Below are 72,089 nucleotides of genomic sequence, written 5' to 3'. Positions count from 1 at the left end.
ATGCAATGCCATTTCCCCCTAAATCTTTCTTAATAGATATTATTTACCTGAGTCAACATTTCATTATAGTCTGTGCACATCCTAATAGTTCTAGTTTTGATTCTGCAAAACAAGATATCTCTTCCTGGGGGAAAGAGAGCTGTTTCAGGGCAAATATAGTCAACATGGCTTATCATTTTACCGTTTAGTACCCAATACCGACCACTTGTGTTACTGATCTGCAAAAGTAATCCAGCTCATCTGTGAAGAGTAGAATGTGTTACACCAGCACAGCACAATAGACAAACAGTTTCACATCCCTCATGTTTATGCATTCATTCAAAAAGTGTTCTTACTGAGAGCCTATTAGGTATGGGAAATGAACCAAGCACTGAAGAAAAGCTGTAAAAAATATAAACAAGATTCATAATGTCATATTTTGACCCTTTGGTTGAGAGAGATGTGAGATGCACAATAAACAAATAAAAAATATATAAAGTCATTTCTGTTGTGAGAAGGACTATAAAGAAAAAAAATTTAATGGTAGAAAGTAATTGGGGAAAAGAGGAAAAGCAAGTGGGCCTCTTAGAAGGAGAGGTGATTCAAAGCCTCCCCGGGGATGTGATATTGATCTGAACACTAAAAGGTGAGAAGGATCGAACCAAGCCAAGAGCTGGGAATGGAGCAATCCAGGAAGAGAGGAAAGTATGTGCAAAGGCCCTGAGGAGACTTGGCATGTCCAGTGGGGCCGGATGGAGAAGAAGAGTCGGACATAATAATGGTAGAGAGACCACACAGGGCCTATAGAGAGTTCAAATTTCAAGAGGAGTGGAAATCTATTAGCAGATTTAAAGCAAGGAAAGTCCTAGTCTAATTTCCCCTTTTAAAATATCTCTCTAACTGCTGTAAGGTGTAGATGGTGAGGGGAAAATCAAGGAAGCAGAGACACCAGCAATGAGGTTATTACTGCAGTCCAGATGAGAGAAATGTTGGTAGCTTAAACCAGGGTTGTAGTAGTAGAAACAGAAGAGAACTGTTAGACAGATATACTGAAAATAGAAACAATAGAATGTGGAGAATATCTGGATGTGGGAAACCACGGTGAAGTAGAGAAAGGAACCAAAAGTTATTCTTAAATTTTTGGCTTGAGAAACTGGAGTCTGGAGCTCAGGAGATAAGTCTAGAGATATAGATTTGGGAGTCACTTTGCTACAGATGGTATTTAAAGCCATAGAACTGGATAAGGTCATCTAAGAAGCATAGACAAAGAAGAGAAGCCACTTCAACATTTGGAGAACAGGTAGAGACTGCAGAGGCACCTAAGAAAACTGAGAAGAAACAATTAGATGGAAGGAAAACCAAGAGCATGTGGTGTTACAGAATCCAAAAGCGGAGAGTTGCTCAGGAAATAAGTAGTCAACTACATTGAGTGCTGATAAGAGTTCAGGTGAATTTAGAATAAAGGCCTGTACATTGGATCTGGCACCCTAGAAATTATTATTGCCCTTGACAAGAGGTTTCAGTGAGAGATGGGGATTAACATCCAATTGGAGTGCATGAAGACTGAATGGGAAATGAGGAAGAGAAGACCGTAGGTCTACCCAATTCATTTGAAAACTTTTGCTGTGAAGATGAGCAGAAGAATAAGGAGTTAACTAACGGGAGATGCAGGACCAAGATTTTTTGTTTTGTTTTAATATGGAAGATTCTAGAATCCTGCTAATTGGAGTGATCAAGTAAGAGGAAGGGAGGTGGAGGATAACTGAAGGAGAGAAATCTTTTCAAAGGTAGGAGAGAAGAGGATCTTGAGTGAGAATAAAGGGGAAAATCTTGGATAGGAACAGGGCAAACATTCCATGAGGAAAAACAGAAAAGGTGAGAACACATGCCAGTAGATGTGTAGCTCTGTGGCGTAAAAGGCAAGATCATCAGTTAGGGAACTGGAAACTGTAGGAAGTTTGACAAGAGAGGTGAAGATCTGAATTGTTTCTAAGAGAGAGAAATTGAACTCACTAGGGAACTGTAAGTGGTGGCTGAATGCTGTTTGAAATTTAGTCATTAATTAATGTGAAACCAGTACATCAGGTTTTGTGATTTTCTTCAGTAAAGTTTGGCTGTCACTGTACAGGAACCGAAAAAATGGATAGCTGTTTTCACCCAACATTAAGGTTTAGTCTGACAAATAAAATGAAGGGAAAGTGAGGCAAAGGAGTTAAGGGTTTCTACAGTGGGGGATATAGTGAAAGACCATGAAATCAATTTAGGAAACAACAGAGGTAAAGAGAAGAGGTGAGAGGTTGATGGATAATGAAAAAAGGCAGTGTCACTGGGTAGGGGATTCAATACGATCAAAAATTTGTTGCAGAGAGAACCTTGGAATAAATAAGCTTCAAAACAGCATTTATTGACCAGTGAGTAGGATGCTGAGTATCCAGATTTCCGATACGCAATTACTGGTGGTGATAAAATTAAGGGTGTGACCATGAGAGTCAGTGGCTGAGGTAGAGAGGAAGACTATATCATACGTTTTGATTCTTAGCAATTTCTTGTAAGGAAATCAAGCCAAAAACCCCACTGTGGGGTGGTATTTGGAAGTAGGAAACTGTGGGTCATGTTACATTTCTGCCATATTCTAGCAGCATGACTTGGAAATCCCCGTAGCACCTCAGTTTTATCCTCTGAAAAATGGAACTAATAGTAGCTAAGTCAATGCTCACAAGGTTATTGTCACTTTTAAATAGAGTAACATGTATCAAATTCATTTTAAACTAGAAGACCACTGTAAAATGCAAGTCATGATTGGGATTATTTTATAGGTAAGGAAACCAAGGTTCAAGAAAACTAAATGGTCAAGGTTTGACAGTAAATGAAGAATTAAATTCCCATTACTTGATCCAGAGTCCAGTGCTATTTCCATCAAACCATTTACCATTTTGCCCATCAAACACAAAATCTAACTCCCATTTGTTAAAAACAAACAATTTTGCATATCTGGATCTTTGTGCAAATAAACCCACTGAATTACAAACTGATTTTTCATGAACTGTCACCCAAAGCACAGACATCCTTAATACCCTACCATTACAACATATTACCTCCTAGTGTCAAGGAATGAGGATCAGAGCAACTATCTATCTTGAGTATTAATGTGCAACGCAGATCCTCATAAGACTGATGTGAATGCAAGACCAAACTCCCACATTATCAATGCTGGGAGGTTTTCTGCGTTTGCATTATCCAGAATGACATGCATATATTGAAGCTAAACTTTAACAAAAAACAAACAAATAAAGAATAAAATCTCTCTCCTGGCCCAGAGCATTGCATTAGCCACAGGATAAAATGGACATAGCAGTAAAGGGTGTTTAAATAGTTATTTAACTCACTCAGATAACTGAACCAGTGTGAGTTAACTGTAATACTTCATGTGACCCCATGAAAATCAATCAACAAGAACAATAAACTAAATTTAGAACAGCAAGAAAAAGAAATAAGATATTTATTGCTCTTCTCTCACGTCTGGAATGAATAATGTAGTACGGGAATCCTGACTAAATCACAGTGTGCGTACATCCAACGAAAACTGTACTCTACTGCTTACAAATTACACTTTGCTAATCAGGTAATGGTGGTTGTGCCCTCTTGTAAAGTAGGCACCAAAAAAAATTCATCCCAGAGTGTGAGACTAGGGCTTGACTGCTGGAATCCACTCTTTCTTTCCTAAAGGGCACTGTTGTGGCTACTATAGCCCCTCACAAGTGCTATCAACCATACGCTGGAAAGAGATGCCTGCCATCTGCCAATGACTCCAGCCCCTCCTTAAGAGAGTGGCTAAGAGGAGACTCATCACAGCCTTGCTCATTTTCTGTTTGATAAAATAAAACCGCCTCCCATTTCTTGTTGACTTTTCACATTCTACCTTCTTTCATTTTTCTAAAGGGAGCATGAGACATGATAAGAAAAGGTCATTTACTTTAGTAAACAGGATTCAGCTTGCCTCCTACACAACCTGTCGCCAATTCTTCTCCCACAACCCCACCTCCTTCCTCTTCAGCCAATGCCGGTCAGGCTTCTAGAACAGCTCTGCCAGAATCCGTTTGGTTGTGTGTTTGTGTGTGTGTGTGCCTGGGTTTGGAGGCACAAGGCTGAAACTATAGCCTTTCTGGTTTTGTACAAGGCAATGCTTTCATTAATCACTTGTCTGTTCCCTCGTCCCCAGAGAGAGCCCCTCAAAAATTCCTATTCTATACCTTCTCTCTGTTCGTCAGACCCTCAGTCCCACCTCTGCTCCCCTCATGTTTAATTAAATGCCCTTTCTCCCACTTCTATTGAGAAGATGGCAGTTCTAAGACAGACTATCCTTATCCTTCCTACCCAAATATTCTATGCTCTACCTTCCTTTGTCCCCTTCTCCTCCTTCCTTCTTTCGTCTCCAATACACCATCCCTACAATATACCTAATGCTTTTCTTTCTTTCCACATCTACCTCTGTATATCTTCACTCCTCTCTGTCTCTCCAAATGTTATTGAAACATAAAGATTCATCTCAAATCCCACCTCACATACAAAAACTTCCCTCACCTTCCCTGACATCACCCTCTTCTAGATTCCAATAAAAAATATTTTTTATAACAGTGATTTGGCAATTAATTTAACTGCCTTGTGACAACTGCACTATTATCTTGGATTGCTGTTTTATTTTCATATTTTGTTATTTTATTTTCATATTTTGTTATTTTATTTCTGTCATATCTCTCCATATGCTGCAAAAAGAAATACAAACCAAAGTCTTAAAAAGTAATTATTTGTGTAAAACTCTTGAAGAACTGTCAAAGGTAGGAACTTACTGTACAAGGAGTCAGTGCCTCAAATATCCTCTTCATCCATCTACAACCCTTGTGAGTGGGACTAGAGATTAGGTGTTATTTTCAGATTTAGGATCAGGGGCCACAGCCAGGACCACTGTTCTCTATCCACCTTCTCTCCCTCCTCACCCACAAAATCTCAATCAAGACCAAACTGATGATCTATGACCCAGTGCCTAAGGCTGTATGCAGGTTTGTGCCTCTTTAGCCCTGGGAAGATGCACTCCTTACACACACACACACACACACACACAAACACACACACACTCCACGTTGGGCCAATCCATCAGACGAGGCTTTTGTCCAGACACTTTCTCCTTTGATCTGATCATCTGCCTCACCTCAGGCTGCAGTGTCCGCATTCAACTTGGCTGATGATCAGCCTGGCTCTTGCGGAGTCTCTTTTCCCAGGGAGGATATCCTCCCCCATTATACACTGCATGCAGATAGGAATCTAAGTACAGACAGATCCCCCCAGAACAATTTATTCAAAGATTCTTTCAGCAACCCTTTATTAAGCATCTGCTCCATTCTGGACCTCAAACCTTGATGCCTGGGCCATCTTGCTTCCCTACGACCATGGCAGCCTCTCTCCTAAGCCCAGCTTTCCCCAATCCCTGTGCTGCCTTGGTTCATGAGTTTCTGCCTGACCCTGCTTCTTGTCCTTCACCAACTCTGTAGATTGAGATCACCACACACATCGCAGACCAGTTTACTTGCTACCATTTTTTCCATCTTGTAAATTTCAGCACCCTTAAGAATTTTAAAGCCGTAAAATCTTGAGAGCAGTTTGAAGACTATACACTGTGCTCTAAACAGTGACCTCAGATTGAAGAAAGAATACGTAAATGGTTCGAAAAAATGTATATTCGGTATTTGTTTTGTTTTGTTTTCTGTAATATACATTATCAAAAGTAGAACTTGACAGAATTTTCTCGGCTGTCAAGGTCTCTTGGGTTCCTGGACCCACTTTCCACATGGGGGAGTGGGGGGGGCTTCCCACACAATGCCAAGCAGTTTTGGACACCAGCAGGATGTCCCACAATTCAGCTCAATTCTGACACTATCTACCCGGAGATAGCATCAGATTCCACAGGTTAAGAGTTCAGTCCTACAAGACTGCCCCCCACCTTCAGATGCCACTCACAAACCTCTGCTTCTGACAGACCAGCTACAGAATGGAGGTTCCAATGACCCCCTCCTTGGCAACTCAATACAGACTCCAGTTGCCGACTCAGGCGGTTACCTGTACTTCTGACTGACTGGCTATAAATCAGAGGTTCCCAAGACCCCCTCTGTGGGTTCACCAGAGAAACATTTTACTTACTAGATCACTAGTTTATTGTCAAAGGATATAACTCAGGAACAGCCAGATGGAAGAGACACATAGGGCAAGGTATGGGGAAAGGGCATGGAGCTTCCATATCCTCTCCAGGCTTGCCACTCTCCCCAGTCTCCATGTGTTCACCAATCCAGAATTTCTCCAAAACCCGTTCTTTTGGGGTTTTATGGAGGCTTCATTACATAGGCATGATTGATTAAATCATTGGCCATTGGCAACTGATCCAACCTCTAATCTCCTCTCTTCTCCCTGGAGGTCAGCGGGGTAGGACTGAAGTTTCCAACCCTCTAATCACAGAGTTGGCAACCAGTCCCTCTCCTTAGGTGCTTTCCAAAAGTCATCTCGTTAACATAATGAGAAAATATAACATAACCCTTAGGAAATTCCAAGGGTTTTAGGAGCTCTGTGCCAGAACAGGAGGGAGATCAAATATGTGCTTTATATTATAAATCACAATATCACACAAGACTAGTCAGAAACAGAATGAAAAGCACTGCAGGAGGAATGGATTTTAAAAGGGCAAGAAGCATTGCTCTCAGGATACCTGCTTTGCCATTTTACATCTCTAGCTCACAGAGCAAATAAAAAACTAAGCCAGACTCATCAATTCAGTGTTTCTAATTTGCACACATTTATTTTCGCACGAGTGAAGCCTGAAAGGGAAGGACGCCCAATGATGTACTAATATTGAACAGTAAAGTGACAGCAACATCCAAAATTTCCCAGAGGGACTCACTAATGTTCAAAGTAAAACAAACCCAACAACACCACCGACCCCTCCCCTTAGGAAGAAACCGTTATATTTACACCATCTGTGAACATTAAACAGACCCGCAGAATAATGCTGAAAGGTAGCATGCCGCTTGCAGTGCAAAGACTCCTTCAGTTTCCCAAATGGGCCTTCCTTAAATTGACCATATCAATTTAGCTTTTCACCCCTGGCATGTATGGTCTCTAATTTACCTTGAATTCATCAGAACCATTTGATTTTTTGACCATTATTTTCCCATTACAGAATGTATCATGTAAATGTATTTTCAGGTTCACTAAGAGTAGAGAAGGCCTGCACTGCTTAGTGAAAGTACATTTTACCATGTCCTGCATTTATCCCTGAACGCTCATTTCTTATAACAGTTCATGGAGAAATGGAGAAGACCAGGGCCTCCCTGCTGGGGTGGGATAGAAACAGGGTCTGACCCAGCTGAAGACCCTGAAAGATGGTGCAGTTTATTCAAGGCATGAGATCCAGTATGTAGTGAAAATAGTAACCATGGAGAGAGGCAACAAATACAACCAGTGGGATATGCCAAAATGTGAATAGAGCATGAGAATTACAAATCCATGGTTAGCAATGATACCCAGAAGTCCAGGCAGGAAGGCAGGAAGTACAGAAACATTTGATTTGGTAAAAATGTTGTTTCTCCCCAAATTAATCCAAAAATTCAAAGAAATTCCTATCAAAATCCTAAGATTTTTTTTTTAATCCTAAGATTCTTAAAACACAAATTTGGCAAGCTGTTTCTAAAGTTTATCTGGAAAAATAAATACTAAAGAATAGCCAGGAAATTTTTGGTGGGAAAAAAATTGATGTACTAGTTCTTGTACATATTAAACTATACTGTAAAGCTAATTATCAAAACTTTATTGATGCCAGAATAAGAAAATTATATAAATGGACCAGACTACAATTTAGAAGCAGATCCATGTATTATATAAAATTGAGTCTCTGATCAATTAGCATTTAACAGAAAAACATCTGTCTGTAACTCAGTCGGTAGGTTATACAATTTATTGTCCAAATCAGGACAATTTGAGAGTGAAAGGAAGTAGCAGTGAGATGCTGGGATGACCGCCAAAAATTGGACTGCCCTATGCAAATCCAGACACGTGGTTATGGAGTTAAAGATAGGGTTGCCCCTGCATAATTATTAATAGCTCCCTATTCATTCTCAAAGGTGTTCCTATTTGGACAGTAAGTAATAAAAAAATTTTTTTAATAAATAAATAAATAATAAAATTTAAAAATCCCATGGCTGCTCTAGTTCTAGAGTCCTGGTCACCAGGCAGGTATTCAAGAACCAAGCTCCAGGCTCTGAGAGAAGCTGTGACAAGAAGAAGGCAGATCCCCAATTCTCATATGGGAACAAAAGGTAATATTTAGATTACATCTATAAGAATTGGGGGATAGCAATCAAGGCGGAATTCTAGTTTTGATGACTTAGAAATACAGGAGACAGAGTACCAAGGATACCTGATATTGAATGCCAAAGTTCTGATCAGGAAGGGCTGCCTCAAGTCAGGAGAGGTCAGAAGGTAAAGACCAAGGTTGGCATTGTACAGGGCCTAGCACGGTTTTTACTTAATTACTTTTGTTTACTTTATAAATATCACACATTTTTAGTGAAATTTTTGAGACAGATTGGTCATTATTTTTATCAATTAAAAAAAAAACCTCCATAAAATGGTTCTCAGTTAAAAGCTACAGAGGTTAAAATAAGATAAAATATATGAAGGGGTTGCAGAGGGCTGACAGGCCTTCCACGAGTGGCCATACATGTGTTATTATCGCTGAAATTTACAGGCAACATTTACTGCTAGACACTTCACATACATTATGTTATTTAGCCATAACCGGCACTCCAAGTTGATTTTGTTAGCTTCATCTAACAGAGTAAGCTAAGGCTTCCCAAAAAGGTACCCACCATTGCTAAGTGGCAGAGTCAGAACCCAGTCTGTTTGGCTCTTATTGGTACCAAGGTTACTCTTTGGGTAGATAAACAGAGATGCCTAAAAACACAGGGTAAGTTCAACTGACACTTACTCTTGGAAAAAACAATTATACAAAATCTAGTCAGAGATTTTAAGAGCATAGATAGTCATTAAATTACAATTATCTGTTTGCTTGATAATTTATGTGTTTACCTGTAAGAGCAAAATTGCATATTAATCTTAGAATCATCCTTGCCTCCTTTATTTTCACACACTCTACAATCCACTCTCAGCAAATTCTGTCAGCTCTACCTTCAGAACATTTTCAGCCCCTCCACTGCTACTGTACGGGTCCATGGGTCTATCCTCTCTTGTCTTGACTGTTTCTACAACCTCAAAACAGGACTCCCTGCTTCAGTCCTTGCCCTCTGCAGTCTGTTCTCAACACAGCAGGCAGAGTGGTTCCGGTAAAGTCTACGTTAATCAGGTCTCGCCAGTGCTCGAAGTCCTGTAATGACTCCCCATTTCACTCAGAGCAAAACCCAAGTTCTGACCACTGCCTACGAGCCCCGTTGTGATCTGCTGCCTCCTAACTTTCTAACTCGCCTCCCACCATATCCCCCAACTCGCTTTGTCTCCTCTCTGTTCCTCAAAACCAATAGTACACAATCACCTTGGCCTGTTTACACTTGCCATTCTCCCACCTTGGATGTGAAATCTCTTACCTCTCACCACTGGCTAAATCCTTTACCACCTTAAGTTTTCACCAACATGTCAGTTTATCAGTGAGGTTTCCCTGGCTGCTGTAAATAAGTTATCAACCTCCTCATCCGACAGCATCCCACAGCCTTACCCTGCGGAACATTCTCCCAGGCTCTTATCACTGACATGATATAGGTACAGTCTTATTTATCTTACCTCTTTATTCCCACTTGAATATATTAGGTTGAGTAATATGAAATTACCATTTGCATAGGTCAAAAATGATCAACTATCTACAATTTCATCTGGTTTAATTTAGTATCTTTATGAGGATCTGTTTTATCTCTTCTAAATTTCCTTATGCAGATAATAATGCCTTGCATATAAATAACAAGTGTTTTGATTTATTGTTTAAATCAAATGTTTTGATTTATTGTTTAACAACAATAAATACTTGTCAAAAATGATTTATTTGAGGCAAAATTTAAAGAACTAGAGCATACAGGAGTACTCAAGTGTCTTATCTAACTGGTAGTAATCACTTTCCATCTCAGCTCAGTTTGGTCCTCGGATACCATCTCATGTGCCCACCCAGTCAGGAAGCTGGTCTGCCCTGAACTCCCCTCGTGGTTTCTTTGGAGCTCAAAGCCAGAGGCAGCCATACCACTTGCCTCTGTCACTTCAAAGACTTCAAAGCTCTGAGCTCTGTTGACAGTTTCAGAAAGAGAAGGTATCTATTACTTTTTGCTGCTGATTCCCCTTGGGTATTCTATACTTGCAAAAGCGAAACCTGGCATAGGCAAGGGCATCTTCAGGCTCCAGGCAGGCTTCCAGATCAACCAGTCATGCCTGCTCTTCTGAGTTAGGAACAGGAACAAGATAAAGGCCGAGAGTCTTCTATTTCTGCTCCCTTTGCTCAAGGTTTAGAGATTCCTGATTTCCAGTCTTAATACTTATGAAACACATTTTACTTCCTCTCTTATTTCCTTTTATTTACTCTCAGCAATTTACTCCTCTCTTTGCTTTCCTACTAATCAATATGACCTTTACATATTTGCGTGGGTGATTACTTCTTTATAGTAGTAAAACTCAATAATCTCAGGCCACTTTTCCCCCCTTTTTGAATTTGAGTTCAGAATAATTAAATAGGCTTCACCCCTTTGTTCAGGCAAATGTTTTTTCGTTTTTTTGTTTTTTTGTTTTTTTGCGGTACGCGGGCCTCTCACTGTTGTGGCCTCTCCTGTTGCGGAGCACAGGCTCCAGACGCGCAGGCTCAGGGGCCATGGCTCACGGGCCATGGCTCACGGGTCCAGCTGCTCTGCCGCATGTGGGATCTTCCCGGACCGGGGCACAAACCCGTGTCCCCTGCATCGGCAGGCAGACTCTCATCCACTGCACCACCAGGGAAGCCTGAGGCAAATGTATTTTTAACAGAACAGAACACTCTTACACTCAGAACGTGATCATAACTGGATGCAGTGAGGAGAATGTGCATGTCTTGGAAATGACTACAATGCATGTTCACTGCCTTTTCCTCCTCACTCTTCTCACTAATCCATTCTCCAGACCAATTTCCCCTTTTGGGACTCTAGAAATTCACTGGCACATTCGTCTGAAAGTTTATGATACCTCATTTTCTTTTATTGAAATAATTGCTGAGCTGCATGAGGTGAGGAGTTCCTCATTTGCCGGTTCTCGTTTACAGAGAGAAAGCCATCTTCATTTCAGCTACAGAGCAAATGTTCAATGTGCCCCTAATCAAAAATACTAACTCAACTTTTTTAGGATAGGATTTTCTGCTTCAGTTATAGTCCTAGCCTTCACTGCTATACCTTTCCTTCAGACTGAGCCTTGGGAAGATAGAGTGCAAAAGACATAAGGATGAGCAGGATAAGAAACAGATCTCCAGAGTACTTACTATGTTTACCTTAGTCCATTCAGGCTGCTATAACAGAATACCACAAATTGAGTGGCTCATAAAGAACAGAAATTTATTTCTTATGTTCTGGAGGCTGGGAAGTCCAAGATCAAGGCACCATCATATTCGGTGTCTAGTGAGGATCTGCTTCCTGATAAATAGATGGTCCATCTACTCATTGTGTCCCCACATAGCAAGAGAGTTGAGGGCGTTCTCTAAGGTCTCTTTTGCAAGGGCACTAATCCCATTCATGAGGCCTCCACCCTATGACTTAACCACCTCCCAAAGGTCCCATCTCCTAATATCATCACCTTTAGAGTTAGGATTTCAAGTTATGAATGATAGGGGGACACATACAGTCAAACCACAACAATGTCTCAGGTCCCTGTTCCATAGATCCCCTTGTTTCCATCTCACACTCTTGAGAAATTGGTTATATCTGGAGAGTCTGTGGAAGAAAAGACCTGGGGAATAAGATAGTTCAAGACAGTGGCTTTGTGAGAAGCTATACAGAGAGGAACTCTAATCCACTGTGGAACTGTAAGTCCCCTGCTCTCATTTATATTCCAGGAGTAGTGTGGGCAAGAATTACCTCTAGAAGTGCTAGAGCTTCCTTTTTCTCCACTCAAACTTGGAACAACTTTACCATCCTTCTCTCCCCCATTGTCATTAAGGCCATATCCAAAATCAGCAGACAGTAGGGATAATAGCTCAAAATTATACCAACAGTTTGTCATTTTAAAACTTAGGGCAGTTTTAAACGCCAAATGTGTGTTCTTTCTAACTACCATCTCAGTATTTTCCTTGTCTCTTTGACCTTAATTTTAACTAGAAGCTCTTCTCTAAGGTAACAAGATTTCAACTTCCAGAGGCTAACAGGTCTTTCAGAACCATCCTCATACAAATGCAGGTAATAGCACTGCTTTCTGAACCAGGCTCACTTTTCTCTCTGCCATGTAATATTTGCAGCCTGATTCCAGAAATGTATCCAAAGTTCAGAGACATATCTAGCATATTTGACTTTCTGGAGCAAGAACTAATATGCAATTCACACAAGAACAAGCAGGCTATTAAAGATGGTCAGAAGTTCACCAATTAATATTTGTTGCCAATTTACCAAGTTCATTGTTATGCTTAAGCGCTTGATTTTTTTTAAGACTTCCTATACTCCTAATACTGGTCAAAAACAGGGAATTAAGCTCTCACATTTAGTGTGGTATCTGATACCTAGTACATTCCTAACAAATATTTATAAATGAAGGTATCAATAAATGAAAAACTGTTTAAAAGATAAAGAAAAGGAGAATACCTTTTTAGAGAGGATGTTGAGGAGGAATGACCTAAGACTTATATACTAGATAAAATAGAACTTTAACTCCTACTTTACTGAAACCTAAATTTCCTGTATTTCATACTAAAATATCAGATTCTTAAAATAGAAATTCTTTTTCTTGAGAGATAATCATTTAGCATCATCAGACATATCATTTACACCAAATGGTCACCCTGCTAGAGTATTTGGGGAACATTTTGAAATGATGAATAAGGCTCTTGTCAAACATGTTATTCCTTAAGTAAATACAAATTCATTTATAACTGACAAGGTGATAAAGAAAATTAGAATCATTTTGCTTGAGTTTTGACACAGGCAGACATCAAGGGCAGCTCAGGGACTTTATCCTCCGGGGCTCCCAAGAACAAAAGCCAAACCTCAGCGTGTTGTCTACACCTGCCCTTCCTTCTGAGTCCTTGCACACATCTACTGCCTGCAGCCCTTTCCCCTGAGTGTTTTGCTTAGAGTTTTCTTTATCCTTCTCAATCCTTCTTCCCTTTCCCCCTAAATCCATTCGCCCCACCCCTGTCCCAGAGCACCACTCCTTTCACTGTATTCCCCACTGCAGTTAATGATGCCACCATCCACACAGTCCCCAGTGAGAAACCTGGACATTGTTTTCAAATCCTCTTACCATCACCTTTTCCCCCTTTAATCCAATCAGCCATCAAATCCTGACCTCACATCTTCCAAACACTGCCTGGATCTCTTAATTCTCCGTTGTTCCCACTTCCTTCAGCTCTGGCTTGGATTATTGCCATCACCATCTAATTTCCTGCTTATTGTTTTGTCCTGCTTAATTTAATCTCAACACTACCTTCAGACTAATATTTGAAATATATAAATATGATCATGTTGCTTGCTCTCTTGCTCAAAAAATGTACAATGAATTACAAAATTAAAAGATTTTTTAAATGCATAATAGGACTCCATCATCTTCAAGATAAAGCCCAGGACCTCTTCACAGCCTCTGCAAAGCAGGTGTGGAATTCCAGGATCTGACTTGACTTTCAATTTCCTAAATGTACCACAGTCAACCAAACCAGCCAGGAATGTTAATGTGATCCCGGGATACATAAATGGAAGGAAGTTATAGTTTTGCCATCCTCAGCACTAAGAGTGCAGCCTCCGAATGTAGGCTGCCAGAAGTCATATCCTGTCGCCTCTACTTTCCAGCTCTGTGACTTTGGGCAAATTATTTAATGTCCTTATGCTTTAGTTTCCTCATCTGTAAGACAGGAATGATAAGAGTACCTGTTTTATAGAGATTTTGTGGCAACTAAGTTAATTAAAACATATAGAGCACTATTAAATAATAAATTTTACTAGTATTATGTCCATGGTACTTTAGGAGAGACATTAACCAATGGAGCATGGCCTGAGGAAACGACTAGAATAAGAAAAGAAATTGAGATCATGTTATGTGAAGAACAGTTGGATAACATGTAGTTCGTAGTGAAGAAGTGTTGGCAGAATAATACAGCTGCTAAAACACCTGGAAAACAATCCAGAATGTAGAATCAGGAACAATAGTGAAACTCTATGAAGATAGATTCCAGTTCAAATTATGGAAACACTTTCCATTAGATAGAAATGTCCAAAAGGAGGAGGAGGGGTGTTATAATTTAATCATCAGTTTTCAGCCAGCGTGACAAGACACACTATGCTGTGATTGATTATGAATGGTGCAGTGTTAAAGTTGGTGCATAACTGGGAGTCTATGCTGCAGCCTAACCTTCAGAACTTGGTAATGCCCATGGAGTGGCGTGCAAGAAAATGTATGTCATGAAGCGGAAAGGACCAAGAATCACGGCTTTGAAAGAGAGGCTCATCTTATGTTGATACTTGAGAAGCAAAAGAAAAGTGCAGTGATGAATCCCACTGCACCAATTATCAACTCCTCCCAGATTTGGTTTTCACAGCTCTTCACACTACAGCTATATAACATGGACCCTCTACTTCAAGAACTTCCAACCTCTCACCCAACCACCACATACTAGGCTCACATCAGTGAGCCTATTCAATTGCCCTTTTCAGAAAGTCTTCCTAACATTCTTCCTCTTTTGGTTGTCAATTTCCCCTCCTCCAATTGTTGGAGGTAGATATTACAACCTTCATTTTTACAGATAAGGAAGTTGAGATTCAGAGGGTTAATTAACTCATTCCATGTCACAGAGCAAGGAAGGAATGAAAGTGAGAGGTAAAAGCTATTCCATCTGCCTCCTTGATCCATGGTGCCTCTTTCCAATTTAGGGATAGACAGGAGGGTTGAAGAATAAATAGGATTCCAAATTCTGTCAGTCACTCATCTTCTTAGGTGGTTTATCTTAGTCCCGTGCATTCTTAGTACCTAATGTAGAACCCAAGATCTTATATGCTACAAAACGTAAGAGATGTGAGCTCTTTAATCAAACTCTTCCAAGGTATTTATATATTTATGGGGTTTTCTCAGTAACTAAATCATCAGCACATCAGGCATTTTCCAGACAATTGTGAAAACTTAGGTTTAAAAGAGGATTAAATATCTAGTTTAATACTTCTAAGAGTCTTTCACCATAGAATCTAAGCAGTTTGAATAGGTTTTTCTTCAACCTGTATCCATCAAAAGAGAATCACTATTCCTATTGCTGAAGTTTTTCTTTTTTTCTTTTATCTTTAAGTACAGGCCCTTCCACTAGGCCAAAGCAGGATTTAGAATTTAAAATATCTTTTCCTTTGCTTTCTTTGTGCCTTTTACATTGTAAAAACTTACTTTTACAATTAGAGCCATTTGCCTTTTACCTGCAGCCTTAAAAACCTACCTAAGGAAACCAAAATACACCGTCTCAATATTGGTGTATGGCCTAGAATATCTCTGATAGCTCTTCCAGCTTTAAAATGCCAGTATTCAACGACTTCTCTGAATTCTGTCTCAAATTCCTTCAGTGAAAATAATTGTCTTAATTTGGCATATTAGATATTTTAGAATACATAATTAAATAAATATTTATTTATAAACGTATAAATAAATAGCTGCCAATAATGTCAAATTCATTATTTTAATTAACCCTCACAAAAAATTTTGAAGGTTGCGTTAATATTCCCACTTTATAGATAAGGAGATTGAGACTCAGAGAAGTTAATTAGCTTGCATCCAATGTAATACTGATAGAAAAAGAGCAGAAATGGAGCTTGAACTCAGTTTCTTCTGCTTCCAGAGTTCATGATTTCTTTTTTTTTTTAAGTTTGCTTTATATTCTTTTATTTTTTAAATTTTTACTGGAGTATAATTGATTTATAATCTTGTGTTAGTTTTGGGCATACAGCAAAGTGAATCAGTTATACATATACATATATCCACTCTTTTTTTTCCCTTCTGAGTTTTTAATTTATTTTTAATGGATAAAACAGTTATGATCCAGGACTTCCCTGGCGGTCCAGTGGTTAAGACTTTGCCTTCCAATGCAGGGGGTGCAGGTTCAACCCCTGGTTGAGGAGCTAGGATCCCACATGCCTCGTGACCAAAAAATCAAAACATAAAACAGAAGCTATATATACATATATATATATATATATATATATATATATATATATATATATATATTTGTGTGGGGGGGGGTACGCGGGCCTCTCACTGTTGTGACCTCTCCCGTTGCGGAGCACAGGCTCCAGACGCGCAGGCTCAGCGGCCATGGCTCACAGGCCCAGCCGCTCCGCGGCATGTGGGATCTTCCCGGACCAGGGCACGAACCCGTGTCCCCTGCATCGGCAGGCGGACTCTCAACCACTGTACCACCAGGGAAGCCCCAGAAGCAATATTGTAACAAGTTCAATAAAGACTTTAAAAATGGTCCACATCAAAAAAAAAAAAACTTCAAAAATAGAAGAAAAATTTTAAAACAGTTATGATCCAAATTTTTTTAAAGTACAAAGCAATACACAGTGAAAAGTCCCTCACCACAACACCCATCCCAGCCGCTCAATTCTCCTTCTCATAATCAATGATCAATTCCTTGTATATTCTTCCATACATATTTTTATGCAACTACAAACAAATATTTTACATTTTCCTTCTTTTAATTCAAATACTAATGTATTGTTCAAATTCTTATGCACCTAAAATAGAGCCTGGAAGCAAATCTTAAAATTAAACACACATAAAAAAACAATAAAATAACTCTATCTCAGATTGCTATCATATCAGTACAGAGAAAGAAGGAATTTCACTAACTTATGAACCCAGTATATTCTGACCCTATACCCTTAGGGAGATATGTTTTAAGGATAAAAAGAACTGTAAAGAAATCTGAATTTTACTTATACTTGTTGTTTGGTAGTGGTACAGTGTAGTTATTCAGAAACTATTTTGAGTATATTGTGGAATAGAGAAAAACAGACAAATTGATGTGATTGGGAATCATGGGTTCTCATGTGAGAGAGGGAGATACAGATATGAGAAAAGTGAGAAAGAAAACACTGTGCTGCCGGATTAAAATGATATTATGGACTGAACGTTTGTGTCTCCCCCCCCCCCATTTATATGTTAAACCTCTAACATTCAATGTGATGGTATTTGGAGGTATCCACTCTTTTTTTTAGATTCTTTTCCCATATAGGCCATTCTAGAGGATTGAGTCGAGTTCCCTGTGCTATACAGTAGGTCCTTATTAGTTATCTGTTTTATATATAGTAGTGTGTACATGTCAATCCCAATATCCCAGTTTATCCCTCCCCCCTTACCCCCTGGTAACCATAAGTTTGTTTTCTACATCTGTGACTCTACTTCTGTTTTGTAAATAAGTTCATCTGTACCCTTTTTTTAGATTCCACATATAAGCGATATCATATGATATTTGTCTTTCACAGTTCATGACTTCTTACCACTATTCCATTTGGCAATAAAAGATATAAATATATCAAAGGAATCTTTGTCCCCCTGGCAAAAACAAAGGGCTGGGCTACTCAATTTGAGGCTGAGAACACTGAGTTCAGGATGCTGGTTTCCTCCAGGAGTAGAATCTTACACATGTCATCAGTAGCCAGTTCAGAGCACCTACTGGGAAAGACAGTGGACAAATTTGATTATAGTTCACCCAATGACCCCCACAGTTAGACCGAGTAGGACCTATGAACCATATTTTCTTGCCCCTCAAATATCTCCCTCACCAATCTGCCATAGCACCTAAAATTTCCACTATCACAGCTCCCCTCTGAGATAGAGTGGTGGTTTTAACAACCAGGTTAGAGAAGGAAGGGGTTGGGGGAGGGGGGCGAGCGCAGCACAGAGAGTGCGAGAAATCATGTAGAAGAGCCTGTTGGAATCCTGACAACAAAACAAGCTTTCTGCCCAAGACATCTGGCTCTATAGCGGTGCCTAGATCTACAGAAATCCTTTTCAAGGACCGTTAGGAGGCTCTCATTTTGCCTTTCCACTGGGTGCTTACTCTCCCTCTACTTTACTAGATTTCCCATGAGCATTACTGAATACTGCATTTAAGAAATGAGCAGAATGTAAAATAGAAAAAAATTACATCTAACCAGATACAAATTAGAAGTCAAGTAAGTCATGGGAACAGACCTTGATTACAATTTTCCAAAGCAGAAATTAAATTTTTCAGATGAAAAGAATCTGAGAGTCATCTCTGTCAATTCCCTCATGTTACATATGAGGAACTGGAGGCCAGGAGGCAAAGGGCTCCAGTTACAGATGAGTCAGTGATTCCATGGCTTACTCTTTTCTCCACTCTTCTCTCCACAGAAAATTAAAGATCACATTTATGAGTGTCTATTGAATATATTTAACTGTGTGGACTTTTATACAGATTCTATTATTTTCTATATTTAATATATATTTAACTTATTCCCAAGAGGTAATAATAATAGCATATGCTTAATTCCTCCTATATTGTACTTTTCATACATTAATGTCATATATATTCATATATTAACTTGCGTATGTTCATGTTATATATACAGTGTACTGATATAATATATATGACATTATTACATTATAGAATCACAAAGCATATATCACCACGTATATTAACTCAATCTTCACAAAAACTCTATGAAGAATATACTATAATTACAATTCTCACTTTACAGAATAGAAAACAGAGGTGAAACAGTATTAGAAATTTGCCCAAGGCTACATAAATAATAAGGAGCAAAACCTGAGTTGGGGCCCACCTGTCCATGTTCTTACTATTATGTTTTGCTTTCTTGCCCTTTTCTCACACCTGCCATACTTTTCTACAAACTCTCATTTTCCCTTACTAACTTTGATGTGGGGAAGAATGTGGTACTCAAAGAAGAAATAAGTGAATGTTGCCACCATCATTTAGCACTCATGTATTTGATATGGATTTTTGCACTTGGTTTGCCTAGCAAAAAATATACAGGTCGAGACAGCATGGGAGACTTTTTCTTTGTGTGTTTTTTAAATTTTTTTAATTAATTTTTTATTGGAGTATAGTTGATTTACAGTGTTGTGTTACTTTCTGCTGTACAGCAAAGTGAATCAATTATACATATACCTATATCCACTCTTTTTTAGATTCTATTCCCATATAGGCCATTACAGAGTATTGAGTAGAGTTCCCTGTGCTATACAGTAGGTTCCTATTAGTTATCTATTTTATATACAGTAGTGTGTATATGTCAATCCCAATCTCCCAATTTATCCCTCTCCCCCACTTTCCCCTTTGGTAACCATAAGTTTGTTTTCTACTTCTGTAAGTCTATTTCTCTTTTGCAAATAGGTTCGGTTGCACCATTTTTTTTAGATGAGAGCATGGGTTTTGGAGTTGCACAGGCTTGGGTTGAAATTCTGACTTCACCATTTAAGAGCTATGTGACCTCAGACAACTTACTTCCTTTTCTGAATATCAGCTTCCTCTCCTGGTAAATAGAGCTCTCATAAGGGTTACTGTCAGAATTAAATAAAGCAATGCATATAAATGCATTATTTATATAGGTCTAAAGAAATACTTCATACCTTTATGTTTATTATTAGCATTTCTAGTTCTTCTCTAGTAAAAGCTCTTATTATAGTTTATCTCCCTTGATTTTCGACTGAAATGGAGGCAAGAATTGAACCACATTCACCAAGAAGAGATAGATGGTTTCATCATAAATCTGTCATTTGTACCAATCTAGAAGGCACATGTGAGTTATGAGCAGGTTTTCTCACACCAGCTGTGTATGTGTGATGCCCAATAGAGTGAATGTTTAACAATTAAACTGGTTTTAAATATGTAGCATGAAGGGAATCAAACTGAACACCAGATGTGATTATCCACTTGAAAAGCTCATTAAGAAGCAAATTATGGAATAGTGGACTAATTAAGACCACGTAGAAATGTGTTTTCCATTTCTGCATAGAACTTTTAAAACAATGAATCAAACAGAAAGGCCATTGGTATGGCCAATTTGGAAAAAAAAAATTTTTTTCTCCTACTTCCTCCAAATGGAAAACACTAACATTTGCTGAGTGTCTACTCAATGCCATACATTATTTTAAATCATCAGTATAGCAGTTCTTTATGATATCTGTTACGACTTCGATTTTCTTTTTTTTTAAATAAATTTATTTATTTTTGGCTGCGTTGGGTCTTCGTTGCTGCACGCAAGCTTTCTCTACTTGCTGCAAGCAGGGGCTACTCTTCGTTGCGGTGCACGGACTTCTCATGGCGGTGGCTTCTCTTGTTGCAGAGCACGGGCTCTAGATGCACGGCCTTCAGTAGTTGTGGCACACAGGCTCAGTAGTTGTGGCTCGCGGGCTGTAGAGCGCAGGCTCAGTAGTTGTGGCACATGGGCTTAGTTGCTCCACAGAATGTGGGATCTTCCTGGACCAGAGCTCGAGCCCATGTCCCCTGCGTTGGCAGGCGGATTCTCAACCACTGAGCCACCAGGGAAATCCCACTACTTAGATTTTCTTGATGAGAAACATGAGGCTGAGGGAAGTTTAACAGTGTATTTTGGTTATGTAATTAGTATATTGTGGAGCTGGAGTAATTATGAAGGGATTTCAACCTCAAACTAATTTGAATTTCTTTCAGTTAAGCCCTGAGATCATCATTTCTGATAGCTGTTATGACTGTAGCTGTGATGCAAAACTTACTTCATCTCATGCACATGCATAACAACCTTATATTAAAGCCCCCCATCCACACTTGTCTGACCAGTCTGTCTCCTGGTCCAGATAGACCGTAAGCTCCGTAAGAGAAGAGTCATGCGGTTGTGTTCATCAATATATCCCCAACACCCAGGCTCAGTGCCTGCCACATAGTTACATCTTCAATAAGTACTTGTTGAGTGAAGAAATGAATGCTGATTTAACTAAAAGAATAGAGTTCAGCTCCACAGTCATCCTTTCACAGGTGGCAACACTGCAGGAGGTGGGTGTGCATGTGGGGAAGGAGTGTTTTGTCTGCAGTTATGCAATTACTCAGTGACAGAATGGAATATTAGAAGCCCAGAGCCTCCAAACAGCTGAGTTCAATGAGCCAAGTTACTAGCAGGCTAAAGGACAGGTACATTATTTAACTTGAGTTGTGTCCTCCTGAAGCAGAAATCAAGCACATCACAATTACATGAACAACAGTTGGCCCACACGTGTCACAGAAGTCATAAGTGCCTCCCACACCAGTCACAGGAGTCCATACGTGGTCAACCCAGCCATTAAAAAGCAGTCTGAGGACAGGAATAAAGACGCAGACGTAGAGAATGGACTTGAGGACATGGGGAGGGTGAAGGGTAAGCTGGGACAAAGTGAGAGAGTGGCATGGACATATATACACTACCAAATGTAAAATAGATAGCTAGTGGGAAGCAGCTGCATAGCATAGCACAGGGAGATCAGCTCGGTGCTTTGTGTCCACCTAGAGGGGTGGGATAGGGAGGGTGGGAGGGAGACACAAGAGGGAGGGGATATGAGGATATATGTATACATATAGCTGATTCACTTGGTTATACAGCAGAAACTAACACAGAGTTGTAAAGCAATTATACTCCAATAATGATGTAAAAAAAAAGTAAAATAAAAAAAAAATAGAAAGCAGCCTGCAGTAAAAATTCAGAGAATCGTTCTTATTTGATTCTTCTCAAAGAGGCTGTAATGTTCAGGGATACACTTCTTTACCTCTAAAGGTGAAGAGCAAAGGGATTCATTCTGTCTTCCAGGCATCAAATGGGGGAGAAAGGTATTACATTCCTGTTACGGCATTGTCAAGAGACTATTCAGTAGCATGTGCTATTCCTCCAAATGATATCATTTAAGCGGTGGACAGAGAAACAGGAACCCAACAAAGAAATGGAATGAACAGCTCAGGAGTGAGAAAGAGAACCAAGAGAGCATTGTTCTGTAAGTCAAGGTAGTAAAGCATTTTTAGAAGACGGAAACAACCAAAAATATCAAATTCTGCAAGCTGAGAGGCTAAATAAGGTGTGGAAAGACAAGAAGCTATTGGACATACCCACTGGGAAGTTGTAGCACCCTGAGAAAGGGCGGTTCTGGTATAGTGCAAATGTCGTTCGTTATTCTGACTCATCCATGAACTATCTTAGAAGCAGAAATGGGTGGCTTGGTGCCTGCACATAGAACACACTTATAAATGCTGTCAAACGGACACCCGAATGACTTAATTAAAACAAAGTACAGTGGTTCATTGAGGAAGAAAACATCCCAAAGATATTTAAAACTGCTCTTAAGAAGTACCAATGTTTTCTAAATTAAATCCCTAGGTCTAAAATTATCACCTTACGTTTGGTTTCTCCCTCCAAAGGCCCTGGAGCCGAAACAACTCAATTCCTAGGGAGAACATATAAATTGCCGTCTGCAAATGATAAAGTCTCACACATTAGAAGCATTCCTAAATTTCTGTGCTTTGAGTGGCCTTTTAAGTTGCTGCTGTGATGTCATTAGTGTTACAATTTTACACAAGATTAGACATGTAATTAGGTGTTAAATAGTTCCACTGGCTCCTGCTTGCTGTTTAATAAAGCAGAGTGCATTAAGAGTATCCCATATGCGCAGCTCAAGGCCACTGACACTAGAAAACCGCATCTACCTCGTACGTACGCCACTTGTCCTTGCAGCTGTCACCTCGAGGCCTCAGCACTGACAGGAAATGAGAAGCCACTGCACAGAGTAGCACTCATAGAACTGTTACTCTCCAGCTGAAGCTTCTGGGAGCAGGGGGAGTCTCCATAAAGAACTCAAATGAAACCAGAACCTGAGAGTTTGTAGCAGTGTTTCCCACCTTGGCTGCACACCAGAGTCACCTGGGAAGCTTTTTTAAAAATTCCAATGCCAGGGACCCACCCCCAGAGATTCTCACGGGTCTGGCTTGAGATCTAGTCCCCAGGATTTTTTTTAATTCTGCCTGATGATTATACTGTTCAGCCAGTGTTCAGAGTCACCACGTTTATTCTCCTCTTGCTGGGATGGGTATCAAAGTGAATGAGGAAGTATTTCACACGTCATTATCTCAATATCTCAGAAAACTGTTTTCCCTCTGCCACTGACCCATAAGAAAAAAAAAATCAATATTCTCAATGTACAAGTACAAAGCACCTTAACTGGATTTTTTTTACAAAAAATATAAAATCCAATTCATTTGCTCTTAAAATTATTAACAAGGGGAAAAGAAGTAAACTAATGTTTCGCATATGCCTTGATTTACCTTAGGTACTTTTGCATCTATTAACCCATTAATCTTCCAAGCAACCCAGAAAGGCAAGTATTATTATTCCCATTTTCACAGCTGGGGAAACTAAGACACAAAGATGTTAAACTGACTTGTTCAAAGTCACACAGTTGGTAGGTGGTGATGCCAGGAGGCAAACAAAGAGTCCCCGTCTGACTCTCCTGTTCATATTCTCATTAGATCATGCTGCCCTTTCTAAAGAAAACCTTACTGAGTGATAATACAGCAAGCAACAGAGTCCAAGTCAATAAAAGAGACAGAGGGAGCAGGACAATCAGGAAAAGGAAAGAGAGGAGGTGGGGAGTGGGAAGAAGGAACGGCATCCCGAACTAAGGAAAGGATCTGGAAGGAGAGGGTGGCTGCAGCCAGCAGTAGTGAGCCACAGCACAGGAGGCCGACGTCAGCACCCATGGTCTTGTTACCAAGCAAGGGTTCGCTGCCCAAAGCCCATAAAAGCCAATAAAATGGCAGCAGCTTTTGAGAAAAGAAAGAGCTTCACTGTGAGGGTGACCAGCAAGAAGACAGGAAGCAAGGCTCTCAAATCTGTCTCCCAGATCCAGGGATCAAGGTGAAATTTAAAGGGTTAGAGGAATTTCAAACTTGGAAGTTGACTGACGAGTCTCGAATCAGTCCATATAAACTACTGGTGCTGCTGGAAGACAGATTTTTTATTGAAGGACTTCTCGCTTCATAAAGGTCTCTGGTGACAAATGTCTATTCTTTGAGTTCCACAGACTGAAGATTCTTGGTCCAGGGTTATCCTGGAGACACGAGTTCCTGTCTTGCACATGCAGTGCTGTCTCTGTAAAATAACTCCAGGTCTGATTAATCAACAACATGTTTTAGGGAAACAAAACCAGTTTAAGCTGGTCAATGTTTTATGTATGCACTGTTTCAGTCAGGCTTTCCAATAATAGACACTTACATGGTCAAGGCAGGCAGCAAACACAACCAGTGTGTCACCGTGTATCCTGCATTGCGCTAAAAGATGCATAAGACACAGCCCTGCCCTGGAATGCATTGCTCTAACAGAGGTAAGTACCAAGAACTGGAAGCAGAGCTGAGGAAGCTGTTTGTGTGAGTCAGAAAAGACTTCACAGAAGAGATGACATCTGAGATGGCCTTGAAAACAGAGGCACGCACTCACCTGGTAGGAAAGGCAGGCAGAGAGAAAGTGTGAACTGAGTCAGGGAGGTAGAAGCCCACCGAGGTGTGTGCTTGAGAGATGGAAAGGGACCCTTTATAAACTCCTGAGGCAAAGAAATTGTTACATTCTCCCTGACTCCTGCTTTCACTCAAGGCCAAGATTATGTCTTCTAGGACATCTAGTTTTCAAACTATACTCATCTGCAATCATATAGTCATGGCTCAGCCAGGTTCACCCCAGTTCCTAGGTCATTTAATGATGGAATTAGATCCAGGTCTCCTCCCCTTGCCCTCGGGCCTGTGCATCCACTAACACGGATCTCTTTTTCATGCTAAGATTCCAAATTGCAAAATTTTATAAAGTGCTTTCTTTGTCTCTATATCACTTTCCTAACCACAATTCAAATGAGATGCTCCTTGTCTTATAAAGTGAGCAGAGTTGAAGTGATTACTTGAGGAGCTCAGGAGGGCTGCATTTGAGCTGAGGGAACCGCCAAACCAGCTCCCATTAACATATTCTCGGTGTTTCTCTGAAGCCTGGAACTTTTTTCAACCTCTACAGAACCTTTATTGTGTTATCCTTAAAGCAGCTACTCCCTTCAATTTTAATTAACAACAAACTTAGCAGGTTTTAAATAACAGTTTGTCTTTGTGAAAGAAAACTGGGGTGGAAAAACTCCAAATCCACTTCTTAGGATAAGCTGAAGAGTCATTAAGTCCTTTCCAACAAATTTTAGACAGTTAATTAGAATAAGTATACCCTTCATATCTTCCTTTCTGTATCATCTTCAAACAACAGAGCAAGGGTACAATGCTGAAATAATGACACACAGTCTGAAGAGTATCCTAAGTATATTAAAATCCCTGCAACCCCTTTCACTTTGAATGATTTCAAAGCATTTATAATATGGACTGTGTGTCTATTAAATGCTGGCTAATAACCAGTAACAGGATGGGAGCTCAGTAATTTATTGCTTTCCCTGAACTGAACGTGTGACACTTTTCTTTGTCTGCTCCAACCCAATCCTTGAGGAGTGACTAAAGTGATCAGAAGATGCCACCAGAGTCAATGTTGAAATAGCTTCCTGAAAGTTTAAGCCAATCCTCATTCTTATGAAGTAGTTCATTCAGCTTACATTAAAATCATTCTTATTTCCTGAAAACTGACTAGTTTTAATAACAAATTTAATTCCTATTCTATTTTATGTGTTTTAAAGATATTCAAAAGGAAACCTAAATAATTTTAAATATCCCATATCCAAGTCATTTAAAGAGCTAGCAGATTCAACTTCTAAATCTTTCTGAAAATGTCTAGGGCATCCATTCAGGTATATCTTTTAATTCTGGTCATTCATCCTGGGAGACCAAGGTGGAAGGTTGTCAAACCCCAGCCATCTCCCATAGCCTCTGTTCCTTCTATCTCTGATGCTGACCCAAGGGTTACAGAAGGAGATCTATTTCCAGATCTATTTCCAGAAAGTCAGTAGACAATGATTTAAAATACACTTCCATTGATTTTTCAATTTACTGAGTCACAAAATTTTGGAGCTGAGAGGGATTTCAGATGTTATCAATTTCAAACTTTCCATGTTACAGATTAAAAACAACTAAGCCCTAGAAAAGATAAGTGACTTTCTCAAGGCCACACAGCTAGTTAGTTTTAAAAAAAAAGTGGGGCCACTAACCAATTACTGACTCTGAGTACATGCTCTGAGCCCTGGCTGCTTAGTGTTTCCTGCAGACCAGCAATATCAGCATCACTGAGAGTTTGTTAGAAATGCAGAATTTTGGGCCCCCTCCCTGGACTCACTGAATCAGAATCTGCATGATCACAAGATCCTCAGGTAATTCGTATGCACGTTGAGAATCACTGGGCTAGACAGTAATGTGTCTTTCCCCAGAAAGCATGAGTATTGGAGACAAGTAGACATGGGTCCACCTTTTCTAAATCTCCTAGAAGCATCATTTTTAATCTAAAAATAATAGCATTATCTACCTTGCAGGGTTTTCATAATATGAGCATAACACAGATATAGGCATATACATTTCGTGATATATACATAGATAATATATGCAAACTGTCTGGCATGTATCTAATACAGTATATAGTAGTTAATATTATTTCCAATCTCATGCTTACCATTAATACTGTGCTCAACCAAAAGGAAAGCCACGAGTGACTATGCATCCATGAAGGAATCACCTTTCCTCCTTCCTTTGTTCTATTTGTTAAATATCATTTTAACTTTTATATGTGATTAAGATTTCTGTGATATTTCATATTTATAACTTCAAGATGACAGAACTAATCCCCAAGCCAAGTCATGACCAAAAGAATACAACAGTCCTCTAATATCTTGACTCTGGATCCTATAAACCTGGCCGTTAGGAGCCAGAGAATATCTACTGCCGCTGCTGCCATGACTTTCTCCGAGACTCAACTGCCAAGGGATGAACCCAAAGATATGGCAACAGTTGAACACATTTAAAAGATGATCTCTCGTCAGTAAGATGTCACATCTGTCAGCATCAAGGAAAACAGTTTGAAGAGGAACAGAGAAATAGAAAAAAAAATAGAAACAAACCTGAACCAAAATTTTGGAAAAATATAGAATAATAAACTGTACCAAATTATATTTTTGGAGGAGACATCTTAGAGGGAATATGCTAATAACATCAATTAGAAAACTGTGTTTCCCTAACACAATGGCTCTTAATCCTAGCAGTGCATTAGAAACAACTAGGAGGCTTTAAAAAAAATTGAATGCACATTTCTGAGGGAGGCACCCAGGCTTCAGTGCTTTTTAAAAGATTTCCAGTTGATTTTAACGTGCAGCCAGGGTTGAGAACAACTGCCCTACAGCAACAGAAACCTGGTCTTATTTAACATGGTCAATCCACTGAGAGTTTACTGGTTGCTACTGATACACAGTTCCCCAAACTTTAAGTACGGTATTTAACTTCAGTGTGTACCTCTTCTAGGTCTTTTCGCCATTCTTCCAGGACTTCCACCATAAGGAAAGGAGCCCCTGGACCAACATCCTCTAAGATGTTTATATGGACCAGTGGCCGGACCTCTTCATCTTACAGACATGATGAGAAAAGGTAAATCACTGGGACTCTGGAGGCTTTTCAGAATCATTTAACCAGAATACCCAGAGAGTATGCCAAAGAGAAAGCATTAGGCAACTGAGCTTTATATTTTGCAAGTGTTAATGTGGGATGGGCTCTACATTGAGGGGGTGGGGTTTTAGACACTTTAGCCATCCTCCTCCTTGCATTCTCCATGCTCACTCCTAACACGTAGCTTTACAAAGGCTGTTCCCTGTCAGAAATGCCCTTTACACATGCACATATACACACACTGGTCACTTAGCTAACTGTACCTCTGCCTTCAGATATCCATCCAATCAGAACCTCCCACTATCCTCTTGATCAGCACAGAATTTGTGTTTTACTCTCCCCTGAATTTTCACCTCCTACCACCATACCTGGCACATAGTAAGTGCTCAATAAATACTGAACTGAAATAATGAAAATTGCATTTCAAGGCAGTGGACATATGGCAGGGAAGGAAAGCAAAAGCTAAGAGAGAATGAAAAAAGGATAGACAAGTCCATGGAGCCCTCAAACTCCTTGGAAGAATAGCCTGGGGTCGGGGAGGAATGGGGGAATAAGAAAAAAAATTAAAGGGCAAAAGCAGTGATAATGAAAGACAAAATGACAATTATGCAGCTCAACCCAGCCCTCCAACTTGGGAGTAAATACATTCATAAAATTCTCTGGCCATTTTTTTTTTTTTTTTTTTTTTTTTTTTTTTTTGTGGTATGCGGGCCTCTCACTGTTGTGGCCTCTCCCCTTGCGGAGCACAGGCTCTGGATGTGCAGGCCCAGTGGCCATGGCTCACGGGCCCAGCCGCTCTGCGGCATGTGGGATCCTCCCGGACCAGGGCACGAACCCGTGTTCCCTGCATCGGCAGGCGGACTCTCAACCACTGCGCCACCAGGGAAGCCCTCTCTGGCCATTTTTAATATTTGGTTTCTCTTTCTTTTTTTCTCCTGCATCTCTCTCTTTCTTATTGACCTGGTACTATTATTTGGGTTTGATGAAGCTAAATTTTAAACACAACTGCCTACACCAACATATTGCAGCTTAGGCAAGGCTCACCTGCCTGCAGAATCTGACAGAAATCAGGATTGATAAATGTGGGCACAAGAAGAAGGACCTCAGGGAGGTTTACTTGAGTGTAAATTTTATAGCTGGTACTTCTATTTTTCCTTTTAAAAATCTGTATTTCCCTACAGATAAAATCCTTTAAAAATTCTAAAGGCAAAACTGTTCTTCACAATAATTACATGTTACAGCAAAAATTTGGAAGCAATTTATTCACAATAGAAAATCTGTTAAATAAATCATGGAATGTAATGTATCACTTAGCAGTTAAAAATGTTTTGGCATAATATTAACTGACAAATCAAGTTGGAAAAGTGCATACATACTATAATTGCAGCCACAAAAGAATATATACATAGGAAAAGGCGTGGAGGGAAAAGTACGCTTCTTACTCCTCCATTTTCCAAATGCTTTGTAATATGTTATATTATCTTAACTATGGAAAAAATGATATGATGTTTAAGTAAAATAGGTTTTCACATGCTTTTTCTCAATGCTTAATCAAGTTATTTTTCATTTGCTTTCAAGCAACTAAGTTGAATCATCTTTCAGCAAGAGCTTTACTATAAGACTGAAATTTTGTATCATTTTTAAATTCCATATTTTGTATGAAATTTCCTCATTTCTTTAAAAAAAAAAAAAAGGTTGCTACCATTGATGGTGCAGAAAGGCAGAGATTTTGTTGCCCTACAGGAATAGTGTGACTGTCAATGGCCAGTCCTCCTTAGATTTTGAAGGTTTCATCAGAGCAGGTGAAGCATGATGTATTTGTTTCAACTTCTATTTATTCTCAATGAGTAATTTAATTAAATACATTTTTCTATATATATAAATTTTTTACAGACAAAAGGATTAACATTTAAGAAGCAATTACTCTGCACTGCATGTTTTCATAAACTGTTCTCTTCTAATTTGTAAGATAAGGATTATTATGCCCAATTTACAGTTGGGAAAGCTGAGGCTTAGAGAGTTTAAGTAACTTCCAAGGGTGCAACAACTAGCCAGTGATTGAATTAAGATTCAAACCCAAGGTTGTACTCTCTCCCCCACACCCCATGGCTTACATAGGCCCTTGTCAAACATGAGATATTCGGAGCAGCAGTGAACAACCAAGCCCACAGGGGGAAACTATGATAAAACAGAGCTGAAAATTATATATCACAGGAGATAATAAATATGTGAATATGTGAATATGATATATTGGCAATATTTGTGGCATTAAAAGGAGCAAATAATTAGCTTCATATCCTACACCAGTAAGATTCTATAAAACTCTTATGTTTTTATTTTCAAAGCATGATTTCAGTAACTATAGGGTTTTAAATAATTAAAATATTGACTCTAAGTAAATCATTTTCAGCAAGTTTTATTTATGGGATGGGGATGCCAAGGCTTATGAAATCAATCTGCATGACTTTGGCCTACAAAGTCAAAGACAAATGGAAAAACAGGCAAAGAATACAGCAATAGAATGACACTAAGCCAGTATCCTTAGTTTGATGTTGGTTCATTTGCCTGTACCTCTTTCTTAACCACATCTCTGTCTTCACCGCCTAATTCACAGACTCTTATGGAACAAGACTCAGATTTAAAAACTGACTTTAAACAGCAGCTATTGCTCTGCTTAATACTCTTGGTGGCAGTAATCATGGTGATAAGGAAAGTAATGACGGTTGATAATAAATCTAGATGATTAAGGTCCTCAAGTTAATTATTTGCAAATAAATTAACTAGGTTGTCTGGAAGCACTGCCCAGAACTGCTGGTAACTGTTCTACCCTCAGTTTCTTATTCTGCAAACCTGGCCTCTGTGTGTTCAGCTTCTCCAACTGTATTCCCCCGGCAATCCCAGAGGCCAGGCAGCCAAAATCCCTTGGCTCCACTCCACACTGCCTTATTCTGAGACCAGAGACAAATTTGTCAGGATATTGGCTTCCCTAGGATTCCTCAAGAGATGCAACATCAAGAAATAAGCTTACAGACAGGCAGAGCAACTAAGTGGAAGTAAAAGTCCACTGAAAATTCTGAAACCTAATTTTTATGGTTCGAGGGAAGTTGAAGTCAACTTTACATTTTTTCATTATTTTAATGCAAAGCCAGTCCTTTTTCTGATCCTCTGCTATAAGCAAAACACTGGTTTCTATCCTTATCCTCCATTCCACATGCCAGCAATGTGAAGGAATACTTTTTCTTCTCTGAACAAATTTCTTTGTTAGGTGAGCTGACGTTAATCTCTAAATCGCAGGAGGCAAAATAAAACAAGAGCAGCAATAACTAATTTAAAAATTAAAGAAGAGAGAGGTTATTAGCCAAGGACATTACCACTGAGTGTTTATCAAATATTCTTTGGATTGTTTATATTAAATATTGAATTGGTATAAAGGAACATTTATCACATGTTACCATACAGAGAATGATGATATAATAAACATCTGAGTACCCTTCATTAAGCTTAAAAACTAAAACAATCAGAATTTTTGAAGCCCTTGAGGGTGCTTCCCTAAGAGCGTCCCCCTCCTTATCCCTGCCCCCACCCAGAGATAACCACCCTCCTGTTTATCATTCCCTTGTTTTTCTTCATGAGTTTGTCACATGTGAATGCTCAAACAATACATTGTTTACTTCTAAATGTTTGGAGACTTTAAATAAATGGAATCATACCATATGAATTGTTCTGCAACTCGCTGTTTTCACCAAACATGGTCCCATGATTTATCAGTGCTGATGTGACTAGCTGTAGCTTATTTCGTCTGCTGTGTAGTATGCCATTATATGAATATACCACCATTTATTCATCCAGTCTACTTCTCATAGACATTGGCATTATTTCCAGTTCTTTTTGTACTGACAATGCTGCTATAAAACTTTTTGTTCATGTCTCCTTGTACATATGTACAAACATTTCTTAAGTTTTACACCTAACTTGGGAATTGTTGATTCAAAAGTATGCACAGCTCCCACTTCACCAGGCAATGTCATTGCTTTCCAAAGCAGCTATAGATATGATTCCATTGCTCTAGAGTTTTAGGGGTTTTAATTTTCATCAATCCAGAGGGTATTGTGCTTTCAATTCCCATTTGTCAGATTAGTAATAAGACTGAGTCTACGTCCCTAGTCCTTTTCTGTAAAGTGCCTGTTCTAACATGTGGCCCATTTTTAATTGGATTTTTGTCTTTTTCTTATTGACTTGTAGGAATTCTTTATAAAAGTCTGTTTTCTTTCATTTAAAAAATTTAATAGACTATAGAAAGGTAACCATTGAGAATGGTTGAAAACAAAATGAGACAACTGGAAGATAAAGTGAAAGAAATATCTCAAAATCCAGAGGAAAAATTACAAAGAGATGGAAATCTTAAGAGGAAGGATCAGAAAGTTACATGTGAATGATAAGAGTTCCAGGAGAGGGGAAAGAGATGGAGGAGAGAAATAACAATGAGACTTCCTTTTCTGACAGTATAGTAGACCAAATACACCAACCCTCCTGCAGCAACAATTCAAAATGCTATATAAACTATTAAAAACTTTTATAAAAGTCTCTATTAACCCTTTGTGTGCAAACAGCTTTTCCCAGTTTACTTGTATTTTCACTTTATGATGTCTTTTCATAAACATGGTCTTAACTTTAATGTGTTCTCAGCAATTTTTCAACATTTTGAAATCCTTTCCTATCCCAAGTTCAAAAGGGTATGCTCTGATACAGTTAATATTTTGTAGGTTTGCCTTTCACAATTAAGGCCTTAATCATCTGAAGTTTACTGTTGTGTGTGGTGTGAACTAGGCATCTATTTTTTTCTGTATAGATAACCAATTGTCCAGCACCTTTTGCTGGATAGTTTGTCCTTTCCTCAATGATCTAAAAGTACACACGTATCATATATTAGGTTTCCACATACACATGGATATGCTTCTGGATCTCTACTCTGTCCTACTGGTCAATTTTGTCTACCTCAGACAAACACCACCCCTGAGCTTACAAACATTAGCATTATAATGCATCGTGATATCTGGTATAAAAGTTGCCCACCTTGTTCTTTTGTAATTAGAATTGTATTTGCTATCCTTAGATGTTTGCACTCCCATACTTATTTTAGAATCAGCTTGTCCAGTCATACCCCACTTCCCACAAAAGCTCTTGTGATTTTTATTGGAATTTTATGAAAGCTATTAATTTGTGGTAAATTTGCATCTTTATGTCACCAAGTCTTTTTCTGAATATGATCCTCCGAATGATTTGTATAATCTAGGTAGAACTTACCTATAAATAATCAGAGCCTGGTATTTCCATTATGAGGATATTTTAAATTGATGATTCAATTTTTAATGATTTAGAACTATTTAGATTTTCTAGCTATTTCAAAGCAGTTTCACTAAGCCATACATTTGTAAGAATTTGCTATATATTTAAGTAAATCATATATCAAAGTTTTTAAATGTCTTGCTATAAAGTTGTTTCTAATATCCTCTATTATCTTTCTAATCTAACTGTATCTGTACTTACGGTTTTTAAATTCCTGATATTTATTTGAGTCTTCTCTAGTTTTTCTTAATCAGTCTCATCAGAGGTTTGTCTATTTCATTAGTCTTTTCAAAAAACTAATCTTTGATTTCATTGATTCTTTAATACAGTGCATCTTTTATTCCATTTATTTCTACTCATGGTTATTATTTCCTTCCTTACACTTTCTTTTAATATATTCTATTAATCTTTTCATAACTCCTTATGTTGGATGCCTAGCACATTAATTTTCAGGCTTTCTTCTTAACTAATATAAACATTTAAGATTATTTAGTTCTATCTAATAGAACTAATAGAAGGTGAGGATGTACATACATCTCAAAAACATAGGAGACTTTGGTGGGCGGAAGGCAGAACAATGGCTGTTTTAATCCATGCCACTCTCAGCTCTGCCATATGAGATAATGAGTTGAGTGCTCCTGGGGCAAAGATACATAGCAACTCTGCCTGTTTCAACTCAGCTGGCGTTCAGCAATCCATTGCCCCACAGATTCACTTTGTAGGATCTAAGAGAAGGCACTTTTCCTTGAAGTCTGGAAACTAGAGCTCTCAGTGCCAGAAAAGCTTGAAATTTTCCTAGAAGGAATACTAAATGTATAGTGATAGAGTACAATGGGCACTGATAGGAAGAGAGAAGCCAGGAGTCTGTTCTAGCCATGGTTCTCTGATTTACTTGGTTTCACTTGGCCATTGAGCCTCCCTACACTGGCTGCCTCAGTGTAGGGAGGCTCAATATTGAAGCCTTTTCTAGCCCACATAAAGGAACATACTTTGTGAGCCTAATAAATGCAAGAGAATGAACCTACAAAGATGAATGTGGTCTGGCTCTAACTCTTGAGCCACTCAATATTCACTGGGCCAGAGAGGCATAAATATAAATATTTAGTATGTTAAGTATTATGGTTACTACAGTTAGGTTTCTGAAGGGCCTCCCCAAGTTATGACAGATATACATAATTCTTTATTCCCACCTTCCCTCCTCTTTCCTGCACCTATCAGTGCCCCTCACCTCTCTGACTGCTTTGGGACCCTTTGTAGATCTGTCTTCTTGCCCTTTCCAAGTTCTAGTACCCTTGCTGAGTTTTGTTTCTGACTACCTAGGGAGTCTCATTAAAGCCCACAGTGTTCATAGTTACTTCTGGACACAAATGATGCCCATATCTAAATTTTCATCTTCTCTACCACTGCTTTTTTTTCAACCCCTATTTAACACCCGAAATGCTGGGAGAGTTTCAGAATCAGTCTCTTAGCCTCCAGGAATAAACCATTCCAAACAGCCAACCACACTAACGTGAGTGATCTTTCTAAAGTACAAAGCTAATTATATCACTTTCTTGCTTAAATTCTTTTAGTGGCTCCTCTAACTTCAGAAGACATACAACACCCTTTATCTCTGACCCCTGCCTATCTAACCAGCTCATTACCTGCCATCCCCCACTCACTGGATCCTGGAATCCAACCACTCTCAGCTACCCTATTCCCCTTATCAATTGTTTGCTCATTGGAGATTTTATTCAGTCTATTACTGAATCCTTTAACCATCACCACTTAAACTGTTATGGCCACCTTGGTTTAATTAAACATGAATTAAAACATTCATGTTCATAAATCAAGTCCTGAGCCAAGTTATCCATCACCAATCTACTGAATGCCCAGTTCAAGGAGTGTCCAATACAGTGATAGCCAATTTGCCTGAAGCCAAATTGCCAAATACTAATCCATTTGCCAGTTGATCTTTTTGGTGAATTTATCAAATTTAGTTACTTACCAAAAACTTTGTATAATCATTGTAACCCTCATAGTTCTATGGGTTAATAGGAACCAAAAAGACTGCAGGGGACCCAGATTTGGGGCCTTGAGACTCTCCTCCTCTGCCTCTCAGTCTCTGCAGCCATTGTCCCTCTATCTCTCAGCCCCTGTGTCTTTTCCTCCCTGTGCTCCAGACACCCTCTGTTTTCAGGGTCCCCTGTTCTCAGGTCTTCCTCCCCTTCCCCCAACCCAGCCATGCCCTACTGCTCTCTCTATTCTTTGTTTCCTCTCCTCTCTGCCCCTGGGTTTCCCTCTCTCTAGGATCAGCAGGCCAGGCTGCATTATGCTGATTCTGCTCTTCAACTTTCCCCCAGCAGAGGGTCCCACCAATCTTGTCCAGATCCCTCCTGTTCCAATAATAGGACAAGAGCAAAGACAAATTAAACATTTTGTTATAAGGACAAAATAAAACTGTTCAAATAAAACTTAGCAGACACTTCAAAAAGCTGTTAAAAATTCCCCACCCAAAATCAATTACCATAATCTTATGAATAGTTAAAAGAAACAAATTTTGGTTAATTGATAAAGTTGCCAAATCTATCAAAGTCATGAAATTTGTACAAGAATCTCAGTGATGCTAAAATGTTAGCAAAACAGCAAATAACTCTAAAAAGGACTTGAATAAAATCATTATAAACGGAAAGGCTCCCATATGAAATGCTAAATTTTTGCTATATCTATTAGAAGAATATATTCATACACATATTCAAAAAATATATATCTATGAATATATTCATAAGAATATATTTATAAAGAGACTAAACCTACCTCAGAAACTTACTTAGCTTTTAAAAAAAAACAAACAGATCTTAAAATACTGTTAAAAAGAACATATTATAAGAAGAATATAATTCAATGTATTTTTAAAATATCATCTTAAAATATTCTTAAGAAAATATATTCATATTAATTTACTACACTTAAAACAATGCTCCTTAAAATAAGTCTTTGTTAAATCTGTGACTAAGTGGGCAAATTATTCATCTGGCAAAGTGATCCTTCAATAAATTGGCAAATTGGCTAATCATGGTGCATTAGCCATTCAGTAACTGAACCTTTGGCAAATCAGTGCCCAGCATATTGACTTGCTTCCTTTCTGTACTCATTACAATAAGTCTCCTTACAATGCATTGTAATGATTGGTATCTCACCCAGCTCCCTCAGGACATGTCTTATTCACTCTGTATTCCCCAGAACTTGGCACAGTATGTTTCATCTTATGAAGACTTTAAAATGCTGACAAATGAATAAACAAATGAATTAATAAATGACATTTACCCTGCCTTAACATGAATAGTTTTCTTCCTGCAGGCTAAATACCAAGGAAATCTGAATTTAAATGAGTGAAGCCCAAGGAAAAATTTTTTTCTTGCATATTTTACTCTTTATATCCATGTTTGTGTATGTACAGCCTCATAAATAATTTGCTTGTGAACCACAGGACTACTATCAAACTTTAAAAAACTATCCAAATATGGAGTATGAAATAAAATTGTATTGTGTTGACTATGGCTTGAGGTAAATATAAAGCTTTATTGGACAATTAAACTTTTTTATACAAAATATTTTGTTATACTTGAATTTGTCTTGTAGTTTTATTAATAACTCACATTCTCCAAAAGGATTTGGGCAGAATGCTCCCTGTATATGTAGAAAAGACTGCACATATGTACTATTTGTTATTGCCAACATGTATAAATGCTGATTTGTATCCACCGTACTGATTCATGGTTCACCATGAACCATGAAGCCACAGCTGCTCCAACAGAGCTTAAACATACTGCTTCGCCAGTATACACCAAGGCTAGATCTGCTTCAGAATCATAAATCCAAATTCCTGCTCTATACCTACGGTTGAATATCCCCCATATTCAAAACTTATTTTATAGTCATGACCCAGAGTCATTATTCCTCCTGAGAGCTCTACTTCAATGAACTATTCTAGCCTTCATTCCCTTATTTCTCCCCCTACCCTTTTTAAGAAGATTCCACAGAGAATAGACACAAAGAGCCAAAGAGAGATGAGCTGTCCACTCTGTTAGTAGTGGCGGAGCAACCCCCAAAGTACAAGGCTCCCTAGTATGAAGGATGATGTTTAGGCCTGAGGCCCAAAATATAGCATCATGCTCATTCCCCCGGCTTTGAAGACAACTTGGCATAGGAGGGGCACCTCACTAATCCACTTAGTCTCAGGCTATGGACACTCCCTTCCCCACCTGGGGCTTACTACCTAGAGATAGCGAGGCCAAGGCACACCAGGCCTGAACAAAGGCAAGTCCAAAAGGGTGAGAAAACAATTGTGCCACTCATAAACAGTGATCTTCAGTCTCACCCAAAATGTAGACAGGGTCTCTGACTGTCAGGCTCTGGCCTATCTCACCAATCAGATTAGTCAATCCTCACCTGAGCTCAGGACACTATGTTTGTGGGGGAGAGAATCTATAAATGAACAATCAGCCTCTCCCTTCTTATCCAGGACAGCAAAAACACCCCCTTTGGAACCAGGAAGAATAGCAAAATAAGGACCCCTGCTTTAACACCCTCTACTATTTCCCCAGTCGTCCAAGTTAAGTTCTTGGGCATAAATCTAAACTATATCCTTTTTCTCACTTCCTCATCATCCCCTATATTCTATAAGTCACCAAATCCTGAAGTTTTATCTCCTAGATATTTTTCCATACATCCTTTTCTCTCCATCTATCCTACCTCGATCCTAGATCCAGCCCTCATCATCCTTTACCAACACTATAGTAACAATCCCCTAATTCTTCTTTCTGATTTAAGTCTGCTTCCATCGCTAATCTAATCTCCACCCTGAAGCCAGAGTGATCATTCTGAAACTCAGTTCTGATCATGTCAACCTCTGCCATCTTCCCATTAACTACAGGATAAAGGCCAAGTTCCTTAAATGACTTACAAAAACTCTTCATAACCTACTACCTCTCCAAACTCATCTGCCCCATTTCCCCTGTCCCACACTCATCCGAGTAATAATAAAATTTGTGTAGTTTCTGACAGTCAGCATGTAGTTGCAAATCTCCATCCTTTGTTCATGTGATTCCTTCTGTCTGAAATGCCCTTGATTCCCTGTGTCATTTAGCTAACTTGGATTCAATCTTGAAGATTCTGTTTAAGGCATTTCTCTTCCAGGATGCCTTCCCTAACCTTAATCCTTGCTCCCTGTCCTGCTCTCTCAGGCTGGGAAAATTACTCCTCTTCTACACTCATGCTGTGAATGGCTCCATCATTGAATTTACTACCCTATGTTGATATTTTTTTTCATGTTGGTCTTCCTGTTGGGTAGGGGCCACATACAATAACTAGAGGTTACCAGCATTCAAAATAAGTTCGTAGACTTTAACTGAATCTTTATTCCTCCAAATTATTCATTCATTCCTTAACTTATCCATTAATTCAATTAGCAATAAATTCATTATTGTTGAATTTCATGAGTATGTCCCACCTCACTCACCCACTTTCATTTTGCTGAGTAATATCCTGATTTCCCAGATGTGTTTAGCCTGCATGGAAACCAATAATTTCCCCTCTTCTCTACACATCCCAGAGCACGTGAAGAACATTTGTTAACCACTTCCAAATTGTGATTTGTTTTTAAATTACCCATTTGAATCATTTTTGTATTCTTCTTGTTCTAGTAACATAACGGACTGATTACACTGCATCTCTTTTATGGTTGTAGACTGATGTAAGTGAGGCAGTGTGACAGCCTACTACTCTGGAGCTGAGACTATTGCTCCCTCCTTGCTGTTGCCCACCTGCAGGAAATCCAAATCTCAATGCAGCCATTAGAATTAAATACATTTTGATAAATAACAACAGGAAAGTAACAAAAGATTATTATTTTACAGCAGGCCTTTGAAGCCACTCAGACTCAGCCTGTCTCTTCTTGCTTCAGAAGTCTGGCTTTAACTGAATGGGCATTGATTTTTTTTTTTTTTCATTCGGGTTCATAGAGGTTCAAGTTTAAGAGCTTTGATATAAATCCTACATTTTCCAAAGAAAATCTCACAAAAGAATGGGGAAACTTAGAGGATGGGTGGTGGCTAACCTGAGGAAGTCAAAAGCCTGCAAGATGGCCAGCCAGCTAGCTAGTCCAGAGGCACTGGGCTTGGGAGCTGGAGAGTAATAAAAAAGATGGGCTCTCAGAGCTTCTGGCCATGAGGAGAATGAGTGGCCATGAGTGAGTGCTGGTGGGAAAGAGGCAGGAAGGACACGGTCATGAAAAGATGAGGAACAAAGGCCTCTATTTAGCTATGATTCTCCTACTATAAAGGGCCCACTCCTCAAGGAAAGAGTAAGATTTATATAAACTACCTCAAGAAGAGAATTTTTAAATAATAGCAATAATGATAATAAACTAATCCATTAATTTTATACTCTAATAACCAGATTAACATATAGTCTTCCTTAAAACCTTTTGGAAATACACTAAGTACATACATGTTCTCACACTTCTATAGGAAATCAAAATATCTAACAACCAGTCCAGAATGAACCAGCGCCCCAGAATGTATGCCAGCCATAAACACCAGTAAGGCCATCCTGGAGCATGAAGCTGAATAGAATCCCTGAATATACACACAATTATACAAATAACAGGCATCTCTTTCCTCCTCTGCAAAGTTCCACACTGGATTCTAGTTCTTTTTCAAGCAACGAGAGTGACTAGTGATGAAAATTTAAAAGGAAAATCTGAAGTCTGTCTCGTGTATGTTGGCTTTTTATCTGAAGCTTAAAATAAAAATGGCATAAGAGCTTCTTTCTTCATTTTCAGCATTCTATGTGTCCTCCTCTCTGTCCCCAAGCCCTAAAAGCCAGCAACTCCCCCACTCCCACACCCCTGCAATCCAAAGCTCCCTTCTCCGTGGCTTCTTGGTTGCCTGTGTTTCCAGAATCCTTGAGCATTGCCTTCCTTCCCATATTTCTTCCTTCTCCAACCAGCCAGCACCCCCAGCAATTTCTCACTTCTTTTCTGCCTTCTCTGCCAGACCTTATTTCAAATCCAACCCTCCACTCATAAGCTTTCTACACTATTCACTGCCTTGATATTCTGTCCTTTAGAAATTCTTTGGAGAAGAACAGCAATTTTGGGATGTTCCAATGTCCATGTCATAAAGCTGTAGCTCCCCACACCATTTTTATTTTTATTTTTTTGAATTGTATTTTATTTATTTTTTTATACAACAGGTTCTTATTAGTCATCAGTTTTATACACATCAGTGTGTACATGTCAACCCCAATCGCCCAATTCATCCCACCACCACCCCCACCCTGCTGCTTTCCCCGCTTGGTGTCCATACGTTTGTTCTCTACATCTGTGTCTCTATTTCTGCCCTGCAAACCAGTTCATCTGTACCATTTTTCTAGGTTCCACATACGTGCGTTAATATACGATATTTGTTTTTCTCTGACTTACTTCACTCTGTATGACAGTCTCTAGATCCATCCACATCTCAAAAAATGACCCAATTTCGTTCCTTTTTATGACTCAGTAGTATTCCATTGTATATATGCACCACATCTTCTTTATCCATTCACCTGTCGATGGGCATTTAGGTTGCTTCCATGACCTGGCTATTGTAAACAGTGCTGCAATGAACATTGGGGTGCACGTGTCTTTTTGAATTCTGTTTTTCTCTGGGTATATGCCTAGTAGTGGGATTGCTGGATCATATGGTAATTCTATTTTTATTTTGTTAAGGAACCTCCATACTGTTCTCCATAGTGGCTGTATCAATTTACATTCCCACCAACAGTGCAAGAGTGTTCCCTTTTCTCCACACCCTCTCCAGCATTTGTTGTTTGCAGATTTTCTGATGATGCCCATTCTAACTGGTGTGAGGTGATACCTCATTATAGTTTTTTTGTTTGTTTGTCTTTGTTTTTATTGCGGTACGCGGGCCTCTCACTGTTGTGGCCTCTCCCGTTGTGGAGCACACGTTCCAAACGCGCAGGCTCAGCGGCCATGGCTCACGGGCCCAGCCGCTCCGCGGCATGTGGGATTTTCCCGGACCGGGGCACAAACCCGTGTCCCCTGCATCGGCAGGCGGACTCTCAACCACTGCACCACCAGGGAAGCCCCTCATTGTAGTTTTGATTTGCATTTCTCTAATAATTAGTGATGTTGAGCAGCTTTTCATGTGCTTCTTGGTCATCTGTGTGCCTTCTTTGAAGAAATGTCTATTTAGGTCTTCTGCCCATTTTTGGATTGGGTTGTTTGTTTTTTTTAATATTGAGCTGCATGAGCTGCTTATATATTTTGGAGATTAATCCTTTGTCCGTTGATTCGTTTGCAAATATTTTCTCCCATTCTGAGGGTTGTCTTTTCGTCTTGTTTATGGTTTCCTTTGCTGTGCCAAAGCTTTGAAGTTTCACTTGGTCCCATTTGTTTATTTTTGTTTTTATTTTGTATTTATTTGCTCTAGGAGGTGGATCAAAAAATATCTTGCTGTGATTTATGTCAAAGAGTATTCTTCCTATGTTTTCCTCTAAGAGTTTTATAGTGTCCGGTCTTACATTTAGGTCTCTAACCATTTTGAGTTTATTTTTGTGTATGATGTTAGGGAGTGTTCTAATTTCATTCTTTTACATGTAGCTGTCCAGTTCTCCCAGAACCACTTATTGAAGAGACTGTCTTTTCTCCATTGTATATCCTTGCTTCCTTTGTCATAGATTGGCTGACCATAGGTGTGTTCCCCACACCATTTTTAAATGGGAACATTTATTAAATACTTCATGTCAGTCATTCTCCTGGATAATCTACTTATGTCATCTCATTTAACCGTAACAATGTAGTTACACATTATTTCCACTTTGCAAGGAACTGAGAATTAGAAAGGCTGAGGAAGTTTTAGAGATCACACAGCTAGTAAGCCATGAAATCAGGTTTTGAACTAGGAGACAGTTTGACTCCAATCTGTTTTTTTCTTACCATAGGTTGCTGCTCGAAAATTTTTAAAAATACTAATAAAACTATCCAAACTTATGGAGTCTGGCCTTGATTTGACTGATATTTTTGTAAACTCACTCAAATGTTTACAGTTCAGGAAAAGAAGTCTGGGTCACCACTGGACATCTCCACATTTCTTATAAATCTCAAGTCAACAGAGCCCTAAGCAACCCTAAGCCTGAGAAAAATGTTAACCAGGATAAATTCTGTCTATTACTACCGAGGGGAAATAAGATATTAAGTTGATAGATTCCTCATATATGTTGCCATTTATTTGAATTAATGCTCCATTAGGTATTCAGAGAGTACAGAAAGATCAGTGATGATCAGCCGGGGGTTGGCAAAGGAAACAAACCCAAAGCATTATTTTAAGGGCTGAGGGGATTGCTTTCTTTCTTCAGACTCAGAGAAAGGCAAAAGTATTGACAGCTAGATATGGGTCCCAAGTAAAGAAGGAAGACTTGTTTCTGCTCAGGGTTGGTGTGTGTGTGTGTGTGTGCACGCGCACGTGTGTGTTGGAAGGCAATAGTCACATGCTGGGTTCCAATTGCACTCAGGCGGGTTTGGAGGACCCCTCTCGGCCTCTCTGCCTTAGGAAGGCCTGAGCAGCGACTTACTCTTTAGGGGTATGTTGATTAACTGTGGACTTCAAGTAAAACTGTATTATGTTCAACCTCAGAAACATTTACCAAAAAATCAGGGACCATGACCTCCTGGACAAAAGGAAAACTGTCACAGCACTGAAAGCAGGAGAGGACCGGGCCATTCTCCTGGGACTGGCCATGATGGTGTGCTCCATCATGATGTACTTTCTGCTGGGAATCACACTCCTGCGCTCATACATGCAGAGGTAAAGCCATTGGGTGCTTGGGACTGTCTTTTGTCTCCCTTCTCCCTCCTCCCACACAGCTTATCAATCTTGAGGTCCTCTTCCTTACCTCTTTCCTAAAAAGAACTTTGAGCAGTGCCTGGCACATATTATTTGTCAATAATATTATCTAACAATAAAGATAAAAATAGTTCTATGTATAAACTGCTTACTATGTGCCAGGGACTTGCCATACATTACTTATTTAATTCCCATAACTATTCTATAAGTATGAATATACTCATAAAAATGGCAAAACTGAGGCTCAAGATAGATATAACTTGCCCAGTGTCATACAGCTTTAGTGTTCGGCAGAGCCAAGATTCAAAACCACTTCCTGTTAATTCCAGAATCCCTATTCTTGCCTCTTCACACCTCTGTCCATTCTCCACCTGCATTCCTTTCCACCACACCCCACTCTTCCATCACCCCACACGTTAGTGGTTCTCAACTGCACATTTCAACTTCCTGAGAAACTTTTAAGAATACTGACACCCAGGCCCCACCACAGTCATTCCACAGGGTCAGATTTAGTAGGTCTGGAGTGGAACCCATTGACCAGTATCTTTTAAAGTTCCCCAGGTGATTCTAATAGGTTGAAAAACACTACTATGCACTAACTTTTTAAATTAAAGATTTTGAACCCTTCTTATTTAAATATTTGCCCTAGGTTTACTGAATAGATAGAAAGGCAATTGAATACTGAGTTGTCAAGTGCGTTCCTCCTGAGTAAGCCACATGATAAACCTCCACAGCATCTCTAGCTAACTGTTGTCCATAAATTGGACACTTTGAGCACAGGAAAGCCCAGCATTGCTATAACTAATGGGGAAGGTCTCAGAGTGCTTCAGCTTAAAGAAACAAAGCCCTTTCAAATGAAGAATTGAGGTTTCAATCCAAAAGAGAATCAAATCATTCTGTGGCATTCATTTCCCCACCTAAATTAATACTTTCATTTTAGAAGGAAAATCTAGTTGAAACACAGTAATCTGCTAAAATTAAGGCATCATCTTTTCCATTTGTGGCTGCTCTGCTCTGTTTCTCTGATGCCTTCAGCTGTGCTCCTTCTCAGTGAAAGCTCTGATGCCTCAGGCCCCAAGAGTTCACTGACTCCAAAACTGCTTTCAGATCCTCACATCTGCTTAGAACCATCTAAGACTTTTTTCCTCCTTGTAATAAGCAAAATCTGACCACCCATGTCCCAGGAAAATACAAATTGCCACACCAGAGGGGGTCAGTACTAGTATCCTGGCTCTGGTATGAAACTGGACATGGAAAGGGGGCCCTGTCAACACATGTCGAGCAAAAAGAAGGGCTATTAATCTGCCAAGAATGTTTTCTGATCACTCTGGTAATCAGCTTATATCCAGAAGCAAAACATTGATTCTGGGTGTGTTACTTCCTAATCACAAATATTACCCTTGATCATAAAATTATAAATGTTTTAGAATGAAAAGCTGACCAATGGGCAGCTGGAGGGTTTGTTTGTTTGTTTAATCTTTCTGATTGAGAGATCCCAGGGCACTGATAAGAACCCATTCATCTGCATATAACAACAGCCTCTTTTCCACTGTTTGTGGGGAAGAAGGGAAGCACCATGGAACGAGCCCAGGCAGTAGAGAAATAGAGGATTGGATGGAATCACAATTTCCATCACTTACTAGCTGTGTGTCCTTGCATGTATTTGATATCTCTGACTGTCAATTCACTCAGCTTTAAAAGGAATTAATACCTAACCTACAGGGTTATTGGGAGAAAAAAGAAGACAATGTAGGTAAAGCACCAGTTAGGGTGAATGGGGGATGCAATAAGTGATTGCTCTTGATATAATCAAAAGGTGGAGTTATCTTTTCTCCCTTATTAGAAAGACCTTAAAGAAATAGATCACTGTCCTTTCATCTGTCACATTGGACCTCAAGCCCCTCCATCCTTTCACCATCTCTCCTCCCCTTCTCCCTTACCCCTTCTCTGCCTACAAACTGGGCAGACATTGCGAGGTGAGGACCAAGGCATGGCAGGAAGCAGCTTAAAATGCAGAAATGCAGGGTGAGTATAGGTTGTGATGTAAAAAGATGCTGCCTTACGCTTACCAGTGAATTTGATAAGGAAAAGTAACTAACAAATCAAGCATTGGAAAAGATGATACTATATCTGATGGAAATCATTGGCAAAGTTCTCAGATGCCAGGCAAAGTTTGTCTGTGTTTATATTATAGTTAGCCTAAAGCTGCTCTATTTAAAAACATATACATTAACAAATAGGTTGTATTATAGATCTGGAAGATTCTTCAGGTCAAGGAGCTGACAAATGTTCCCCTCTGATTACATCTTCTTTGCCCTTGGCATTTGGGCCTGTGCTTATTCTCCTCCTCTCTGTGTAGTGTGTGGACCGAGGAGGCTCAGTGCACCTTGCTGAATGCATCCATCACGGAAACATTTAACTGCTCCTTCAGCTGTGGTCCGGACTGCTGGAAACTCTCTCAGTACCCCTGTCTCCAGGTGTACGTTAACCTGACTTCTTCTGGAGAGAAGCTTCTTCTCTACCACACGGAAGAGACAATGAAAATCAATCATGAGGTAGGAGCTGGGCGCACACTGCATCTCGTTCACCCCCACACAGCTCCGCACTGTTCCATCTCTCTATCAAGTTCCCCTGCGCCAGCACTAAGAAAATGCCACTAGGAAACAGGCCCTTCCTCATCCAGTCACAGAACACACTACACTACTTGACTCTCTTACTTGGGAAACATTTATTTTCTGTGCAAGTGGTGGTCAAATCATTCCCCATTTTGGAACAGTGAAGATTTAGCCTTTACTTTCATTTAGAAGGGTAAACATTATATCCTTATTGATACACAAATAGACTTAGTCTTTCAAAGCAAATGTGCAGTTTAGTCACAGTTGTACAAGCCAAAAATACAAGATATTTGTCATATACCTGGGAACCACGGGGTAAAACTATATTTTGCTTTTCCACGGTCATTGTCACTTCGTTCTGTGGTCTTGGAGATGTAACTTAAGCTTCCTGAGCCTCAGTATCATTTTCTCTAAAAATTTAATAACAATGACCATCTTGCAAGGTCATTCACTGTGAGGACTAGAACAGAGTATGGACAGTGCTGAGCAGAGCACAGGTGAGACCTTCAACCCATGGTCACAGTATGTGAGCCTGTGCATATTTCTTCACATGTGTTATGTTCATAGAGGCTGAATTTTCCAGCACTAACATATTCAAGTCCACGTGGTGGATGCTCAATATGTATTGTATTAAAGCTGCACATAAAATTTGCATTTAAAAGGTCTGGGATGACTAGTAACGTGTCAGCAGAACCAACCTGCCATTATCAATTTTAAGTTAAATACCTTGTGTTTTGGATTTATGGTAGCAATTTAGATGGCCAGAGTACTTTCATATGCCAAGACAACCTGATACCATTCTCCAACAGGACAATTGGCTCTCGTCACCAGGATACAATTCTCACAACTCTAGCCTTTCTTGTAAAAACTTTTCATTACAATTATCAGCACTTAAATGATACAGATTATATGTATTGAAAAAAATGCAGTAGCTGCAAAGCTTGATACTAGAACATAGGATTCGTTTTGTGATATATTAACAAAAAGTAAGTAAACCCACCTTGCATTTTGGTTACAGTAACTTAAAAGAATTCTTGCAAATATCTCTGAGGACACAATGTCTGCTCTGATTTCCTTTTGTTTGTGGTACCCACAAACAATACCACTCCTAATCCTACTCTACAAATATACATAGCTTAATTTTCCCACAAAGTATACGTTTTTCAAGATCCCTCAAGTCAAGTTTTTAATTCACAACTGACCTGTAATGATGAATGTCTATAAAACTCTCAAATCTCCAAGGAATTGGAAATTGGCCAAAATTGAATAGGCATCAAAAAGTGGGGCATATTTCCATTTTCTTGTTTTGACATGTTATTACTACAGTATGAATGCAGTATGAATGAATGCAGTATGTAAGCTATAAACCCTATGAATGCAGTATGTAAGCTATAAATCGGGAGTGAACCTACCATGGAAAATCTCAGTTAAAATTTTAGGACCAGTATTCTGTCTGCTGTCAGTATGATACTAGGTCATTGTTTGGTTTATTTACCTTGTTTTTAACTGTAAAACATGCAAGAAATGAAAAAGTACAGCTCAAGTACTTGTTATAGAGATTCCCCCACATAACCACCATGAAAGCAAAGAAATAAAACATATCCTGCACTGCAGGAAATCAGAACCTTGCAATTCTGGTGACTAATGTTATTAAGTACATTTTCATTTATTTATTGGCATTTTGAATATCCTTTTTTTTATAATGTCTGTTCAAGTCCCTTGTTTTCTATTGAATTGATTCTATTGGATGGTTTCTTCTTAGTATTCATTGTAGGAATTCTTTAAATCTAGATATGAACGTTCCTTGATTGTTGTGTTGCAAATACCTTCTCCTGAAATGAAAGGTGGCCTTTTCCCTCTCTTAATGATGTACTTGAATGAAAGAAGTCTCTAATTCCAGTGCAACCAAACCTTATCAATATTTTTCTCTTTTCTCTTTTTTTCTTTTTCCTTTCTTTCTCTTCTTCCTTTCTTTCTTTTGTTTTCTTTTCTTTCTTTTTTTCAAACGTTTGGTTGTCTGTTTAAAAAGTCTTCACCTACCCTGAGATCACGAAGTCATTCTCCCAAATTATCTTCTAGAAATGTTATTGTTTCTCCTTTCACATTTAGAGTACAATCTGCCTGAAACTGATTTTTATGCAGGAGTCAAGTTTCCAGATTTCTTTTTTATTCATATGGACAATCATTTGTCCAAGTCCATTTATGAAAAGACCACCCTTTCTTCACTGGATTATTTTTATGATCCTATTTTCCCCTCTATTTTCTTGGAAGTTATGTGTTCTGTCACTATCCTTTTAGTGTTTAACTAGTGATTACAACTTGCAATCTTGATTAATCAAGGATATTAAAACATTTGAACTCCATTTATTCTCTTCTCAAGTTATATATTATCATTTTTATTTGATATATACTTTAAGCCCATGAAGATATTATTATTGTTTTTGTATATAGTAGCTATCTATTTAGATGTGTCCACATCATTTTCCATTTTCTTATTCTTCATTCCTTGCTTTATCCTTGGTCCAGGATCATTTGTTCCTACTTCCTGAAGAACACTCTTTAATTATTTAGTGCAATATCTGCTCTAAAGAAATCTCTAAGCATTCATTTGTCTGAAAATTTTTTCTTTTCATTTTCATTCTCAAAGTATATATTCACTGAGTATATAATTCTAAGTTGGCTGTTATTTTATTTCTGTACATTGAAAGCATTCCATTGTCTTCTGGTGAGCATTGCTACTATTTGGAAATCAGCTCTCAGTCTAATTGCTACTTCTTTGAAGGTAATTTTGGTCTACTTTAAAGATTATTTTCTTTGGTTTTCTACAGTTGAATTACTATGTGCCAAAGTAAACATTTATTTCTATTTAGCCAGCTTAGTGTTCCCAGGGCCTCTCTCCCTCTTCCTTGATGTTCTTTGTCAATTTTAGAAGGTTCTCAGTCATTATCTCATCAAATATTATCTCTGCTCTCATTCTTTCCCTCTTCTCCTTTTTGAACTCCTATGGACTATATGTTAGGTATTCTCATTGTATCCCCTGTGTGTCTTCCTGTCTCTTTTGTATTCAATATTTTCCCTCCTTTTGTCTCTCTGTGCTTCATTCTAGATATTGACCTACCTTCTGATTCACAGTTCTTTCCTCAGCTCTGACAAATCTGTTAAACCCATCCATTGAGTTCTTAATTTCTCTTATTTTATTTTTCATTTCTAGAATATCCATTTGGATCTTATTTATAATTTCTAGTTTCCTGCAGTATTCTAATTCTTCTCTTTTAAATTCTTCAACATAAAAGTAAAATTGTAGTTATTTTAAAGTTTATTTTGATGACTACAATATCTGAAGCCCCTATGTGCCTGTTCTATTTTTTTTCTTAATTGTTTTCATGTTGCATTGTAACGTCTGGTTATTTTTTATTAGTTGTCAAACATCATATCTGCAAAATTATTTATAAAAACAATTTTAAGCCTAGGTTGATATCATGATGTCATCTTTTCCAAAAATTATTTCCATTTGCTTCTGCAAGGCCCCTAGGTGCCATTCATGATCACCTTATTCTGACTACATAAATTGAGATATTCAAGTTTGAACTTAAGTCCCTTTGAGGACCTATCTTCTTCAGGTTGACCATTACTCCTAGGATGCAGCCCTTAACAGTCCCAGCCCAAAGTGAATAGGGTGTCATCAGAGCCCCCACTTGATAGGTTGTTAATGATAATTCCTGCCCCTAGCTCTGCAAGGCTGTCAAAAATTCCATCCAACCTTCTAGGATCTCAGCCCCCTTCTAGAATCAACAGACACTTCCAGGGGAAAGAAAACACCAAACAGCAGGATCACCTTCCTGGCCCAGTAGTTCTTCACTCGCTAGTTAGCTGTCCTCTGCCTTTAATCAGAAGTAAATACGTGGAAAATACAGTTATTGCCATGTCAAAAGGTCACTAAACCATGATCTTAATGTAGCATGAGAAATATATAGGATATTCCTGGGGAGAAAAATTAAAATATTCTCTATCTTGACCTCTCCTTCTTATTACTATTCCCCAAGCTCACCAAAAATAGTAGTCTTTCCCATAGTTACCAACGAATGGGCATGGTTTTACTGAGATACATAAGGCACTACTGACAATGTTTGATTTGGGACAACAGGAGGCAAAGGTATATCAGTCAAACTGTCTGCTTCTTTGTAGAAAGATATCCAAAAGGATTTATTTTTAAATTTTCACACTCTCTCATATATTCTTTTTCTTTGGCTTTTAAACTCAGTGACCAACCTCTTGTCCATATTACAACTGAAGCTGCTTAAGCTGATAAGCTGGCATGCTCTTGTGGAGCAACTGGCTGACTAACAGTCTCTAGGAGCTGCAAGCAGGCTCAAGAGCCCCTGCCTCTTCAGGCTACAAGGCTGTCACAGGAATCATGAACTGTGGCTGAGTATTAATTCACTATGGTTGTTAAATTTCTCAATGCTGATCTCCTTTGAGAGTTTAAAACCTTGTTTACCCACCAGGGATCCCCAAAACATGCCCATCTGATTTAAGAGAGTATTAAAAATGAATCTTTGTGCAAAACCAGAAAGCATATCCATTTTTGGTATGTAGTATACTACTATACATGTGGTATTTTATATATCGCTGTCATGAGGAAGACAGCTATTTTGGATGGAGAGTAAATTCTATAAATTAACCAATTATTTATAACTCCAGACTCAGCATCACCCCTCATTTTGCCACCATTCCGAAGCCTTCTGAGTTCTGCACATCCAGAGAATATACATATCTGGACTAGAATTTCTCAGCCTCAAGGCTATTAACATTTGGGGTGAAATATTCCTTTGTTGTCTGTGAGGGTAGGGTGGAGACTTGTTCTGTACACTGTAGGATCTTTAGCAGCATCCCTGGCCTTTACCCACTAGATGACTAGCATCATCCTCCCTCCAAGTGTGACAACTAAAAATGTCTCCAGACAGTGGCAAAACCACTGCTTCAGATTTTATTTAGCTTTTAGCTTGAATGCTGGGAGATTCTACAATTTTAATCAAAGCTTGTAAACACTGAGTTCCTCTGCACAGCATTTGGTAGGGTAAGGATAAAAGGGAAGAAAATAAAGTGAAGTTGAGAATCTAAATGGGAAAAAAAGAGGGGCCCACATTTATTAAGTATCTACTATATACAATGTGCCCAGCACGATGCCAAGAACTTTATAAAAATCATCTCATTTAATCCTGACTAAAACCCTACTCCTAAAGTAGTAATAGCCAAATTTTATCAAGAGCTTAAAATGTGCCAGGCACTGTATAATACTAAATATTTTACATGAACTCATTTGTTTAATTACAGCATCAATCTCACATATTAGGTACCACTGTTATCTCCACTTCACAATAATGAAGCTGAGCTCAGAAAACGAAATAATTTTCCCAAAGTCACACATTCACTAATTAGGTCTGAATTAAAATCTAAGTCTCTTTACCTAAACATGCTCTCTCTTAAAAAGCAAAACATTAGCGCATCCTCTTGAGAGAGTAAAGACAAGAGCTTTAAAAAACTCTAAATTCTAAGAAATATTTATCCTTCTGATGGTATATTTTAGTGAATGGGTGAGAATCCATGCCATTTCATCATACTCCAAGAGGTGATTAGGATCAAGTAAAAGGCCATGAACAAGGACTAGAACTATCCGTGATCCACAAGAACAGTCAAGGTTGTATATTCAACACCAGTTTACACAGAATGGTTACTACATAGAAGTGCACCCTGAAAAGATGGGAAAAAACATGCCCAGAAATTTGACATATGACATCCCCATAATCAGCACCTTAAATTTAGGGACATTTAAGTTAGGAATTTCCTGAAACTGCCTATGGACCATAGATTCAGAAGTGCTTCTGTGATTGACAAAATTTAGTCACTGCTCACCAAAACTGAATTATGGCACAGTTAAGGGCATCTTTGTGCAGAAATGAAGGGAAGAATGTGTCCCAAAACAGCTTGCACTGAGCATCAAGAAGAAAAGCATGGAAAATGAACCTACTCCTTTCCATTGCTGAGAAAGAGGATCATGGTCAAATTAGATATCTGACTTACTCAAGGGCTGACTGGATACATCGCGGACCTGAGGGCTCCATGGCTTAAGCTATTGTGGGTATTGACTAATCCTGCAGCTCCACATGGCTTCTATTTCATTAGTCGATTTCCTAGGTCTTTTAAGCTTTGCCTCTACTCCACATCAAGCAGTAATGCCACAATAAGTGTGAAAGCTCTGGAAAACACAGAAAAGGAAAACCTCTCTGGAGGAATCTGTGTCTCAATACTGCAGGAAACTATGGTACATAGCAGAGTGTGAATACTGTTTTCCTCTCCTCTACCAAACATTTCAAACAGTCCCACTTGCCAAAATCAAGCAGATACTAGAAGTGCAAACTAAAGTAGTCTAAATGTTGTGGGATTCGCTTTTTTAAAAGTGATGGTAAGGAGCAGGAAGTCTCAAACAAGAATGAAAATAACATCCCAGTTTACTCTCTCACCTCCTCTGTCCATCACTAATGTTCAAAGAACTCAAAAGTTTAGAGTACTCCAAGACTGCCAGCTGGGGATCTTACATCCTTTGAATGTAAGGATTATGTCTCCTTCTCCAGCACAGAACACAAAGCCTGGCACGTCATACATGCTTAATAAACACGTACACAGTACTCATTGTTTGCAGACGCTGAAGAAGTCCCATCTGACTTTAGAACCAAGATATTTATGTTTCAGTGAGCAGTGTTTTTGTTTTTATCTCGTAGGCATTGTGGACTAGGATGCTCTGAATACCACAGAGTTCTGACAAATTTGTGGCCCACCTCTGTGAAGTGTAGAGCCTTTACTAAGAGCCTTTTCAGCCTCATTGCTGGTCCCATTTCATCACTCCCACCACCCTTGTCCTGTTTCTCTCTAATGATCTGTTTTAAATTGTTTATGTTTTTCATGCCTATACCCAGCATGCAACTTGGTACTTTAGAGACCATCAAAACATATTGATTAGATTTCATCAAACTTAAACCCTCTCTGAAATAAGACACTGCCCTTTTAATAAAAGAACAAATGAAGAACAAACCCTTCCCCTGAGGTGATCCTGAGAATTAATAGTTCCCTTCCTACCATCATAAGGAAAAGGAGGCTGACCAGTGAGGTTATCCAGCCAAATATACCCCTCCTACTGCCCCCACTCCTCCCCACAGCTTTTATTTTTAGGGTGAAGGCCTGTCACTTTTTGCTTCACACATGCCTAGTGAAGCATGGCTGAGCAAAAGCCCAACAGGTATTTTCTCAAAACTTCTGTCCATCACGAGAATAAAAATGACTCTATTGATGTGAAAGATTTTGAAAGGGAGGCTAAGAAAACTTTCAGTTGCTTTCCAAAGAACTGGAGAGAAGATGCAATTGCTAGATCTTTGTGGTAAGGGAAAGGACAGTCAGGAGAAGGTGACAGGATCCAGGTTTCCTCAGCTGGGGAGATGAAGGGTCACGTTGTGGGGCCATCTCTGTATTTTCAATACTAAAGAGAAGTTAAGGGAGTTGGGAAAGCACAAAGGTTTATTAACAAAATTCAGGATTAAGAAAAGAGATGTGAGGGCTTCCCTGGTGGCGCAGTGGTTGGGAGTCCGCCTGCCAATGCAGGCGACACGGGTTTGAGCCCTGGTCTGGGAAGATCCCACATGCCGTGGAGCAACTAAGCCCATACCCCACAACAGCTGAGCCTGTGCTCTGGAGCCCGCGAGCCACAGCCACTGAAGCCCATGCCTGGAGCCTGTGCTCTGCAGCAACAGAAGCCACCGCAGTGAGAAGCCTGCACACCACAATGAAGAGTAGCCCCCGCTCTTTGCAACTAGAGAAAGCTCACTTGCAGCAACGAAGACCCAGCACAGCCAAAAATTAATTAATTAATTAATTAATTAAAAATAAAAAATTAAAATTAAAAAAAAAAGAGAGAAAAGAGATGAGGGTCTAAATCCTCCCCTGAATGGCTGCCTCAGAGTTTTGCTAGGTTTCTATATCCATATGTTAGGCACAAAAGAAAGAAGGACCTATAGCCATGGTAATATAAATATATATAAACAAATTTTGAATGGCTTTTAAGTGTCTTGTGTATATAAAATTATTATTCACATGTTCCTTTGTGTTATATATCATGCAGTCTGAAAGTTAAATCTTTCCTAGCCCATACCTCCCACCAAGAAAAGAATGATCTAAAAACACAAGGATTTTTACCTTTTCAATCTACATTACATTTTTCCAACTAAGTGTTGATCACTTACTAAAGTTTTCATTTGTTGAAATGCACTCTCCAAACATCTGATAAAATCATAAGATCACTAAATCTTTACCCCAAATTCATACCAGCCTCAGAAACATACACATGGCTATAGTTTGAAACAAAAACTTAGAATCCTAATGTAGGATTCAGCATAATGTCAAATCTCTTTGGACACAAAAACAAGGAACTCATGACAAGAGCCATCAAACAGGACTGTTCCTGTGAAAACCACATAACTAGTAATTTTACCCTGCTTAAAGTTTTCATACTTTAGTATGTGGCACTTTTTAAAGACTTTAGATCGTATGGACAAATGTGATATTCCAATAAAAAATATGTTAAAGAAAATTTATTGATGCTTTATGCATAGTCATAATTTAATCCTCACACACCCTGCCAGGAAGGCGTTATTAACCCTACTATATCCAAAAGTTGATTCTGAGGGGCCAAGTAACTTGCTTATAGAAACACAGTAACACAGTAACCAGACCTCTTGAAGACACGTCAGGGGCTTGTGATACTACCTTATATATTCATTAGCACAAAAGAAGGACCCATCAATAATAGAAGTAAATGAATGATTGACATATTATGATAGAATTTTCAAGGATAATAATAGTCTAGTGGGAGCCAGTTTATGTATGTTGAAAGGTGGTGGGTGGCAAGGTTAGAAAAAGCTAAAAACACAAGGGCAGAGAAATCTTTTCTCTACCAGTAACGTGGAGTTGCATTTCTAAGTGCCTGGCCCTGAGGACCCACACCCAATCATGTATGGCACACACCTCATCTGGCCAGTCCAAACATGTGCATTTGAGACCCTGATGACTAGAAGCTTTAATAAAGCAGCTCCTGTATTACAACCTTGCTAGATGGTCTCAAAAGTAATGTATATCGCATTGTATTTGGAAGAATCTTATATAGTGACAAAATTATTGTCACTGGCTGATAAATGTTTCTCCAAAAAAAAATTAAAAGCCAAATCAATTCACAAGAGCATAAGAAAAGGAAAAACTCCATTTTTAATGGAATTCCATTTTTATTGAGACCACTTCAATAACTTAGTACTGTTAGCCACTAAAACTACTACTATAAACTCTCTTGGCACCAAAATATAAAGAACCCTGATGCATTCATACGCTAAATTGGCTCTTTTTTAATTCAACCACAAATGACTTGTCTTTAAGTTTTTTTAATGATTTTTGAATCAAAGCATTAAAAGAAGTTGTAGACATGATCTAACAGTGCTGAAGAAGGAAAAATATAAAGGTATCCCCTTACTGCTTTAAACTCTTTCAATCCAGCATCCAACCAGTAGAAAATGTATCATGGCGGTCATAGACCAGTTTTCATACTAAGTTATAACTCACTGAGAAATTCTGCTTTCTTGGAGATACTTTCAGACCCTTAATGTTGTGCTAGTACCAGCTCTCTGCACTAACCACATTTATGAGTGTACTCATATTTACTCTTAGCTGATTAAATATGAGGGTGTCAACCAGCCCTTGTATGAGAATATTAAGCTTTGTTTATGATAAATGTCAGCATGCTCATCCTCCATTCTTAACTAATTGAAGAATCTTCCTGCTGTTTATAAGCAAATAATCCAGTGATTACAGCACAGTGAAAAAAACCAAGTGCCAGTACACCCACTAATAAAGTCAGGGGAAAGAGTCATTCAAACATACTCCATTAGCAAAACTCATTCCATTTCTATTATATGTTCTTCCTGTGAAATATACAAATCTAAATTCATTCTGGAATTCAAGGTCCTACTCCTAAGCTCCCATCAGTATAGCTCAAAGTTCACCAACAGCCCACCTCATCTGTATCTCTACATACAGTTGTGTGAGTTGTGTACTGTACAATCCAGTGACATTGTAAAACTCATAGATGTCAATATTCAAATCACAACTTATAAACTGGTAATAGCAGTAAAATATGTGGGTTTTTTTCATAAAATCAGTATATTATCACAATTTTTCAACAGAGAATAACAGTGTTTTGATGAGGGGGCATAGTTTTCTAACTCACATTAAAACACGAGATTAGCAGTGATCTTGTCACAAGCCATTTTAATTCAGGTAAATCAATTAATCATTTGATAATATATATAACAAAGGATAGGAATTTTTTTCCTATTGGGAGGCACCTTACCATAAAGAGGGCAAAGACTTAACCAAGGGCCCACACATCTCCCAAAGAAGTGACTTAAAATCACTTTTTTCCTAACTTTTTAAAAAGTTAAATACATTGTTATATCAGTTTTGTCACTGTTCATATACAGACGAAGGAAGAGGTTCACAGAGATTTCATCTCCTCAAAGACTGCTCTATAAATTAGGAAAATATATGCAAAACCATATCCAATAAGTAATAAAAAGAAAAACTACAAAGTTCTTTAATTCCATCTGTATCCAGAGAAGAGGGAGGGAGAAGAGAAGGAGAAAGGAGAACAGGAAGAGGGAATAGAGGGGAAAATATCATAGAGAGGTGAGGGCTGGCAGGCAGGGCAGGGCAGGGAAGGAAAAGAGAGATACAAAGAAAGAAATCAGAGGATGTAAGTGTGTAGGGAAAAAAAGGAGAGGCATATAGAAGAGATATAGCAAGAAAGATAGCAGGTGAAAAAATCAAAGAAAAGTTATTGTAAATTCTCAGATGAGTGCTGGTTTAAGAGTAAACTGAACTGATTCTGCTTTATGTTTCCTTGCCTTATGGAAAAAGTTATCTTGTCAACATTAACTGGGCATGAACCATTTATCACAGCTCTTTATTCAATATCCCTACACTTTCTGAGATTCTTTTTTAGCAGCTCACCAGGGGTACAGCTGTCTTCTTGACTAGTAGCAAGGTGACCAAGGTGATTTGGCTGAAAAACATGAAGCCAAGCTGAAAAGATAAGAGTAAGAGTTCCCTGAGATAACTGGCAGCTTTTGATATTACATAAACAGCTGTGGACAGATACAAGACAGAAAGGTTGACACTCTGATTCCACGGAAAAGTATGTTCAGTGGAGAATAATGAACACTCACCATGCTTAGCTGTGGCAAAAGGAATCCACTGGAGTTATCCAATTGTTTTTTGGAGTCACCCAATTTTAATCAATATTTAAGCTATATGAGTGAGCTATCAAAGTACATCTTGGCCGGATACCTAAAAACATTGTTTTAATCAGTGTGTGAGTTCTTAGGGTTTCTAGAGGCACTAGTGTGAATATGAAAAGAAAAACCATCATGGTTATTTCACAGATCATTAAGTTGGCCTCAATACTCCTCCTAGAACTACACACACACACATACACACACACACAGAGTATCTTCTGGTGACAGTTTATCTCATTTTCCACAGTGCTCCTATATACCTAAGTGTGGAAAAAATTTTGAAGAATCCATGTCCCTGGTGAATGTTGTCATGGAAAACTTCAGGAAGTACCAACACTTCTCCTGCTATTCTGACCCGGAAGGAAACCAGAAGAGTGTCATCCTAACAAAACTCTACAGTTCCAACGTGCTGTTCCATTCACTCTTTTGGCCAACGTGTATGATGGCTGGGGGCGTGGCTATCGTTGCCATGGTGAAACTCACACAGTACCTCTCCCTGCTCTGTGAGAGGATTCAACAGATCAATAGATAAAAGCAAAGTGGATGAGATCATTTTCTTTAAAGTTCAAATACTGTTTTCTTTCATTCTTCACCAAAGAACCTTAAGTTTGTAATGTGCAGTCTGTTATGAGTTCCTTAATATATTCTTATACGTAGAGCAATAATGCAAAAGCTGTTCTATATGCAAACATGATGTCTTTATTATTCAGGAGAAGAAATAACTGTTTTTTGTTGGTTGGGTTTTTTTCATAATCTTGGTTCAATGCTGGAACTAGTACTTCCTTCTCTCCTTCCGCCAAAATCGGGCTCAGTTATTCATTTGCCAAGCTTCGTGGAGGAATATAGACAATATCAGTGTGATAAGGTCTGTGCTCAGAGTTGTCAGATCTCTTGAAGATATTTCTGCAATATTTTTCATCATTCATTGTTTACTAAAGCTGCAGCCAAAAATATTGTTTTCCTTACTCTATACTGAGCCCTGTAGCAAGTGAAGGTACCAGATTTCCTTTAGGACTTTAGGCATTTTCCTTGTATTTCTACCATATCACTATAAAGAAGGGGGGAAACCCAGCCAGCTATTTTTCTTTTATTACTTTATACTCATAACTTTAGATTTTTTAACTGATTTCCAAAAAATAAGCTGTTTTCCTTAACCAATTCTATCATCTCTTCCTGTGCTTTAAATAGAAAGTGAACAGAGCCCTTTTCCACGTTAAGACCCTGCTACTGTGTGAGGAAATAACATTTACAAGGAGTTTCATTACCTGTGAACTGACAATGTTGAATAGATGCTCCATTACAATCTGGGAAAGTCTATGTTACTAAGATATTTGTGTTAAAATCTTTATTCCATTTCAATTGAACTGTTAGATGGTAAAATTAAGATCTTACTTGCTGGTCAAGACGGGTGGACTGATTTCAATGGGTAAATCTATCGTGGCAAATTAACATATTGGAATATTGCTTTTGGGAATTTATGTTTAAATTAATGAGTATGTAGTATCTCTTTCTGACAAGTATTCCCCGATGGGATTTTAAAGCTATATGCACAGAATATTTGTCTCCTCTACATGTTTTACTTTTCTATTTACAGTTCCCTTTTTTGTTGTTAGATTTTATACACACTTTTTTTTCCTTACACACACTTGAACTGAATAACAGATTTAAAGGAAGCCTTTGTTCACATTGACATTCACTTCTTGTGTTTGGGGGTGGGGGCGGGGGTGGGGGAATGAGGAATTGGTTTTAAACAAAAACATTCCGTCTTTTATTTAACATCAATATCAGAAGAAGAAGACAAACATCTATCTTTCTCATCTATTTAAGTACCTTTTTCTAATGTAGTATCAAGGTATTGCAGAATTTTACAAATCATATTTGTGGAATGAATGGTGAAACTAACCTGATGAAGTAGAAAGTATTCTGCAATACTGTAATACATAGTTTGACTTTTCATAAACAAATAAATCCATAGGGTATAATCAGGACTTCAAATGTGTAATTAAAACTTTAAAAAAATCCATTATATCAGCAAGATTTGATACCTCTTGCATTCTAATCTGGCAAGCCCATGGCAGGCCAAAAACCTATGATTCACTATTTTTAAGCTTATTTAAAGAGATTATAAAGAAAGTTCCCTTTTTAACACCCAAACACATACACACAATATTATGAATACTTGGAAAATATGATGGAAAACTCAATTCTTACTCCACCTTAAAAACATAATTCTGAAGATGACAGAGAAATCTTTGTGACTACAGAGCTAAAAATTTACAACCTTTAATGTTCCTTGGGCTTCCTTCAAGTGATCCAAGGGTGAAACATATGCAAGTATTATTATATGAGTTACTTTTTATTTTCCTCTGGATTTTTAATTAAAGATTCCCAACTGATGTATCAGATAAGATTGTAGAAATCTCAAAATAATGACACCAAAAAGAAGTTAACTAGTGCCTTTTTGAATTCCAATAAAACAACAGCCCCTTAAAGTAACTTAAATGTATATGCAATTAAATACTCATTATTAAAGGAGAAAGAACTGGGGCTAGTAATAATGTTTTAAATGTTTTGCATGTGTTAACTAACTTAATCTTTATAACAACCCTGTTAGAGGGAGCACTATTATTATCCTATCCTACAGATGAGAATGTTGAAGCTCAGAGATGTTAAGTAGCTTCCCCAAGGTTACACAGACACCAAGATGACAGAGAGCTGAGAAAGTAACCAGCCTGTAGCTTTCGCATTGTGGTAACCATTTACACGGCTTTGGGGTCTTTCAGATAACACTAATGAGGTCTGGAAGGGAAGCAGGACTGAGCAGACAATTTTTAAGCTGAATCTGTTCCACCCTTTCACATTTGCAGAAACTATAAGGAATAATACAAAGTATACCACTGACTTCTCTCTTAAGAATGAATTTGTAATCTACTTGAAGGGTTGAGATAATACATACGAAAAAATAGAGAACAGCTAGGTCTTTAATCCACATCAATGTGGATAATATCTACAGAGGGTTGGTATGAGGCTTAACTGGGAGGTATTAGGTAAAATGCCTAGCACACTGTATATAGCATATAATAGATGCCTACCAAGTGGCAATTATTACTATTAATAGTAAAATGTATAAGTCATATTAATAGTATTAGTATAACCACTAGTAGTATATGGTCTCTTGGAGCTAGAATAGCTTAAAACATCGTTTTGCCCAAAACTCACACCAATGCATAAATCCCTTCTAATCCTTAGCAGGGATCATCTAGCCATAGGGCCAGTTACTACTTGAATCCTACCAGAAGTGAGACAGGTTACCAGTTAATAAAACAATGCTAAAAATTTTCCTGATAACAATATGAAATCTGCCTCCCTATATCTACTCACTAAATCCACATAAAACCAGATCAATACTCTTGTCACTAACTTATTCTATTAGTGTTATTTTATTTAAAAATGGAGGGAGGGTAGGGAAAGCGCAACTTCCATTTGTTTAGAATATAAGACCATAGAAAATAACTCATTCAGCCAGAATTATGACATAAATGAAAATTTATAAAAGTAGCATAAATGACATCAACTTTAAAAGGTTAATAATATAATCGTTAGAACCTAAACATTCATGAATGAATTAAATTGATAAGTTAGCTAAACCCTTTAATGCCCATGTGAATTTTATACCTCTCAAGTATTATTTGGCCTTCTGGAAAGTAACACTATCTGAAATTTTACATTATGTCCTTATTCAACTTTATGACAACAAACTAAGTTGTCTGACTAAGTAACCAGATTACTTAGGAGCATAGATGTTTTCCTAACAAAATGTTGCTACAATTGTGCCATGGGTTCGTTTTGGCTAAGGTACCATCCTCCAGTGCAATGCCAAGGAACTGGAAGGAAATGTCATTCTGTGCATTCTTGTAGTGACTTTATGAGCAAATGTTTCATTTACGTAGGAAGATAAGTTATTCTCTCAAACAATATAATCACTTAATTAGGGCTTCCAGAGCTGTTCTTCAGCCAAGTTCTTCTAAAATAAATTTAATCCCCAAGCCCTTGCAAACTGTAATATGACCTGTTACCAACATAGTATGAGATCAGACTATGGAGAAAGCTTCAAGGTTCTCTCCCCAATCCCACTAGCTATTAGCACAATTAGCAGTACCAGAAGTTTTCGTAGGTAGAAGTCACAATACCTGTTCATGAAAATCTCTCCTCTCCCTCCTTGGTGTCTCTCACTCTCTCTCCACCCCCCTTTCCCTTAGCTCTATTTCTTCTCTCGTTTAAACTCCATACAGCAGCAAAGATGATCCCCAGCCATTACATGTTCACGAAATCCCTTGTGTCTATAATCAAAACAGGAGAAAAACCCAGCATTCATATCAGTCCTCAAAAATGCCAGTTCTCTTTGTATCACTTGTACACTACTGGGCCCATCTCCGTAATGACGGAGAGCAGGGCACGTTATCTGCAGGCCCACCGGGTGAGGGTCAAATAATTCCCCAGATGTAAACACATGTGCGTGAAATAAGAGAGGAAGGGGTGCTGGGCAAGCAAAAACAACAGATGCCCACTACAGGCAACTTGGACAAACTCATACCAGATTCTTCTGTCAACACAGCTTTTGGTTGGAGAAAAAGTGCCACACATATGGGAAGGAAAAACTAGTGTTACTGAGAGAGTAAAGGAGTAAAAAGAACTGGCGCTCAAATTTTACCTTGTAATTTTTCTATGTATTCTCTAGTCATCTCATAAAATTTTTTTATTCTGGTTTTCACTCAATGAGAGATGCAGGAATATTTTGGTTTCAGTCAGAGAGGTTCCCTTAAAGTCAACTGACACCATGCTAAGAGGAAAGAATTGATAGGAAACAGAAACGAGTTTAAAAGAAGGGAGGGTAGTGATAATATATGGGGAAAGGAGATTTGGAATTAGAAAATCTAATTTAAGCAACTATTGCTATTCATCAGTTACTAGAGAATTTCTCTGTGTTTTTCTTAAGGGCCTTCTCCTTCAAGGTTAATAAATACCTATTTAGACTAGCACAGATTCTGTTGTCCCATTTATTGCTTGTTTTGGAGTAAATTCATTTAAGGAGCATGTGAAGAGATGAATCGGTAGGTTCTCCCTACCCCTTAGGTTTTTCACACATCATAACATTTAAGAAAACGGTTCCTTCTTAGACCATGCAGTGAGAGAGCTGGTCACAGAGACAGCAACAGGAAGCATCACTCACCATCTGCAATACTATGGTGACTTCAACATCTAGACATCCATATAATACCCTCAACTTAGGTCTGTCCGAACTCATCAGCCTCCTCCAGTTAGAGAATCATCAAAGCTCTGCTCTTTTATTTGCTGCACTAAAAATCCAGCAGTTTGTAAGGCAGCTGCAAACCCTGACACTTAGCTCCTTCCCATGGTGAGCAAACAAACAGACTGTCCTGGTGCCATCCTTGAGCATGACAGAAGTATCATTTCAGAACAATTCACAGTATCTGTCTCTGATCAAAAGCATTCAGCTGCTGTAGCTGACATCTAGCAATGCTGAGAAGAAAGCAGTGACTGGGGACTCATACTACATGTAAAATACATTCCTTCCTTTCCAACAGTTGTGACAGATACAGAACTTGGTGCAAATACTACACTTAGGTCCATCTCTAGAAAGTCATAATCAGCTGGGAAATTTCAGCTTTTCTAGAAAAAGAGAGTGCCCTAAATACAGCTTGGGCAACTGTCAATGGAAATCCCAGGAGCCAGGTCCAGCTCAGCCAGTTGAGGCCACGCAAAACAAACTGGTTTGTTGCTAACACCAACAAAGAGGACTTCCAACTCTCAATTTCTTTGAAAATGTCACACTATCTGGCTGAATAAATAACCCTTGAATATTAACAACACTCAAGTTATCCTGGCAAACATCCAAGACTATTTAGAAGATTCTACTTGGTGTCTGTGAGAAGTCACATGTCCAAATCATCCAACAGTGGAAATCAGCAACTGTCTCCGCTTTTAAGAATGAAGTATTTTAATAGCTGAGTAGCCTCAGAAACTGCCAGCATTTACCACTAAATTCAAAAAACCCATTGAGACTGGAACAAAGGGGGCCATTTGGAAGACCAGGTAAAGCCAGCAGTTTACTTTACCTCTGATATCAGTATAGTTTGTGGTCCCTGAACAGCAGCCACTGGGCAAACTACAAACTACCTTCACATGGTCATTCCCCCCATTTCCACTTCTATTTTGTGTAAAGTAGGAAATCAAACCCAACGCAACCCTGACATTGGTAGGCATCAAGGCCTGCTAAAAGGAAGAGGCTTTCATTCAGCAATAGACGTAGACCAGCCTGATGTTCTGCCCGTATTTAGGAAAATTTACATCCCAAGACCTAGTAACAGTTTGCTGCTGCAAATGACTTAGATCATGGAGTAAAATGGCCCTTCAAGTCTCTTTCCCACAGTCATCCCCACACCTCTTATGCTTCAGCCATCTAATTAATCAGTGGTCATCCCTAATGTTCTAAATTCTTTCACACTTCTGGGCTTTTGCATTTACTGTCTCCTCTGCCTGAGACTCCTTTCTCTGATCTCTCTTCTATTCATCCGGCTAACTAATACTCATTCTTCAAGATTTAGCTCAAACTTCGTCTGCACCAGATGATTCAGGTCCAGAGTAGATGCCTGTCTTCTGTGCTTCAATAACATCCCACTGCACCCTTCTATAAAAACACTTATCACACCACATGAGAGTCGTGGTTTATTTCTCTAGTAGTCCTACAAGTTTCTTGAAGACATGGATTTATTTTATTCATCTTCATTTTATTATGTGTGTATATTCACAGCCCCTAGTACAATACAATTCCTGGCATATAGGAGGGCTCAATAAATGATACTTAAATGAATAAACAAATAATTGAATTACTAATAAAAAGTAGGCAAATTAAGCAGATTGCTCTGTATTGTGACTTGAATATCTTCCCAAAGAACAAAAATACCTGAAAAGCCACCAGGAGAGATCAGTACCTTTTAGTGTAGAGACTTGTGACCCGACAGTAAAAGTGCAGATGGCCCTGAGCAATGCTGGCTTTCTCAGCCAATAATTCCTCATCACAGTAAAGTACCCTATAACCATCCATCACTCCAGAAACGTAAGAGCAGAGCTATAGAAGAACATAAAAAGTAAATTCTGATAAAAGCCAATTGGAGTCTTAAATTTACAGAATGGAATAATGCCCAAGAGGGGGAAGGTCTAAATAAATGATTAGCACACAGGCTTTGGGAACATTCAGAACTGAGTTTGAATCCTGATTCCACTACTCACTAGCTGTGAGATTCGGGAAAATGTATTTAACTTACCGTGCATCAGTTTCTTCATCTGGAACACAGGAATAGTAACACCCAAATCATAAGATTAAATGAGATAATATATAAAATGCTTATCAAAATGTCTAGCACATAATAAACACTCATGAAATGACAGCAACTGTTTTATGATGATTAATAATAAAAGGCAGGGGATTTCCCTGGTGGCACAGTGGTTAAGAATCCGCCTGCCAATTCAGGAGACACGGGTTCGAGCCCTGGTTCTGGGAAAATCCCACATGCCACAGAGCAACTAAGCCTGTGCACCACAACTACTGAGCCTGCGCTCTAGAGCCCGCGAGCCACAACTACTGAAGCCCACGCGCCTAGAGCCCGTACTCCACAACAAGAGAGGCCACTGCAATGAGAAGCCCATGTACCACAATGAAGAGTAGCCCCCACTTTCTGCAACTTAGAGAAGGCCTGCACACAGCAAGGAAGACCCAACGCAGCCATACATAAATAAATAAACTTTTTTAAAAATAATAATAATAGTAAAAGGCAGAGACTATTATTTTTACAACCGGGAACTGGAAGTTTTGAGGCAAAGAATCAAAACATGGATGCAAGTTGGATAATAAAGATTAAGACAAGCTTCATCCCTCCTACAATTTTTCCGAGGACTGGCCCCAGCCTCAGAACTTCCAAATGAAACCTCATAAATAAGGTCAGTTCCTGGGACATTTGAAAGCATTCCTGTCAACAGAGGAATGTAGATGGGGAGTCAAGAGATTGAGGTGAGATATTATATCACATGCTCCCTAGTTTCTTTGGAGGAGAAACCTCTGAAGAAGATTCTGTTCACTCCCCCCAAGTGGTAAGAAAAGGGATTCAGTCCTCATATAGAACCTCATCTAGGCAGTGTGTGAAATTCCAGAAAACTTCTTTAAAATGGAGGCATAAGAGGCTGAGTGAGCAAGCATCTGAGTTTAAGGGCTCCAGAGAGCCACCCATAAAGGAAACAAGGGGTGCAGGGAGAGACTCAGAGGAGGAAGAAAAAGTGAATGTATATACTTAAACCAGAGGCACACTAAGACCAAAGCTACATTCAAGGAGTGCCAGACACTCAATCCAATTCCTGTTTCTTGCTAGAAAAGAATGGAGAAACTGACTCTGATTAACCACACACCTTATCCAAGTATACTGACATTTTTACACAAAGGATTACCAGACACTTACTTTAACTTGAGACTAAGGACATAAACATGAACTATCAACTCAGAAAACGAAAATGTTTATCCCTTACTTTCTATCTCCAATTTCCAGCAAACTGGAAAGAGTAAGAAGAAAATGACCTAATATGCGGCTAAACAGCATCACACTGGAAACATTTTTATTCTCCACCCCACCCCCCCAAAAAAGGATGGCTATAAGTGGAACACTTCGGACCCTCAAAAAAAATAATGTATATACTCAGGAGATCTGGTGTGTCAGGAAAGGACCACAGTGCTTAAGATGTCTACACACAAACATACACACTTGCCCTTCTGGAAGAAATAGCTTCTTCAAGTTTTTTACCAGGCAGGGCTCATCTGCTTCCTAACTGAGTCATTACCGTGTAGTGGCTCTGTTCTAGAAATTTTAAAGGGAAGAAAGTGGGGAGAAGGTAGAGGACAGAAGTTCCAGAAACCGTTTCTTCTCACAAATAAGTTATAACCTGATTTCTATCACAATTAAGCCAGAATAGCAAACTGGTGTTCAGAGAAAAGGTGATGTTTTTCTGCCTAAAATAAAACCATTAATATACCCAGACATCAGCATAATTGACTGGAAATTAGTTAAAACAGCAGAGAGCTGAAAAAAACACAACACAGAGGGTGTCCTGCCATCATCTGGGATCATTTTTCCCCCATCACTTACCACATGCTTAAAGAGGTGGGAAAGCAAATTGCCAACCACAGCAGAACATGACAAGCCTCCTGCTGCTCTCTGTATCCACGAGCTGCTCCTTCAGTCTGTTCAACCAAGTTCTGACTGCGGCTGCCCCAGGGATATTACAAGGGCTTGACTCATTTATACGTATGTCACGTTGTCAGGGTTTTCTCCCAAACAGGTAAAATATGCCACAAATCGTGTAATAAAATATGGCACAATTTGTCACATTTGCAACATTTCCAAATGTCAGTGTCATCTCCCTGGCAAATAAGAGAGGGAAGTGGGTTTTTAAAAATCTGGCCAAAAATGGTTCTGCTCTCTGTATTAAGAGGTTGTTCTGTGGCAGGGTCCTTTCCTGGCATGACTTACAGTACTGTTTTGGGAGTGCTCTCCCCAGAGCATAAAAGGAGGAAGAGAAAAACCTCAGGAAGATTCGCTGTAGGCATTGAAGATGTCCAGTGAATAATTACTGCCTAAAACTTAATTTTACAGAGTTAGGTTACATGCTTAGCACATGGTCAAAAATAATGAAAAGGGAGATGACCATAGTGACAGGTGATGCAAAAATGAAAGGATCGAGAAAAACGACCAGGCGGTAGCAGAGCCTCTGAGAATTCACCTGCAAAGCAAGCACTGCCTTGACAAATGGGATTTGGTGTCATCTATGCCTGTGTCCAATTGCTACGTTAAACATATGTCCAAGTATCAGTAAACCAGTAAAAAATACAGAAAAGAACATTATACCTCATGATTTGACATATGTCAGATTTCTATAATATAACAGAGACATATAACATGAAGAAGATATGATACCTTCTTTAAAAAGAACACTTGTGGAGAGGCCCTATATCACTTGGTATAGGCATGCAAATGTATTTTCGGGGGGACAGTGTGGTGTGATGAGAGAAGCACTGGACATGGAGCCAGTGGACCAACTCCTTGCCTCAGCTCTTCCTCTTTCCAGCTAAGAGACAAGCCCCCTAGCCTCTCTCCGTGTCTTGATTTTCTCCCTTACAAGGTGATGGTGAAAATAATACCTGTCCTCCTCACCTCAGATGGTTATTATGAAGATCAAATGAGATTATGTGCTTGCAAACATTTCATATACTTTGCACAGCTTTTTCTTCCTTTTCCCAAGGAATTCCATCCATGCCAATGGCTTTAAGACCTTCAAATATCAATTGATATTCCAAAATTTGCATATTTAGCTGTGGGTTCTTCCCTAGGTCTCAAAGCTCTATCTTTATTTGCCTCTGGATATCTCTACCTGGGGAGTCTTCAGGCATTTACAACTCAATATGTCCAGTGGAAATGGCCCTCTTTCTAAACCCACACAAACACTTTTGCTCACACGTACCCCCACCCTCCCTGCCATTCACGCTGAACCTCTTGCTTTCCTTGGTGCATGATCCAACCACACTGTCACCATGTTGCACTGACCCTACGCCCTAAGCATCTCTGAGGTCAGCCCCTTCTTTTCTATCCACACTGTCACTCTCCTAGTAGCTGTAGCCTCAGAATCAGTCTTCCTACATCCAATCTCTCCATTGCCCCCACCCCACCTTCTCTACACCAGAAGGAACATTTACAAATGGATATCTGATCATATCCCACCCTGAGGAGAACTGTGAAATGACTTCCCGTTGCCTTTGTGAGGAAGCTCAAATACCATAATTTGACCTACAAGTGCTTCATGAATTCATCCCACGTTCCATTTCCAGCCTCATCTTCCCCTACCCACATCCCACTCCCCAAGCCGTCCTGTTCTAGCCATATTGAACTATTTCTTCAAACACACCAAACTTTCTCAAGCCTCTGTGCCTTTGCCCCTGCTCTCTGCCTAGCCTTCCTCCTAATGTCAGCAGAGGGATTGGTAAAAGCATGGACTCTGGAGACCAAATGCCTGGGTTCATACCCTGTCTCTGCCCTGGGCATGATACTTGTCTTATGTGGGGTTCACCCAAAAGCAGACTCTGAGACAAAGAGCCAGCAGTTTATTTGGAGGTTCAGAAAATACCAGTAGGGGAGTGGGGAAGTATACAACATGATGATTTGATGCATATATATACTGCAAAATAATTACCAACAATAGGGTTAGTTAACACCTTCGTCACCTCACATAATTACCATTTTGTGTTTGTGTATGGTGAGAATATCTACAGTCTACTTTCTTAGCAACTGTCAAGTATATAATACAGTATAGTTAACTATAGTCAACATGTTGGACATTAGATTCCCAGAACTTATTCATCTTATAACTGGAAGTCTGTACCCTTTGACCAACATTTCCCCATTTCCCCCACACCCCAGTCCCTGGAAATTACCATTCTACTCTCTGTTCCTGTGAGTTCAGATATTCTAGATTTCACATATAAGTGATGTCATAAAATATTTGTCTTTCTCCAACTTATAACACTGAGCATGATGCCCTCAGGGTCCATCCATGTTGTCAAAATGACAGGATTTCCTTCTTTCTCATGGCTGAATGATATTCCATTTTATATATATATATATTTTTAATATATATATATATGTATTATATATATATATAATATATATATATATATATATATATATATATATATATAAAATAGATCTAGAGTCAGGATTTATGGGCCTAGGAATTGAGGAATAGAAATGGGAGTAGCACCATTCATTATTAGCCCTAATTATCCACTAGCAAATTTTTGCTTCTCATCCCCATGACCTCCCATCCCCAGCAGACTTCTGCTCTGCTAGTCTAAAGGTCTAAGTTTTAAAAGGAGGAATGCTTGAAGTATCTGAAATACAACAATGATTAAGACATAATATCATACATCACATCTATACATATATCTCACATCTTCTTTATCCATTCAACTGTAACCAGACACTTAGGCTGTTTCCATATCTTGGCTATTGTGAATAATGCTGCAGTGAACATGGGAATGCAGATATCTCTTGGAGATCCTGATTTCATTTGCTTTGGAAATATACCCAGAAGTGGGATTGCTGGGTTATATGGTAGTTCTATTTTTAATTTTTTGAGGAAACTCCATAATGTTTTCCATAGTGGCTATAAGATACTCTCCTAGCTCCAAAGCATATTCCTATCATGGCATTTGCCATATTCCTTTTGACTATTTTTTATTACATTTTTATGGGTCTTTCTTTTCTATCAAGCAGTGTCTTGAAGGGAATTCTTGTCAAATTCTATGCCTAGGACTTCCCTCCACCTGTCAATGCAGGGGACACGGGTTCAAACCCTGGTCCAGGAAGATCCCACATGCCGCACAGCAACTAAGCCCGTGTGCCACAACTACTGAGCCTGCACTCTAGAACCTGTGAGCCACAACTACTGAAGCCTGCACGCCTAGAGCCCATGCTCCACAACGAGAGAAGCCACTGCAATGAGAAGCCCGCGCACTGCAACAAAGAGTAGCCGCCACCCACTGCAACTAGAGAAAGCCCATGCGCAGCAACAAAGACCCAATGCAGCCATAAATAAATAAATAGATAGATAAATAAATAAATAATTTTATTATTAAAAAAATTCTATGCCTAGCACAAAGTGAGCACTCAGTAAGTGTTTGTAAAATTGAGTTGAACTAAGTTGTCTTTCATAAAACTTGTTTTCTTTTTATGCCAAAAAAGGAAAGAAAATGGGAGTTAGAGCTAGAAAAAGAAATAAGAAAAAGAAGAGAAAGGAGGTGTGTATTCAAAATGCATTAATAGTAGGGGCTCAGTTAGTATTTTCCAAATAAAGTAATAAGAGACTATGAAATGAGCACTAGTACGTATCAGGCATTATGTGAAGCACTTAAAATACAACAATGATTAAGACAAAGTCCCTGCCCCAAAACAAGATTACAGAGGGAATACACAGATTAATGAATAAAAGGAACAGATATCACTGAGTTAAATAGTGGTAGGGAAGAGACAAGGTCACCCAAGGATAGTCATCGGTTCAGGTCAATGCTCTTTAACCAATTTACAAGTGCTAAACAGTCACAACCAAAACTGGCCTATACTCTGAAGTTTGGGGAACTTCCCTGGTGCCTTGATAGCACATGTTTCCTACTTGGATACTAAATATTTCCAGTTCTATGAGGTCAACTCGACACATCAGAAAATACTACACGGAAACAACCGCCACTGGGGGCGTCGCGCCGAGGCCGTCCCACCCCGGTCTCTACGCCCGGCCCAATTGGCCGCATGGCGCTGAGGCCCGCCCCCGCTTGCGCAGCCAGCCCCAGAGGGGCGGGAGGGTCCGGGCGGTGGAGTCGCTGTGTCCCGGCGGCGTGGCGTGGAGCACCCGCCGGGGCCGCGAGAACAGACGCCCCGCGGAACTGCTACTCCCAGAGCAGCCCGGGCCCCCCATCTCCCCGCCGCGCTCTCAGGCGCCGAGCACTACAACTCCCGGCATGCCGTGAACTTGACGGCCGCGCCTCCAGGGTGGAGTCCGACCCTCCCGGCCGCCCCGCTCTCCCGCCCCATCCCCGCCGGGCGGAGCGGGGACGCGAGCCACGGAGGAGACACCGACCCCGCTGCTGGGCAGCCGCAAGCCGCACCTGGAGAAGCTGACCTTGGGGGTCACCCACATCCTAGAATCATCCCAAGGTGTGACAGAGGTGACCATCATAGAAAAGGCACCTGCTGAATGTCACATGATTTCTTCATGGGAACAAAAAAATAACTGTGCTGCCTGAGGATCTGAAGAACTTTTACCTGATGACCAACGGCTTCCACATGACATGGAATGTGAAGCTGGATGAACACACCATTCCATTGGGCAGCATGGCAATTAACAGCATCTCAAAACTGACTCAACTCAACCAGTCTTCCATGTGCTCTCTTCCTAACACACCAACTCTTGCAGACCTGGAGGATGATACACAAGAAGCTAGTGAGAACCAGCCAGAGAAGCCTCACTTTGATTCTCGCAGTGTGATATTTGAGCTGGATCCTTGCAACCTGAATGGGAAGGTTTGTGTTGCCTACAAAAGAGGGAACCCAGCATTAGCACAAGACAGAGTTCTGGTTCCTGGACAGAGTATAATTATACTGGCATTTTCTCACAGATACCTTCACTGCCTATTATCTCCTGCTTATCACCCACCTGGGCCTGCCCCAGTGGGAGTATGCCTTCACCAGCTATGGCATTAGCCCACAGGCCAAGCAATGGTTCAACATGTATAAACCCATCACCTACAACGGCCGACTCCTTTGTGAACAAGCTGGATCCCAGCAAAGTATTCAAGAGCAAGAACAAGACATTAACCCCCCCCCCCAAAAAAAGGGCCTGTTCAGCCTGCAGGTGGCCAGAAAGGGCCCACGGGTCCTCCTTCCACCTCTGAATCCTCCTCTGGCTCTGGAAACCCTGTCCGAAAATGAGCGCCCCACCTCCAGCTCCCAGCCAGCCCCACTGCGATGATTTCCAAGCACAGATGCCCCAAGCGTGGCCCAAGCCTCAGATTCTGTGTATGGAACCATGTCCTCTCCCCATCCGAGTGACAAACTCCTAGGCCTTTTACTGCCATTGGCTTGAGCCAGGAGTTGGAAGGGCATACTCAGCTCTCCCCAGGAATCCTTCTCTCATACCCCTTACAGCAGGTTGTGCCACCTACTAATTCTGGAAGCTGTGGAGAATGTAAGGTGTAAGTGACTAAGTAGATCTATTAAGAGCTTTCTTTTCTTTCTACTCCAACCCCCTACCCCTCAGCAGTAATTAAATAAGTCCCCCATAGAAACCACTGGTTTTGACCTATGAGGCATTAGAACTATGCTGTTCAACTGGTAGCCACTTTTTAAAGAGCTAAATTTAAGCCATATTAAAAATGCAG

The 72,089-nt window shown here is 39.2% G+C and overlaps 1 protein-coding gene and 1 pseudogene across 2 annotated transcripts; both read left to right on the top strand.

The window, feature by feature from the left end:
* Positions 1–27,731: 27,731 nt before the first annotated feature.
* Positions 27,732–57,572, top strand: KCNMB2 (potassium calcium-activated channel subfamily M regulatory beta subunit 2; the record flags this gene model as incomplete). The annotated part of the gene is made up of 4 exons (XM_082625336.1): positions 27,732–27,787; positions 42,829–42,999; positions 45,398–45,593; positions 57,288–57,572. 4 exons carry the CDS (start codon positions 27,732–27,734, stop codon positions 57,570–57,572), a joined length of 708 nt encoding a protein of 235 aa, XP_082481462.1.
* A 13,191-nt stretch (positions 57,573–70,763) lies between these two features.
* LOC309806784 (tubulin polyglutamylase complex subunit 2-like) lies at positions 70,764–71,640 on the top strand (annotated as a pseudogene). Its single transcript has one exon. The product of its transcript is annotated as a tubulin polyglutamylase complex subunit 2-like (transcript).
* The last annotated feature ends 449 nt before the right edge of the window (positions 71,641–72,089 follow it).

This window comes from Mesoplodon mirus (genome assembly GCF_964341445.2).
Source record: "Mesoplodon mirus genome assembly, chromosome: 6".
In the NCBI taxonomy this organism is placed as follows: Eukaryota; Metazoa; Chordata; class Mammalia; order Artiodactyla; family Ziphiidae; genus Mesoplodon; species Mesoplodon mirus.
The sequence above is the reverse complement of the archived record's forward strand: the minus strand, read 5'-3'. Positions and strand labels throughout refer to the sequence as shown.